The following is a 72,089-nucleotide window of genomic DNA, read 5'->3' on the forward strand; positions in this document are numbered from 1 at the left end:
CCACCTTGGCTCCTTGGCACTATAAGATCTGCTCAGATTTCTTCGGGGCTCGGATAGGTTTAAAAGCAATTAAGAAGAGAGCCTGAGTGCAGTAGAATGGACTGTCTGGGTGCTGTACTAGCTACTCAGTCCTGACAAGAAAACAAAAAAAGGCTAGCAATGGTTGGCAGCAAAATAAGGGACCGCAATGAAAGAATCAGCCATCTGCACTTGGTACGCGCAATGAAATTTTTAAGTCCCGGCTGATATCAACAAACGTTTGAACCATGTAATATAATGCAGAAAAAATGTCGCTTCTTTTCGTATGCCCAAATTTACTGCCTTGAACTGTAAAATTTTTTACACTGTATTACCCAATCCTTGTAGCTACAGTACCTTCGAGTTTCCGAGAAAATTGACGCAAAAACGATTTCAATTAGCCAACGTCGATTCAATGCAAAAAATATTGTCAGAGAATTAGTATTAGTTTCGCTTAGTTGGAGTGAAATTTCGCAAGTTAGCCGCATTACAAGAAAAAACTATGTATGCAACACAGATACACACATACCATACATATGTATGTTTGTATGTATGTATATATATTGGCTGGCCATGAGAGTGTCAAGCTGAGAGCAGACAAATAAATGTTGCAGCTATTGAATGAGTGCAGAAAACAATCCATATGAGGACAGCACAAGGACAGCAGGATAAGAAAGCATAAACAGGACAGGAGGGTGTAGAGTTAAGAAATGGCGCTGTAGTTCGCAATCCTCTATACAAACAAACATACGAGTTGTATGTATACATGCAAGAGTAAATCGTTAATTTTCATCACTTCTTGTACTTAATATTTTTTGTTTTTGTTTTTGGCAAATATGTGTGAAGTTTTTCGTTCTTTCGCCCAAAGTCGTCGATGGTTAGTTGTTGGTAATACAAATGAAAACAATCAAGCCACAGGACAAATGAGTGTCTACGTACATGCATACATACATACGTGTCTATGTATTTTTGTGCATATGCAGTGTGAGAAAATTGAATTTTGCGCACCTCACCTCGCAGACAACAACGAACCGATCTCAGACAATACACGACAAATGATTACATCCACGAATCATCGTGGAATTGATGAAGTAAATGGCTGGCTGTGAGTGAACAAGTAAATTAGTTGAGTAAGAATATATGCACACACACACTTGTAGCCATATAAACATGTTTATGTGTGTATGTAGACCCATTGCTGGCATAATAAATATCGCTTTTATGGATGAGAAAAAATTGCACTGCTGGAAGAGTCCAACCTAATTTGTGGGCATGATTTGCACAATTCGTTATGACTCAAGCAATTTTTTTGTGTCATTCGGTGATTGGAATAAATTGGGGCAGAGGTGTAAGAACTGCGAAAAATGGTTGCTGTTTAAAGAATTGAATGTCTTTGTTTTCTTTTGTTTTATGAAAAATTGCGTATCTGTGGAAATCAGGAAATGCTTTTGGATGCTACTTTCAGTTGTAAATTCTCAATAGGCGGCTGTCCCATAAATAGGTGAATAAACTGAGTGAATGTGTGGATATACCTGCGCGTTCTTTTTTTTTTTTGTTATTTTTTTTATGGAGGTGGCACAAAGCATTGAAAGCCGAAAAGTGTGAGACCTGCCTTTCGGCTCACCCACTAAAAACTCACCCCACGCTCATAAATCATTGGGTGTTGTGGTTTATGGAAAAAAAATTGTAAACGATGCTTTCCATTTCAATTCAACCGGGCTATTCGGGTCATGTTCTTCGATTTCGATGTAACTTAAATATGTTGCTCTCTGGTCAAAATATTGAGACACGTATTTTTTTGTTCGCCCAAAAAAATTTTTTTTCAAGAGTTATCGGCAATTTTGTTTTTCGGCTCAAACTCGATTTTTTTTAATTATATAAGAAAAAATTTTTTTTAAATGCCCATAACAAAGTCAAAAATGAACCGATTTTAATAATTCTGGGTTCAAAATGATCGTAATTACTTTGCGAGCGACTTTATGTAGAAGCAATTGCAAAAAAGTAATTGAAAATTTTTTATTTAGCAAAAAATAAAAAAAATTCAAATTTTTTCGAAATTCAATATTTCAAAAAGTGTATTTTGTTTTTTTTTATAACTTTTTCCAAATCAAAAGGACATCTCAAACTTTAATTGAGCTGAATGCTTAGTAACTAAAATGAGTTGTTTTTGAGTAATGAATTTTTGAGTAAAAAACCTGTTTCGCACTTTTTGTTTTTTGCAAAATAAAACATTTTCAACTTCTTTTTTGCAATTGTTTCTGCATGAAGTCGCTCGTGTAAGTAATTACGATTATTTTGAACTCAGAATCATTCAAATTGGCTTATTTTTGACTAAGTTATGAGTAATTAAAAAAATTTTCTTATATAGATTCTTTCCATTTCAATTCAAAAGGACTATTCGGGACATGTTCTTTGATTTCGATGTAACTCAAATATGTTGCTCTCTGGTCAAAATAATGAGACAAGTATTTTTTTGTTCGCCCGAAAAAAATTTTTTTCAAGCTTTATCGGCAGTTTTGTTTTTCGGCTTAAAATGGATTTTTTTTTAATAATATAAGAAAATTTCGTTTTTAAATGCTCATAACTTAGTCAAAAATGAACCGATTTTAATAGTTTTGGGTTCAAAATGATCGTCATTACTTACGCAAGCGATTTCGTGTAGAAACAGTTGCAAAACAGTAGTTGAAAATTTTTTATTTTGCAAAAAACAAAAAGTGCGAAACAGGTTTTTTACTCAAAAATTCATTACTCAAAAACAACTCATTTTAGCTACTGGGCATTCAGCTTAATTGAAGTTTGAGGTGTCCTCTTGATTTGGAAAAAGTTATTAAAAAAAAAAAAATACACTTTTTGAAATATTGAACTTCGAAAAAATTTCAATTTTTTTTCTTTTTTGCTAAATAAAAAATTTTCAATTACTTTTTTGCAATTGTTTCTACATGAAGTCGCTCGTGTAAGTAATTATAATCATTTTGAAGCCAGAATTATTAAAATCGGTTCATTTTTGACTATGTTATGGGCATTTAAAAAATTGTTTTTCTTATTTAATTAAAAAAATCGAGTTTGAGCCGAAAAACAAAATTGCCGATAACTCTTGAAAAAATTTTTTTTCGGGCGAACAAAAAAATACGTGTCTCAATATTTTGACCAGAGAGCAACATATTTGAGTTACATCGAAATCGAAGAACATGACCCGAATAGCCCGGTTGAATTGAAATGGAAAGCATCAAACATTATTTTTTACTCTCATGCCTTCTCTTTCGAGTACAGGATATTAGGTATACTCCATGCCATTTTTAAGTAATGTTTTCTTAAATGGCTTCCATCTTATTTCCCAGATAGGGCTCAATTATTTCGTATAAGCAATATAAAACCTGATGCCACAAAGTTACCTCAGGGGTGCCTCAAGGCAGCCATCTCGGGCCACTATTGTTCTTAATTTTTGTTAATGATATTCCAGACGCGTTGTCTGCTGTGTGCAGATGACTTGAAAATTTACAATCGTATAAGACTTCAAGAGAACGCGCAAGGTTGCTCTTGATTTCGATTATATGTTGGGCTTTATCAAAACGGCGCTTCAGTGCTACTTGCGGAGTGCCAGACTGGCACTTCAACCATTTCACCTATGTTGGGCACTCATTAAACTGTATGAAAACAAAGACTTTGAGAACATATTTGCATTCAAAATGTCTCCAAGTCTAGATCTATGTTTACCTTCTTCGTAAGAAATTTAAAGGATATCTAGAATCTTTCTACGTACTTAAGTGGACGAAAGAATGAATTAATAAACAATGTTAAATCGACCTTCCATAGACTTTAAACAAAGCATAACAAAGCATTGAAGTTACTTTACCCAGCCTGACTTCCCCTGTGTGTTTATGGTATAGTGCAGTGTTAATATTCCATGAGGGAGGAGACACTTGACCTACAATCGGGTTCCGAAGTAATTCTTGTTCAAAAAATATTTACTAAAAGCATTTCCTAACTAAATATTTCTTATGGGTTTAGGGGTAGACAGAGGCCCTAAAAAATAATGAGTTTTAAGAATCTTTTTGCTAGTTAATTATTTTATTATTATACATCGTGTTTCGACTTGACTTTGGCAAATTTTCAAAAAACAAAAAAAAATGATAATAATTGTGTTGGTGCGCAACTAAGTTCTCGCTGTGAAAAAACTGGTTACAAGTATTGAAAGTATTGCCCATCGCTGGTTAATACCTTTTGCTATCTTTCTGGTAGATCTCGTATACCGTCGCTGTTCAACTGTTCGTCTTTTGAAGCTATCCACGGATCAAGCCATTTTTTTAATGTCTTCATATTAATGGAACTGCTGGTCAGCTAGACCATGTGCCATCGATCGGAACAGGTGAAAATCGGGCGGCGTAATATCTGAAGAATATAGCGGGTTGACGGGATTTCCCATTCCACTGTTTCCAGGTAGGTTTTAACGGGTTTGACAACGTGAGGCCGAGCATTATCATGCTGTAGAATTACTTTTTCATGCTTGTCCGCGTATTGCGGCCGCTTCTGGCGCAGTGCTCGCCTCAATCGCATCAATTAACGTCGATACCGATCCCCAGTGGTGGCTTCGCTTGGTTTTAACAGTTCATAATAAATAACACCAACTAGGTCGCACCAAATACATAGCATAACCTTCGCAGCGTGAATATTCGGGCGAGGCGACGACGTAGAAGTATGACCGGAGAGTCCCTATGACTTTCTTTTCTTTGGATTGCTGTAATGAAACCATTCCGACACAGCGAAAAGTCGACGTTCAAGATCCCTTGGTTTTAACTCATAAGGAACCCAACTCCCCTGTTTCTGAATCGTTCCCAAAGCTTGCAATCGCTTGGAAATGGATTGGCTGGTAACTCCTAATACTGAAGCGAGCTCTTCTTCCGTTTGACACGGATCGCCATTGAGCAATGCCTCCAAGGTTCAAGTAAAGATTTCCATTTCTCAATTCAGTAGTTTTTATTTAGCAAAAAAGATATTCAAAAACAAAATCGTATGATTGGATACTTGCATAGATACTTGCTTTGATATGGTTTTCTTCAAATTTTTTCACTACCCATCGAATTGTCGACCCATCCGGATGATTATTTCCACCGAAAAAACCACGAATTTTGCGATATGTTTTTCTGAATGATCGACCATGTTCACAATAAATTTCAATAATCTTAACGCCTTGTGCTATGTTGTAATATTCTATATCTGACTATTTGACAAATCACAAAAACAACATAAAAAGGAATTATCCCTACGGACATCTAGGCGTCACTTTTGGAATACCCTTTATAATTATTAAAAAATGAATAAATAAGATTTTGTTTACTTGTCTTAACTTTTTATAAATAATTGCCCTTTATTTTCATATTTACAGCGCACGTTGATCCTTTTATACAGATATGTGCTTAACTGATTGTATGGGCACACTGACAACAACAACATTGCCACTAATCCTTGCTGCCAGTTAACTTTAGTGGCCGTAAGCCGCAAGTGATTATCTGCAAAATGGCCGTTAGGCGATTATTGATTTCAATGGGGCTGCAAAATTTGCTTAGTTGCCCCTGCCTGGTGCATATTTACTTATACATACACACATACATGCTCCCATGAGTGTACCTCGCTAAACAAGATAAGCTGCAATTGAGTACGTGAAAGATGCGACTTCAATTGTACGAGTACTGCCCCAACGTACGACGCCTTAGCTAAGGCAATAGTTGAATTTTATTTGGGTTTACATAAAAAATCAGCCTCCCGAATGGCGTAGCAGTGTGTGTGTCTGTGTGAATTAATTAAATTTTAAATTTCAAAGTAATAGTGGCGGCACGTCTGCTGGTGTGTGTTTGTTTGCTTAATTTTACATACGAGTGACTTTAATTAATAAACAAGAGACTAATTTCATAAATGCTGATTTATTTGCTGGAGCGTAAAATGTCACTTAACAATTTGCTGAGTGCGTCGATCGTTTAATTCAATTATGGATTTACAACCAAAAACCAGTGCTGCCCAACTACGCCACTGTCCTGACTTTGCATAATTATAATAACTTATGAATTTTAATAGCAATCAACTTTGACCACTTCCGTGTGCGTGTGTGTGTAAATGTGACCGCAAATTCATTGCGCAAGTCAGACCACAATCGAACATTTTGGGTACTTTGTTGGATATTTGATTGAAGTAATCGAATTCAAATGTAAATAATTGAAGTGAATTCAATCAGACTAAAAGGCGTTGGCATTTGTAAATCCACAAATAAGTGCGAGATTAAATTTATTCACCTAGACGGCTATGTATGTGTGCGGAATTACTTATTTTATTGAATTTATTGTTGAATTATTTATATCGAATCTGCCGGGTGTTTGTTTTAGCTGCATGAGAACTACCGATATCCATAAATTTAGATAGTTTGACAGCTGAAAATGGCAAAATATGTCGAGATTTCTTTTCAGTAAGGTTCCGCAAGTAATGATGAATCGTTTTATGCTTCCAAATTCTGTAAATTTATAATTCGAAAATTAATAGCTGACAAAAAAGCTTGGTGGCCTAACACAAATTATAATAATTTGTGAAGGTACATTGAAATTTTTATCCTACAATATTTGAAAATTTCCTTCAGATCAAATATCAATATTTTGTAAATATCCCCTGGAATTTTTATTCTTCCGCATCCATGAAAATTTTCTTGTGAATGTCCTTTGAAATTTGTATCTTTGAATTCTTTTAAAAAATGTCTTTAAATCAAATTTTAAGCCTTTACAAATGTCCATTACAAATTTTATTCTGCATATCCTGCAACATCTATGAACATTTTCTTAAAAGCAAAGGACTTGTGAATGTCCTTTGAATTTTTTTGCTTCAATATTAAAAAAAAATTGTAAATCAAATCTTTTTATTGTTTTAATCAAATTTTATTCCGATATTTGTTCGATTGTGAATCTCCTTCAAAATTTTTTTCCTTAAATATTTTTCAGAGTTTTCTTAAAATTAAATTTTAATCCTTTTCGAATTACCATTGAAAATTTATGCAACCATAACTGTGAAAATTTTCTTAAAAATAACCAACTATCGTTTATGAATGTCCTTTGAAATTTTTATCTTTCAATATTTAAAAAAAGTTTTCTAGAAATTAAATATTAATCTTTTTCGATTTTCCATTGAAATTTGTATGCTTTAAAATACTCGAAAATGTTCTTTAGATGAAATATTAGTACTTTGCAAATATATTATTTTAATCAAATTTACATCATTTGTGAATCTCCTTTCAAATTTTTATGTTTCAATACTTTAATTTCTCAAAAGTAAGTAGTAATCGCTTGCGAAAGTCCATCGACAGTTTTATTCCTCAAAATACTTAAAACTGTTCTCTACATCAAATTTTAGTACTTTGTAAATATCTGTTGGAATTTTTATTCTTCAGTATCCATGAAAATTATCTTAAAGACAAAGTAAACATAAAAATAATGATTTTGCATCTGCTCTGGGCAAACATTTATGTGTTAAAAATTTATTCATACGCGTTAAGGAAAATTACATCCTGAGGGCTTTTGACTTAGACTTAGAGATAATTATACATAACTTAGGCTAATTTACAATTCTTCAACCAGTATCACGCCGTTCTGGTTAGTCTAAACTCCACTTCACTCAGAAAACATACCTCAATCTAAGCTGGTTTGGGCACAAGCCATTTAGATTTTACATACCCCAACAAATATAAGTCCTATGATGTGATATCACACGATATTGACGACCAATCCACTGGTCCGAGACGAGGGATAAATTGCTCACAGAAACGACGATCCAGTAAATCCATTGTTTCACGGGCGGTATTGCAAGTAGCGTCGTCTTATTGGTACCAAATGTTGTGGTACCGATGATTCTTCCAGCCCATAGGCCGCACCAAACGGTTGTTTTCAATGGGTATAATATCTGCTCTTAAATGGCTTTGGGTTGCTCTTCAGCTCAAATATGGAAATTTAGCTTATTGATGTAGCCATTAAGCCAAAAATGGGTCTCATCGCTGAACACCATAAATTGGCCTGAGCGCACCATGAACACTTTTCACAGCGTGTCGTTTTTTGTAATACAGTTTTACGATATATTTATATTATAATGTTACATCCTACTATACTTATAATCATAACCATACTCTTATATTTAATTATACTTAGTCTTCTTACCATTTAACACGTCACATGCACACATACTTAATTTACATACATACATAGTATTAAACATACTTACCTTTTATAAACTCTCAATAATGTTAATCTACTGTTATTGCATTTACACTCACATCTGTTATCTTACATCTACTGTAACTTGGACATAGACTCTTAGCTTTAGTAATGTTAATGTTAATACACATTCACATATATACGTACTTCCATTGCTGAATTTCCCTGAACACATTAATACATACATTTGAATATTTCTTTAAGACCTAATTTAAGTTTCTCATAGCTTATAAGTTTAGTCTCTATTTGGAAACTGTTTGATCAAGTTAATAAATACGAAATACTCCCCATATCATTATTATATTATACTAGCAAACCCGGCCCGCTTCGCTGGGCACACTAAAATAGAATAGATATGGTTTAGAACAGAAAAGATATGGTTTTCATATTATTTATTTCTTTATTCTTTATTCAAGCGCTTTGGCATACACAATATTTTTTGTTTTTCTATTTGTTTTTGAGTAAATATGAAATATAAATTGAAAATCAAAATATAGATTGTTTTTAAATTTCAAATCAACGTAAATAAATAACTAAGAAACAATCGTCTTTTTTCCTGATCATCCATGAATTTTTCGTTTCAATTTATATGTTTTATTAAGCATTGGAGCTTTTTTAACCATTATCTATTTATATTTTTCAAAAAAAAAAAAATTTATCAGTCTAACGGTTAGACGCGATAGAAGTGAAACCTTCCGTAAAACAAACTGAGAGAGAATAAGACGAAAGCAGCATTAGGAGCGGGATAATTATAGGTTCATTATAATATTGCTATAAAGTTCATATTTTATTTTCTTCATTTTATTATTATTCATCCTCAATGTTTTCAATTTCAACAAATGATACGAGTGGCTTATGATAGCTAATATATAATATGATACAAATGCTTTGGTTTCGATGTTGTCAATATATCTTTGAAATACCGCGTCAATGGTTGTTTTTGATCGCGTTGTCGATTCAGTGCAATTGTTACACATTTTTAAATTGAATGTTGTATTGAGAACGTCAATTAAAGGAACCGCTGTGTCCAATGCAAAATTTACGTTAAAATCGCCACTTAAAATCATTGGAACTTTATTGTAATCTTTTCTAAGTATCCGCGATACTTCTGGTGTATACTTTATTAAATTTTCGTGAATGAATTCCGTGATGCTATTTATTGATTTTTTTTCTGTCGATATTCACGACACTTTTCTGCATTATTTTTCGGCATAATTGCGGTAAATATTTAAAAATGAAAATATTTACGAATATAAAAATACACACGCGGTTGCTATTGTGAGCGTCCCCAGCAAAACCTGCGTGACCGAAACTCTAACACAATTCCTTTTTTTTGAATGTTACAAACACATATGCACGCAGGTTTTGCTGGGTCCTATTTATTTGAAAATCGACTTTTTTTGGTTCTCCGTCACCTTTGGAAAATGTGTAAACAGTAAGCAAACTTTATTCATATATTTTTCCTCATTTTTGCATCAGTAAAATTAAACAAACGCCGTAGCCGAATGGGTTGGTGCGTGACTACTATTCAGAATTCACAGAGAGAACGTCAGTTCGAATCTCGGTGAAAACACCAAAATTAAGGAAAGCCATGAAAAAAAGCTCCTCATAAATATATCATAAAATAAAATAAAATAACTGTATAAAAAAAAATGTTTTCTTGTGATTCGAACCAAGGATTTTAGATCGGAAGCTCACATTGCTAGCCGCTCGGCTATCGCGCCATGCTGTCGGCGCTGGCCTAAAAGTTATTTAGTTCATCGCTACGTTTATATCAACATATAATATAATGCTTCGTAGCCAAGAGTGTCGCTTTTTCGTTTCATCGAGTCTCAAATCACTCCCAACGATTCTAAAGAAGTCTTCACTTCAAAAACGAAAAAAAAATTTTTTTCCACGAACACATAATTTCATTTGAACATTCGGATTTCACATTAAATTCTCAAATTTCGTAAGAAATTATTCACTGTTCCAAAATCCACTCCAAAAAAATTCACAAAAAATTTTTACACTTTGCACTTACGTCTTCTCTTTATGGCATCCAAATCAAAAAGAAATATTGACACATTGTAACTCACACTGTCAATTTGACAGTTTAGTTCCGCCCCAAGCGTTAAAAAAGTAAACGACATTATGGCTGGTTCAAAAGAACGCTGTCCGCGTTGCCGGTGTTCCGAATTACAATCAAACTTTACAAAACCATTTTCAATACTTACTTAACAATGTGTATAAGTTTTGTTTAATTCGTTGCAAAGACACGGTTGGTCCACGTTTTGGCATATATTTCGAGACCCTAGTCATCAATAGGTACGAAAATTACCCCGTATTAAAACATTTATCAAAAGCTTTCATTTGATACCCATATTGTACAAACACATTCTAGGCTCCACGTTTTGGTCTCTATCTCGAGACCCTAGTCACGGAGCGGCATGAAAAATACTCTGAACTAAAGCATTCACCAACAGCTTCCATTTGATACCCATATTGTACATACACATCCGAAGGTTACCCGGGTCCACGTTTTGACCTATATCTCGAGCCCTATCCACCAATAGGCATCCAAACTATACGTAAATCATCTCCAATACCTACTTAACAATGTGTGTAAGTTTGGTTTAATTCGGTGCAAAGACACGGCCGGTTAGCGAACACACACAAAAAGTTGACTTTATTTTATATATAAGAAGATGTATAGTAAACGTTGTTGACACTGTTGAATACTGAAAAAAATTATGTATTTAGTGTGACAGTTGTCACGCGTGGTCTCTCAAAAAACACTATTGCAAAAAGTACCTCCTATCTGATCACTATTTATAAATTTCTGAAAGACACTAAATTATTAGGATGAATATAATTTCGATCACTAATCCAATATCAACTTACTGTTAATTTAGAGACAGCCGAAGGCCTTTGCTGTTAGCGCTGCTAAGCAATTATATGCTAAATAATTTATTATTGTACAAAAGTATAAAATTAAAAAGAATAAAAAAAAATAAAAATTTTTTCTTTATCTACCGTCTGATCCAGCTCCTTTCTAAAATTGCATCATATCTTTTAAACGAGCTTCTTAAATTATCAATTCACTGTACTTTCTGGGCAAAATATGTGTGTAATGTAAGTAAGTATGTATGTATGTCCTTTTGACGTAAATGTTGTATACTGAAATTTGCATATGTTGATGTGAACGCTTAAGTGTATGAGGCCGAATAAGTATTTTATGCGTATGTATGTTTGTGTCCTTACACACTTATGGTAGTTATTTATGCACGGCTATACTAAAGTTACTTATGCAACTATTTGTAAATGTGTGGCTGTCTGCCTGCCTGGTTGTAGTCATAACTGAAGCAGTGAATACTTTTATGTAGACTTTCACGGCCAACGCCACTGCCGTCGACGACATTGCTGTAGCCGAATTCCAAATGTCGAAAAACGCAGAAGACCATAAAACGTTCAACTCGGCATGGATTTTAATATGCTTACATATATTATATACATTTATACATATGGGTGTATTATATATATGTAAGTGTACTCGCACATGAATCATGTTCTCCAACGTTTTGTTGACGCTGCTGCTTTTACCATACAACTGCGCTCGCACCGGTGTGTTTTTGTATGCTTTCATACCTGCATACAAATATATCTACATATAAGTAGATACATACACACACACATACATACATTCGCTCATACAATTTTCGGTGCTGTGCTGCCTCTTCTTCTTCTGCACAGCTTTAACTTTGCCCGCATGTCTGCCGCTGGACTGCAACGCTTCAGTTTCACTTTTCGCGCTTTGGAGGGCACACCGCTGGCAGGTGGTGGGCAATTGGTGGCCTTACAGTTAGTTTGTGTTTTTCAGCTAAATCAGAAATAATTCATGTGGAATATACAAGAAGTAAGCAATAAAACATTTTGCAATTTGTGTAGGCATCTGTATGTGTGTGCGGCTGTGTTAGTTCATATGAAAGGGGGGCTGCAAATAAGGCAAAAAGCTGGAAAACATAACCGAAACACAAAATTGCACAGGTAACATAATTCATGCAACAACACTACGTACACAATCGTATTGCTGTGGCCACAAAATGCTATCAATTGAGCCAACGCCAGGGGGCACTAAAGGGGGCAGCTACAAAATAAAAAAAAATTATTATGTGGAAAAATTGTAGAGTGCTGAGAAGTTTGTTTCACAGATTGAGCGCGTAAAGGTGCTTAAGTATTTTGCTGGCGCTCAATAGTTGTTGATGTTAGTAGTTTTTAGTACAACAACTCAACGGAGGTATATAGTCAAATATATGGCACATTGCAGCGTGCTTGCGTGAGTGGTTGTTGCTTTTTCGTGTTGTCTATGAAAGTTGCATGCGATTGGTACTATTTTGGCTGTTTTGATGGCAGCCTTTATGGTGTGCGTGTTTTTGTACACCTGGTGGCTACACTTACTTTGGCCTTGCAACATTTGCACTGAGGCATTGAGCTTTTTTTACGGCCACATAAACTAGATAAGGGGTCAGCATATGACCACCATTGGAATCATCGAGGACCCGGTATGCCTGTCATGCTTGGAGGAGGCGGATAGCACTGAGCACTTTCTCTGTGAGTGTCCTGCCTTTGCTAGAGCGCGACTACGGGTATTGGGTTCCGATGTCATGGGAATGGGTAATATTCGTTCTCTAAAACTGGAGGATATTTACAGATTTGTCAAAGAATCTGGAAAATTCTCACAGGACTAACTATCTCTATCTCTGTCTCTATTCTTTCCTATCTCTTTCTCTGATACTTTTCTCCCTCCCTCCTTGACTATCTACCCCCTTTCCAGAGCTTTAAATACAATGGGCTTTTTAGCCTGAGTGTTTTGGGAGCCACCAAATCTCCTGGTGCTCCTTGGCTCGACCTTTTCAAATTCATTCAACTAGATAAGTCGCACATTTACTATAACTTTTATGAGACTTTTCTCTTTGTGCAAAAACAATAGCAAAATACATTGCAAGGCCTGGTGTATATTAATAAAATGGTGATTTAGAGCTTCTTAAATTTTTACACTTCAATGTAATATTATTGCAACATGGACAAATATGCAGAATTTAACGAATGCCAGGCCTGGAGGGCAGCTTGAAGCTAGAAAATTGCAAATTATTTTTTACAAAAATTATCCGGTCTATACTTCGTAACCAAGCGTCGAAGCTTTTCACACAAAATTAAATATTTTATGGTGCGAGATTGGTTGTTAATATATTTTTAAAAAATGATTGTGCGTCACAAGACACTACTTTTTATACCTTTATGAGCGCATATGAATTCCGCTTCGAAAAATATTTTCGTTTTTTTAACCGATTCCGAAACCATCTTATTTCTAGACTCTTCATAATATGAATGCATTACTTAGCTATGTCCATGAGTGATACACTCGACGGGGCAAAAGTCACAAGCAAACTTTCTGACAAATACATCTAAGAATTTAGTGAAGAATGTCCTTTTTAGTACTTGTATTACACAACCGCGGATTGGTGCGTGACTGTCATTCGACTGACTCCATCATATCCCCATATCATACAATTAGTCCACTCAAGAGAAAAACCTCAACAAAGAAAGTTCCTTGGTGGAACAAAGAACTTGAAAAGTTGCGTCAATTAGAAAAATAAAAATTCAATGGTGCAAAGAGCTACCAAACTTGAGCTGAATATAGGAAAACATAGTGTAAAGGTTAACAAGAAACGGAGAAAATTAAAAAGAAACTTATGAAAAAAGTTCTGTGAGTAACTAAACGATGCCCCAGCTACGGCTAGCATACAAAAACCACTGACCAAATGTCAGTATATTTTTCATTTTATTTTTCTAACAATATTGGGTATGGGAATAAGTTACCGTCCTCATAAAAAAGGTGTCGCTGCTGATATTATTTTTGTATCCGCTTTAGTAATATACTGGTGATTTGACATTCGTTTGAAGGGTAAAGATCCTTTTTTATCTGACGCCAAAAATGTCTACGTTCGTCGCGAAAAAACAGCTTTTGCGAGAAGTCGCCTTCATTATTACCTTTTAAGGAAAAGTGCAGCTTAAACGTGTCGTATATTCATCAATACTTACGATAATCACACCCCATCTAATACAACTTGTAAAGAGTGGTTTCGACGCTTCCAAAGTGGCAACTTCGACGGGAGTGATAAAAATCGCGAAGGGGCACCGAAAAAATTCAAAGATACTCAGCTACAAGAATTATTGATGATGTGTCTAAAGAGTTGGATGTTGACAGATCAACCGTCGGTGAACGCTTGCACTCGATTCGCGGTGCCGAAATACCTGCAAAAAATCATATCAAGCTACTTTGAAAACAGGCTCTTGCTTTATGATACTGACAACGGAATAGGCACATATAAAGTAACTGGCGGTGTCCCACAGGGCTCGGTGCTTGGCCCAACTCTTTGGAATGCTATGTATGACGGTATCCTCAAGCTTGAGCTTCCTGAAGATGCTGGGAGTACTCATTGGCTCGAAAATGACCTTTCAGCATCATTTACAGTCAGTCAGTGAAAAAGCCGTAAGAATAAATAACGCGTTGACTAGACTAATGCGTAATACTGGCAGCCCTCGCGCAAGTATACGAAGACTCCTGTTAACAGTCACAAGCTCAGTGATTCTGTACGCAGCACCAATCTGGGCAAACACAAAGCCATCGTACCTCCAACACATACGAGCCACATACAGACTTGGCGCCCTGCGAGTAGCCAGTGCCTATCGCACTGTCTCAGATGACGCAATCCATGTGATAACGGGAATGGTGCCTATCGACCTTCTCGCGGTTGAGATGTATAGGTTGCATAATACCATTGGGCAGAAACCGTCGAACGTGGATAAAAAGGAAGAAAGGCTGCGAACAATTGAAGAATGGCAGATACGATGGGAACAATCCGAGAAAGGTAGGTGGACCTTTGAACTGATTCCAAACATTGCGAGGTGGATTGAGCAAAAACACGGAGAAATTGATTTTTGTATCACACAGTTGCTGAATGGACACGGTTGCTTTAAAGCATACCTACATAGGTTCCATCTTGAGAACGACCCGTACTGCCCGCAGTGCCCCGAAGAACAAGAAACGGCGAGGCATATCTTGTTCCAATGCCCGCGGTTTATTAATGAGCGAAATATACTTGAGGGAGCGTTTGGTGAAAACATAAGTGAGACAAATCTTATCCCACATATGTGCGAAAGCGAAGAAAACTGGAAAATTACATGTGTAGTGGCCGCAAATATCATGAAGAACCTTCAATAGGCGGAATATTCACGTAGGTCCCTAGAAAGAGCTCCTTAACACAATATACAGAACGGAATGACAAAAACAGACGATTGAGTAATAATATACTCACAACGGCCTCCTGACGTACTACTTAACGGTGAAGTTCCAGGAGGACATACCGTAGGACATGAGGGGGGGTTTAGTTGGGTTAAAGTCCCACACTACGGCTTCGGCCACAGGCTTTTGATGCTTCCCCTCCTCCACAAAAAAAAAAAAAAAAAAAAAAAAAAAAACTCGATGGGAATGGTCAAGAAAGCAGGTAACTTGGTTCCACATATCGAGAGACGTTTGGTGACGTGTGATATGCTGCTTGAACGGCAGGAACGAGAAGGTGAAATATTTTCTGCATCGCATCGTCACTGGCGATGAAGAATGATCTACTATCATAACCCTACGCGTCGAAAAAGTTGGAGCCTGCCAAGTGAACCAGGTCCATCGACAGCGAAAACAAATATTCATGCTTCAAAGGTTATGTTGTACATCTGGTGGGATCAGAAGGGTGTCATCTATTATGAACTCTTTAATCATCGCAAACCATCACTGGCAATCGTTACCGACTGCAGCTAATTCGTTTGAATCGAGCTCTCAAAGAAAAGTGGCCGGAGTGGTGCATGCGCGGTAGACATGATATAATCAGCAAAATCAGTGCTGCATGACAACGGCAGACCACACGTTGTTAAATTGGTTCCAAAGTATTTAGAGGGACTGAATTGGGAAGTCTTGTCCTACCCGCCGTATACCCCAGGCATTGCTCCTTCGGATCACCATCTGTTCCGGTGTATGAAGTCAGCCCTTATTGGAGAACGGTTCACTTCTTACGAGATCATCGCAAACTGGCTCAATGAATGGATGGAAGTCAAAAGAACTCGAATTTTTAAGAAAGGACGGAAGCTCAGTCCCATACCCAATAATTTAAATTTTCTACTCACCAGTGTTTTTTTACTCTGAGTGCCGATATCGAAAATAATTTTTCTTCATATAAAAATCACTGTTTCAATAAATTTATTTTTTTTTATGCTCGAGCACTGCCAAATTTGACTTTCAAATGAATTTTTTGCGAATCGGAATAAGTCAAAGCTAGCATATATTATATATTTAATTTTGGGAAATCCAATTTTTAGAAAATTTTTCTTTTTGTACTTTGTAGACAATTTTTTTTTTTTGCCCTGCCAAAGGACGATACTGCGTATTAGCGAGTTAAAAAGAAATAAGTAAATTATAAGTTTGACTTATTTTTGATTGGATTGTTTAGCATTAATCTGGTTTTGACAGGCTGTAAGAAATAATGCATTTTTAGATTATTAAATAAATAAATAAATACATATAAATATATATCCTTTTCCCAAATAATATGGCACGTTTACTAGGAAATACGATTTCTACATTGCGTGGTTCATACAACTTTCTATTTTTTTGTTTTTTCATAAATATGTTATTTTGACAGTGACAGCTCTTTTCCGCTGAAAATATTAATAGAAAGTCAAATCTTATAAATATTGATTTTTTATATTTTTTTACAACTTCTTTAGAAGTCACTGGATCGCACTGCATTTACCATATGGCACTGCTGGCATATATAGCCAGCATTTAACGAAGAAAGAAAAAAGTGGACACTGCATCATCTATTACAGTACACCGCAACTATGACGAATAACGAATTGTGTTAACACAATTGGCGAACAACAAAGCAACGAACGCTGATTGATAACTGTGAATTGCATATTTTTCAGTAGCAATTCAAATGAAATCCAATGAATGTCACGTCACATTTTGCAAATCGTTACCGAGAAAGAACTCCCGTTTATTAAGTCCGCTGCGTCTGGTCGAAGACAACGAAACCCACTTTGGATTAATTGACGTTGTAAATGCGGATGCATCGCTGAATGGTGAACTCATTTCAATTACGAGACTATTGCCTGTACATACATGCGAAATCAACGGGGAAAGCTGCCAGTGATGAGCTTGAAAAAATGAATGAATGGATGGATAAATGGAAATGTGGATACTGGGGGTATATAAATAAATTTGCAAACACAGGCGGAAATGTAGTAAAACTAGCTTGATTGTGTTCGACTGACTTTGAGATTTATTTATGTATAATAATTCAAGATATTTTAAAGTGCTAAATATAGTTATAACTAACAAAAGTTGGGTTTTCTTCTTTATCCTTCTAAAGTATCAGTTTTAGTTATAAGCGAGAATATCTTTATGATCTTAGAAAATGTGATAAATAAAAATAAATATTTAAACACGAATGATCTATTACTTTGATTAAGCCTGTGACTTTCTTTTCTAATAGGACAGTTGACCGTCGGTGTGGAACTTTAACCCTAACTAAAACCTCCTCTCGTCCAAACGGTTGCTCCTCACGAATGCTGTTAAGTAATGCGTCGGAAGGCCGTTATCGAGTACTTTTGCTCAGATCGTCAGTCTATGTGAGTACCGATAACTGTCCGATGTTCACGTTGAGGCAGTTATTCGCTATTTTCAGTAGCCTCCTGTGCTGGTGTTATTGTCTGAATTCCCCCCCCTTATGTGCATTCCTCCCCACGGTACATTTTTGTTATATGCGCTGCAGCTACGTTAAAGGTACGTCATTTTTCTGCCTTATCACACATTTGCGCTTTGGGGTTCACGGAAAACCTTGAGAAGTTGGTTTCTTTCGTTATCAACGCAAGACCGAAATAATAAAACGTGGCTTGCACTCTCTAGGGCGTCAGGATAGACAGGACAAAAAGGCTAGGTTTCCAAATGAGAGCGGTGCAAATATTCCTTGTAACATCCATGGCCATTCAGCAGTTGTGTTACATAACAGTCAACCTCTTCCTGATTTCTACCAACCCATTTCGCAATGGCCGGTATTAGATTATAGATCCAGTCGAGTCTTTGTTGAATACTCCCAGCGCTGTTGCCTTTCTCTTATGGTACGTTTCAGCTCCTCTTTTTTAACGCCGCAAGACTTATTTTTCCCTATTGGCTTGCACAACCTCTTCAGCTACACGATGAGCAGATAAATTGGGATTTTGCGCGATATTACGGCTATAGCATCGCCGGAAATCGTCTAGTAAGCGCCCGTGACTCTTAACGCGCTAAGTCTGTGTGTCGCTTTTACTTCCTTTATAAAAGATTTTTTCACATCGGTCCATATCGGTGCTCCATAAATTTTAACAGACGTGGTAACTAAGAAAAGTAACTGATGTTTTGCTTCGCATGGTCCTCTTATATTGGCATAAGTCTTGATAGGAATTTATGAACTCGTTACGCCTTTTTGCTAACTGCTGCAAGCTGATGACAACTCCCAAATACTTTAAGTACTCGCCCACAGTGATGATCAACTTCTCGCGCGCCTTCATCGTGCTATGCTGGACCACCTCCGTCTTCTGCACTGCAAGCTCTAACTTTGCCTATATCAGCCACTTCTGTAGGCGCAAAATGGCATCAATTCACTTTATTCTCAGAGCGTCGAGACGTTTGTCAACGATCTCCAACGCGATACCGTCTGCATAACCAACGAGTGTTACTCCTGTAGGAGGATTGAGTCTCTCTAGAGAGTCGGCCCCAGTGCAGAACTTTGCGGTACGCCGCCTGTCAGAATCCTGTTCTTAAAATAGGCGCCAATAATTCCCAGTAAGTAAGTAAGGACCTTAAATTCTGAGATTGCACCCATTAAGTGTGCCTAGTTCGCCGAATTTAACGCTCACCAGTGAGCCTATGACTAAGGCTATAGCTATGACCATGACTGAGTTTAAATTTATACTCCTTAACCAGCTATTTCACTTATTTCACTCTAACTTTCGCTACTTCCAAACTCATTTAAAGCTACCCAAAAATTGCATTAAAACAAAGTCTATTATTATCCCACCTGTTTCAAATTATTTGATATTTTACTCTAATTTCATTTATTGTACTCGTATTAAAAATTAAACAAATTTTACTTAAACCCAACCAGTAGCGAACTAGCCGACTCGCCTCGGGAGAGATTCGTATTAATATCAGCGCGCATTCATATTTTACTCGTGGTCATGCACACACACACACATAAAATCGGTTATATTCATTCGCTGTGTGACAGAAATTTAAATGCAATTCTGTCAAGAAATAATTTCATTATTGCAATTGGCATCCGCGAATATTCCTAGTTATATGTGTGGGGGTGTGTGTGTGTGCGTGCGCATATCAATGACCACGAAAGTAAAAATACAAAATTTCCACGCACATTTGATTTTCATATAATTTTGCTTCAGAAAAACTGGTCACTGCTATGTACAGTGTGTCACATAAGAGCGTAGTCGCGGGCTTGCAAGAGATTTTAATAATTATTCAGAAACTTTTACAGCGGAATGCATTGCTTTATTTGTAGCCTTCAAAACCTTCAGAACTACGGAACAAGTTGGCACAAAATTAATTAGGCAGTTTTGGTTTTGATTAACGCTTTTGCTAAATAAAAAACAAGACGTTTTGAGTACTGGAAATTTTTATTTCGACCTTTACGCGGATGTCTGTTTGTATACTGCAGCTGTTTAGTTCACAAGTGTGAAATAAAATTGGCACACGGCACCCTTTGCAGAAATTATAAATCTTCCGAAGGGTGACTAATTTTGTGCCACCTTGTATAACTAGCAGTTGCTCAGCAAGCACATATTATTTTCCGTAACCTGTCATATTCGAGACATTTGTAGGTTGGTGGGTTTAAGTGGTGGTTTACGAAAAATCCAATTAGCGCTTCCGCACCATTCTTTTGTTACATCGTCACTGCCAGCAAGTTATGCGACTATTCTTTCTCGACTATAACCAGAAAGGGATACCAATTTTTGCTGATTGCTGACTTATGAGCCAGAAGTCAATTATCACTGCCGTGAGTCTCCATGTGACCCGTCGTTTCATGTTTATCAATGGTGACGGTTGTTTGTCGTCTGATCCTTCATCTACAATCCGCGATTCGTAGATATTTTGACGAAATCGTATTCTTGATTGCACCCAATGGTGTGAATACCAATTTTGCAAGTTCCTTATTTATGGCAGATCCCCCTCTTGCCAGCTCATCTGTTTTTTATTATCTTCAATGCCCCTACCTCCCGGCATCCAGATTAAGGTAACTTTACGATTCACGCTCAAGGTGGTAAGGCTAGTCCTGCTTTGTTCTACCAGTTTAGAGGTTGTGATGGCCAAATACAGTGCCTGGATTGCAGCTTGGCTATGCGAAAGGTATTGCCTTTAAGGAATCCCGGTGGTCTAGAGCTCGAAAATTTGGGATTCTTTCAGGACTTTGTTTACAATTAAAAAAAATGAAAACAGATATTTAGGTTTTTTGGGCTTTGAATTTAACTTCTCCCAAAATTAAAAAAAGGCATTTTTTCTTTAATTTTAATAATTTAAAAATGGCGCTGAAGTTGACCCTCCCGAAACATTGGACCTAGATGGTGTTGTCAATTTCGGCTCTCTTATTTATCTGAAACACAAAAACCAAAAAATTATTAAACAGAGTAACTATAGCTATGTCCCGCTATTGTCCCCGAATAAAAAAAAATTGACAAAATTTCAGATGGTTCGGTTGAATATTTTTTTTTTTTTTTTTGACAACACCAGGCCGAAAAAACGAGTTTTAAGATAATTGAGTTTAGAGTTTTAAAGACGAATCTGACTCTACCTGCTAAAACAGTTGTAGAATCGAAAATACTAGGTATATCCTTCGAAAAATTCCGCCCAGAAGACACTGCAAGCATTAGGAAGACGCACAGATTTTTAAATGCAAGGTCTATTGGAATATACATAGACTGTAGTGTCGAAGTCATTTATTGAAAGTTCTTACTCCATTCCTTTTCAGATGAAGAAGAGAGTGGCAAAATTCCTATTGAACTCCATTGGGACGATGTAATCACTCTTCCACGAGGTGGACTGAGTTTTTTCCTTCCAGCGACACGCTTCATTTAAGCTAAATGCACTCATGGTTGCCATTTTCTTGATATGCAGATCTATCGGAATTACCTGTGTCAGCGCATTAGGAGCCTCTCTAGGACATTATCTAGTTGCACTAACCATTTCGAGGCATATTTTACTGAAGATTTTCAGCGGATGTTTAAGTAAACTACACGAATTAATCGGGTGAGCTACTTTTAAGGATGTGAAACTTGACTTGGGTTCTAAGCTTTTTGATGAAATTAGCAGAGAGCTATTTTGATGGCTAGTCAACATTTTTCTTCTTTCACTAACTGCACGCATTTTGACATATTTTTCACTTAACAGTGGCTTTTCCAAAGTAAAGAAAATCTACGAATAGTTTTTAGTGCTATTTTCACACTTTTTTCTTTCCTAATCTGCTGCGAACCGACTTGGAAAAAAGCTCGCTGAATATAACTGATTGAAGCACGCAAGCATGAAAACGAAGAAGACTTCCGATAATGGCAGCTCCAATTTTTTGTGACACACTGTACTGTTCATGTGTATTTTCGTATTTATTGCTCGCAGTGCTCACGATTAATGGAATTACTGGCATAAGTGGGAGCTTCCGATGTCCAGCAGCAGAACAACTTGCAGTCGAGAATGTGTTTGTATTAATAGCTGGAGAAGCCCAATTGCAAAGCCATGTTTGTGCGTAAGTATGCGATTAATTGGTGAAGTTATGATCGATTGGATTGGCAGTTGCAATATGCCGTTGTCACTTTGCCTGCGTTGATGGATATTTTCGCACACCTTACTTGACAGCTGCTGGCTGTTCCAATTTTCAGTTGAAAATAAAATTCAAACTAGAAGCATAAAACACAAATGCTATCCTCTTTTTCAGTACATATGACAAAGCTTGAATAAGACTTTCAGCATTGAATTTTCATACTGTTTTTTGGATTTACTCAGGAACTTGAATGTGCTTAATAAAGACAACTGAAACAAGAAGCGAAGATATGGCTCAACTTTATATGAAGGGCATGCAGGGCCCTTGCCTCTTTCCTTGGAGAATCACATTTAGTTTTATTTCTCGGTAACAAATATATGAATTCATAAGTTACGAAATTTTGAATGCGTTATATTCCATAGACCAGAAAGAACAAAAGGTAATTTGTCACATAGGAAGGCAAGAAATCAATTCGGGAATTCAGATTGAGATATCGAAAGTATACCTATGAAACCGGAATTTTTCAAAATGCTTCGAAATGCACTGTAATTATTTCATTCAAAGAAGTGATCATTGGCAATGGAGGCCTCTGTTATTGCTCAGCTAATTTTTAATGGCTCAGCAAAAAAATATTTCGCCTTTGCGATCAAATCAAACAATCCATGTCTTTTTAATTTTTCCCAAGAAGCGAAACTCGGTTTTGCATCTACTTGGAACGATAAATTGGAGCTAAGTTTGGTGAATAAGTCGAATAAGGCATTGCTTTTCAACTAAGTGCCTCCACTATTTCCCGGACATCCTGGTTGAAGTGAAGAAAAATCACCTTATGCTATTTTTTTGTTTTTTTTTGTTTTTGTATGCCGAGCGTCTTTAGAGCAAACCAGGCCATTATGTGTTTAATTTGTAGCGCTAGCCTTAAATGTAAATAGCGTCACTTAATTTAAGAGTCTCACGCCAGATCACAAAATTGTAAAAAAATGAGCACAGCTGTCCGCTCTTTCCCACAAAAATCGAAAAAATGAAAAATGGCAAAAGAAAAAATTTATTGTAAGAAATTTATAATGTTGTGAACTGAGTGTTGTAGGCTGAGCACAAAACCATCGAAGCAAGTGGCAAATTTATTTCAAATAGTCATAAACTGATAAATATGAGAAATTTCCGGTTTCATAGGTATACTATTAATTTTTCTTGATTGGTGCAATAACCGCTTAAGCGATTTGGCCGAGTTTAACAAAGCGCGGCTGTCGCTTGTTTCTCGCGAAGCCAAGTCCTTCTCCATCCGATCTTTCCAACTCAGCCTTCCTCTGTTACCACCAGCTGGACCACATCGAATACTTTCAGATTCGGAGCATTTTGATAACGTGACTTATTTGGATGACATGACCCAGCCAACGAAGTCGCCTCCAATGATTAAAAAATTATTTTACTTTATTGCATAAAAAATCGATTTTTTGGTTCACGTAAAACATAGTATTTTTCCGTAATAGTTTGGCGGATATCATAAAATATATATAAAATTTTAGAAATCCCGATTAAAGCGGCAACCTCTTTTATTGACGAAACTTACTATAGAATACCCAATTTGTTTTTTTCAGTTCAGGGCAACAAAACTTATGTCTTACACCTATTAAATTAGTTCTGCGCCTACATTTTTCACTGTTTTTTTTGTGTTTTGGGAAGCCAAAGTTCAAATTCCAAAAAGCCTATATTGAGATCAATATAACAAATTTTGGAAGCACTCATTCACATTTATGGCCATTGTTTTCTTATCTTACACAGAAATAAATGAAAATTTACCAATTCGCTTTACAACCGGACAAGCACAGAGGCATCAAACGTTCAGATTGCACTGAAGAAATAGTCTCCTTGAGAAATATTTCTAAAGCTATATTTAATACATTCTTTTTGTATTTATTAAATTCAATATTTATTTATTTAATCCAGCGAAAGCAAATATCTTTACTTGTGTGTTCCGAACAAATAACTCCATTCCAACTTAATGTTAAGTATACGCTTCCGCTCTGGCTCTTGCATAAATGCCGGCGCATGATGACAATTGATCCCAATACCCGCAATGGAAATTTGCATAAGCAAATCTTGACAAGGTCTAACACAGAGCGCATCTGCAGTTCTTATGACAAGAAATAAATAGCCTTACACATACATACATCCATGCATGTATAACAATCAAATACCCAAGGTTCGTAGCATTTAACTGGTGAATGGTAAATCAGAATTGTACTGTCCCAGTTTACAAGTGCGATCACTGCGCTAATGCTCGTATTTCTCTTATTTCTTAGAGTAAGCGGCAAATAAAAGCTGCGAAGGCGTCCTTCCACCGCATTCGATTCATAATTTGCAGTGATAAGCTCGGCCCCAATTTGCCAAGATTTCATGCGATATGGTTATTTTTTACTTATTGTACATTTTTTCGGTCTGGAATTTTTATCAAAACGACGCTTATATACATTTATTTACACATATTTGTGTTACCATATTTGCATTTTGCTGCGCATTTCAACTGTTGTGCATTTCTATACGTTTGTTTACAGACGTAGATGTGTCTGTTTGTATTATTCCTTTCGCCTTGAGAACTTTGCTGTCAGCAATACCAAGCACACTTGGTGCCATTCTTCTGCTGTGTGAGTTTGTTTTATTCACAGATTTGCATAACGTATTGTTGTCGCATTTCGAGGCTTCTCTACATGCTTTTTTTTCTTATTCTTCTTGCAGCAACTTATGTTGGCCTTGTTTGGGTTCACTACAGACAAGACCAATGCAACGGCAGAAATACTTGCAGATGGAAAAATGTATTACTACATACATTTGTATACATTTTCTTCAGGACAGGCTGTAAGTAAGAAATAATAGTAACTTGAAGATGTAAGAATTCATATCATCACCCTTATTAGGAATTTAAGTATTTGATTTTTCCCAGTGACAATGGCACTGAGGCTTTAAAATAACTCCTGCCAAAAATTTCTTCGACTTGCATATGCCCAAGAAGAGACTGGCATCCGTCCATATATTTTTAATAGAACAGACATTTCTCCCTAAATTTTTAGGAGCGTCAATAAAGTGGCAGTACTTCAAAGGATCTCGATTCAAAATCTTCCGAGTGTCGTAAAAACGTGGTACGAATCCATGTTTGAAGAATTTATATATTTGCATGTTAGTAGTCATAGCATCACCCAGGAGCTAAAGATCGACCAGTTTTAAACGATTTCCGCAAAGTTGGATTCAAAAAGAAACTAAACTCACACGAATTAATAGCAAAAAACATAATGGATCGAATTTCCATCTATAAAGCCTTGACAAAACGGAATAAATCGACCCATCGAATCTTAAATAGATGGTTACTTGGGATGGTGAATGGGTCACATATGGCAAGATTGTGCTAAAACGATCGTAGCCACAGCGTGATGAGATAGTACAAACGGTGGTCAATCGATAATTAGCGGGCAGGAAGGTTCTACTGTGTATTTAGTGACACTCGAAAGGAATTATTTATACTAAGTTGATTTGATATAGCCAAACACTACATTCAGATATCTACTGTCAACTGGATCATTTGAAGCTAAAGAAGACCAGAAATGACCAGAATTGGCCAACAGAAGAGGTTTTGTATTCCGGCTGGACAACGCAAGGCCACACTCTTCAATAGTGCCTCGCCAAAAACTACGGAAGCTGAGTTGGAAAATTTTAATGCATCTACCTGTTAGCCGGGACCCAGCACCAAGCGATTACCATTTTTCTCTCTCATTGCAAAATTTCCTAAGTGATACGAAATTGGTATCACGGGAAGATTATCAAAATCGATTACCAGCATTTTTCGCTAATAAGAAGCAAGGCTTGTAAGCGGGAGCATGATGAAGCTAACTTTAAAATTATGCAACAAATTATACAAATTATAAAGGGTGCTTAAATTTCAAGGGCCGATGTTGAATGTGAACCACACCTGAACGTCAACGGCACCGTTGGACTTCTTTCTTTGGGGTTATTTGAAAGAAAAGGTGTATGTTGATAAGCCAGCAACAATTGAAGAGCTAAAGGATGAGATAATTCGAGGTGTGCGCCGAAGCCGCGGCGGCCATTTGGCCGATATTTTGTTCCACACGTTTTTTTTTTTTTTGTCGGGACAACTAGCAAGTGCAGCACTCAGACATTAATTGAGTCCATTGTACTACACTTGGATTCCCTTTTAATTTTCTTTACATCTACCCGATCTCCGAAGAAATCTCAGTAGATCTTGTGGTGCCAAGGAGCCAAGATGGTCGCTTCTTAACACATCAGTGCCAAAGACCTCAAACCTGATTCGAGCGAAGACGGGGCAGACACACAGGAAGTGGTCCGCAGTCTCATCCTCCTCTTCACAAGCTGGGCAGAGTACACTGTCTGAGATGCCCAACCTTTCCATGTGCTAAAGAGTAAGAGGTCTCGTTACCCGCGATACCCACGTGTCCCGGGACCCATGTCAACATCAGGCTATTATGTCTACCGACAGAGTTCAGCCTGGATTTACAGCACTTGACTACCCCTGATGTGGTTGGAGGGCTGTCTAGGGCCATAAGCGCAGCTTGGCCGTCGCTGCAGACACATATAGATCTGCCTCTCTATCGTTTTTCCACAACAAATTTCATCGCTTCTTGAACTGCATACACCTCCGCTTGAAACACAGATGCATGCATTCCAAGAGCAAAGTGCAGTTTTGTCCCGCTGGATTCCACGTAGACCCCAGAGCCGGAGCCATGATCGGTCCTGGAGCCATCCGTAAAAATGCGAAAACAGTGTTTGCCGGGCTCATTTTCTCACTCGAAGTTGGCCAGAGACGCGCACGTCACCTTCATGGTGCCGTCCTTTGTCTCATAGCCCTTCGCGTTGGCTTCAGGACCGGAGGCAATAACCTGACGCATCAGTAGACTTTTGCAGTATTTGATTTCTGCATCCGTCAGCTGATGGTCAGGCCACAGTTTTCCAATCACAGCCACAGGTCGTGGGCCAGCAGCCTTCCCGCTATAGGATGGCTTGGCCGCACCCTTGGATGTGCTTGGGCGAAGGTCCAGCTCCCGATTCTCCACTGACGAAGATTTCGCCGGGCAGACAACTGTGCTGGACATTTTGTCGAGGCGCCGATAGGGACGTGGCTCAGCAGAACCTTTTCCCGCCACATTGACTGGCGCCAAGACCGCGCTCGTTCCTTCTGGGGTCGTGGCTCGGCCATTGGCGGCAACCGCAGGGCAGGGAGGTGTGCTGCTTTCAGCCACCGTCTTTCTCCGCTTACCTCGAGAGCGAGACAACTTGGGAGTGCCCATGCCCACCGAGGATTCGGTAGCTTGCGTGGGTGTCACTTCCGCTGACCGAGGTCTTTTGAAGGGCACAGACGCAGAAGGGTCGGCAGAGCCACATGAGGATTTCTCCCGCATCAGCTTTGCCCGCCGCTTTCTTCTCTTCTTCCACACGTAATTGAGCCATACTAATATTATCATAAAAAAGAGAAATGAAAATAATTTCTTTAAAAAATTGTATTTTATTCAAAATCAACACCGCCTCTTGAAATTTAACCACCCTTTACAATAAAGCGGTACAGCTTTAACCCAACTCGGACAATCTTAACAAGGCAGCTGAGAAGTCGATTAGCCACCTTAGTCGTTGGTAGTAGTTCCGTCGTGCGCGCTGAATTTTCCGACTGTTGAGCGAAAGACATTTTCCTTGCCCACCTTGGCATTAAAGTCGCCAGGGACAACTTTCGAAATTTCGTGTCGGAGGCAGGTGCCGTAGACCCCGCAATTTCATAGCAGAGTTCTTTGATCTCTTCGTCCTTCTCGTGCACACAGATTAGGTGCATGCTATGAAATCTAGCTTTGACTCGTAGTATGACAAGCCTTTCATTCACTGACTTGAACTGGGAGTCGAGGTGGTGAAACATGCCCCGAATTCATGCTTCATTTCATGGCAGCTGTAGTAAGTGTCGCAGGAAGGCTTTTTATAGCATCTTTGCTCAAACCATCGCATTTTCTAAAATGGGACGATGTCAGCCTTGTAATTGTTGAAGGCATCAACCAGCTGAATAGCGATACCCGGTCAGTAGAGTATTTTGAGTTCTAGAGAGTCGTTGTCCTATGAAGACCTTAAGTCCGCACGAAAAAGATTATCATAACTCAAAAGATTCACTGAGTTCGTCTGCTTAGTGGGCTTACTCACAAATAGGCAAGACCGAGCTCTGAAAACCTAACCTCTTAAACCATGACAAACTCTGTCTGATGCATATGAATTGCCTGCTTATCACCTGTTGGCAGCAAAATCTTACAAATATTTGCCTATTTCCATCCGATTAGAATATTTTTAAAAATTATACAATTTCGTCGACAACAGGTGATGTGCCCTCATTCAGTTTTCAGCATTACAACTACTAACTCACAAACCGATTGTTTTCATGTCGACATGCGGATTGCATAGCGAAAACAAAACAAAACCAACGCAAACTTGTAATCGGTTTTTCAATTATTTATTGCACCTCGTTTCGCAAATCTAAAATTGGGAACATCGAACACGCACCGAGAACTGAAGGTAACACGAAACAAAGTTCTGACAAAATGAGAAGTGCAAAAGTGGTGCAGTAAATACAGTACAAATTAGTGGCAGTGCAGAGGATGCGGTTGATTGAGTGAAATGGCGAAAGGGAAAGTAGTCGCGAAAGTCGCCCAACTTGACGACTCTGGGCAAATGCACGGGTGGCATGCACCACTTTTTTCGTTTGAATGCCATCAGGTAACACCATTCGGCTGTTGGCAGTCGGCAGCCGCTTCAAAATATGTTGCATTGACTATCTGGAATGTGGCAGCAGCGTCAATATGTATGTGAACACACACATCCACTAAGCGATTATTATCACTGCCAGGTTTGTGTTTTCTTTTGTTTTTGTTGTTGTTTGCTACTACGGCTTAGTGAGTTACAGGTAAATGTTTACATTAGAATTACAGCTGTAACAACAAATAAATCATATGCAAAATGCTTGCGCTTGGCACACGCACACACACCTAACCACGTATGCGCAAATAAGCGTTACAATAGTTTGCGATACATTACACATACATAGCCAAATGGGTGTATTTTTTCGCATAACAACAACTAGCATTAATAAATAACAACAACAATGCTTCGTAAAACACAAGTGCAACCAAATCTGTTGAAATTATTTACATGAAAGAAATAACACTTAGCATGGAATCGCATGTGTTTCTCCTTTTTTTTTTGTTTCTAATTAATTTTACTTCCTGCATTTACCGACATCCGGTTAACAGGTTTTTGAAAAAAATTTTATTTATTTATTTAATTCTTCAAGTCAGTGGACTATTGCATCCACACAGGCTAAGCTTACAATTCAGCTATTTAATCAAAATAATAATAGAAATCATAAATGGTATTTTTAGTGATTTTGTAAAGCTCTCGTTTGAGAAAATCTCTATTTAATTATGATTTCGTTGTGATATTAAAACCTTTAAAAAATTTGAAGATAAATATAAACCAAGGCACCTAAGTAAACAAAAGTAAGAGTGTGGAAAATTTAGTACATTTTCCAGTAGAAAACGCTAGCTTCTTCAATAAGTTTAGCGGTTCGATGAGGAAAACACAATTTTATGGTTCAAAATGCACTTTATTATTCCGTATAGTTTTCTTGACCATCAATACACTTTTTCGAACGAGATTTCAATTTATCAATTCCATCTCTGAGAATGGAATGGCTGCAAAATACGCTGTCATAGCTGTTATGACCTCATCATTTGATGAAAAACGCCTTTCATACATGAATTTTTTAGGTCTGGAAACAGATGGAAGTCGCTGGGAGCCAAATCTGGTGAAAACTCTGGTGGATGCTCAACCAATTCGAACATTCATTCATGGATTTTAGTCATTGTCCAAATTCCCTTGTGACGCGATGCCTTGTCTTAATAAAAATATTTTTTTTCGGTTGCATATTGGGTCTTTTTCACAAAGTTTTCATTTCAGCTGATCTAAAAAGTTACAGCAATATTTATAATCTAAAAGGTTGCAGTAATATTTTAGTCTGAGGCCAACCTCTTTGGCCCCGAGCCCGTTTTGCCACTCCCTTGTGCAGCCATCAAAGCAACGATTAGCAAAGCGAGCTTGGCAGGCTGAGAGAGGCTGCAGATGGACTAAACTGATGTTACCTGTCATGGCCGATCGACTGACGCAAATCCTCCTGGCATTAAGCAGGAGTACAGAAAGCTGGTTGGACTGATGAGGGGCCACTTTCTGTGGGCGAAGCACATAGAAAAGGTAGGCATCTCAGACAATGCACGCTGCAAAGCATATGGAGAGGAGAATGAGACGGCGGACCACTTCCTACCTTGGCTTCTTGGCTCTACAAGATCTACTCAGATTCCTTCGGAGGTCGAGTAGATTTAAAGGAAATTAAAAGGGAATCGAAGTGCAGTCCAATGGACTTAGTTAATGTCTGAGTGCTGCATTTGTTAGTTGTCCCAACAAAAAAACACAAAACAAACAAGAAAAACAAAAATCAAATATTTACAATTTATAATTTTACCAGTTTGCAAGTAATCTATGATACCACCAAAACTAGTCTCGTATCCTAAAAAACTGATGCCAACCCGAAGCTTTAATTTTTTGGAAAGTTGGGGTATTCAATATCATTAGAAAAACACATTTCCAAAACCATCTCCAACTGCATATTATTATACAAGGTAGTGCATAATAAGTCACCCTATTGGAAGATGTATAATTTTCGCATATGATTCCAACCAGACAGCCGCAGTATGCAGACAGAAAGGCGATGAACCACCCAAAATAAAGATCTCCATCACTCTGAATCATTTTTTTTATTTTGTAAAAAAGTTACTCCAAAACAAAAGTGTATGATTAATTTTGTGACACCTCGGACAGATTCTCTCTATGCATGCTTACATCATTCTAGCCATACACTTGAATAAAAAATTGTAGTCCATTTCAAGCATTTTTAATTTCAATAAGCTCATTCAAGAGCGGAACTAACTAATCCTAGTGGTATGCCACGCAGAACAGTGACGAAGGAGATGTCCAACACTCACTTTCTCCTTCTCATTCTTTCAGCTTCTGCTATAGTCGAAATGAGGAACGTTCAATATTTGACCTTGTCGGCCTATGCAACAATGGCCTATGATTAAAGGAACTAACATAGAGACGTTTTTCCTTGACCGAATAAGTAGCGCCTTTGAACGCTTGTTTTTGTTGTTTTTCTTTTTGTTTTGGGGGGCGAGGTAGGGTTCAAAATGCCTTTGCACTTACAGCGACCGTCGCCTAGTGCGTCGTGGGGTGTGGCCACTAAAACGAACCCTCCTCTCCTTCTGGGGAGACACCCTTCCCGGAATTGCTTTCTATATTACTTCGGGAGGTCCCAGAACGGTATCCATAAAGGACCAATTCTATTCACCCACGTCTGGGTGCACCATATTTGTAGCCAGCTTTCATGCTATAGCCTCGTCTTCTTGTGTCTTTATCTGTGCGGCTTCGCTTTGTTGCACTGTCTCGAGGTCGATCTTTTTTTTCCGTGGTACGTTCTCGATATACCTCTTTACTGCGTTCCAGCTGCCCTCGCGTTCGAGCATTTTGCTGATTATGTTGCTCGGTGCCAATCTGCTCCCTCAGAGCATTTTTTTCTGCGAGCCTTCTGTCACAACTAAAAAACGTGTGTTCAGCGTCATCGCGCAGCGCTTCGCAGTATATGCACTTGGTATCGGTTACCTTGCCCATACGGTATAGGTATCTCCGGAAGTATCCGTGGCCCGAGAAGAACTGAGCTAAGAAGTAGTTCACTTCCCTGAAGTTCCTTTGGACCCATTTGTCAATTGATGGAATAAGTTTCGCCGTCCATCTGCCACTCGGTTCAGCGTCCCATCCGTTTTGCCACCGCAGCATGGTTTGGATCTCCGTTCTGAGAAGTTAGTGAAGACGTATTTCTTCTTGGAGTCCCACGCATCCATTCGTTCCCGGACCATGAGGTCGATGGGGACCTGACCGCTGATCACAAAAATTGCAGCGCCTGAGACAGTGCGGTAGGCTGAGGCAACTCTGAGTGCCGCTATTCGTTGCACAGCCTCCAGTGCATTGCGCTTGGCTTTGCAGTTTAGCAGAATTCCCCATACTTCGCTGCCGTACATATTGAAAATTATTGAAATTTATTTGGATTTGTTAGTTGGCAATTTATTCTCAACTGGATTCCTAGAAAATGATTTTTTTGAAATGAAAAATCTTCTTGCTTAATTCTGTGTAGACCAATTCTTATTAGAAAAAAGTGCTAAGTGTATTTTCTCTCGCTCCCATCTGCATCATTTAAAGCCGCATAAAGAAACTAAAGGAGTAACATCTCCGGCTATGGAAAGCAAAACCATTTTCAGTTGCACTAAGTACAAAACCACCAATCAACGCGTACACACCCACATATTCACACACCAACACAAACACTTGCGGATATAAACATGCATAGCAACCTTGTAGTCAAATGCATTAATTGGAAACTACCTCAGGACTAGTATTAATTGCAGGTGCAACTAGTCAGCCAAGTGCCTTCTTTCCATAGAGGTGACATGAATTTTTTACATAGTGATGTTTTACGAGATATCTATTACCAGATTTTGATCAGAAATGCACCAGTTTCATAATATACAAGTTTTAAATATATTACAAAAATATTAGTCCAAATCTACTAATTTGAGATTAAACCAGAGAATTAAAAAATTTAAATATATTCATGAATACATAATAAAAACTCTTCTTTCGCGTTGATGTTGCCAAAGACATGATTTCCAAGGCTGAATCTGATCCAACATTCATCAAACGCATCATTGCTGGAGACGAGATGGGAGCTTATGAGTATGACACACAATCCAGACATCAGGCGAGTGAGTAGAGAGCTCCGAATGAGGCCAGACCAAATAAAAAACGTGATTTTTAGTAAAAAAAAAGAACTCTACTCACGGGTTTTATAAATTACCACGGTAGTGTCCACCATGAATTTTTGCCAGAAGGTCAGGTACTTAATAAGAAGTATGATTTGGGCGTTATGAGATATTTGCATAAAGCAATTCGTCAAAAAATAAAGGATTTCTGTGAAAACAACTTGTGGGTTTTGGACTACGATAACACACCGTCGTACTGTGCTATTATTACCCGTGAATTTTTGACCCAGAGCAAAACAAATATCGTCCAACAGCCATGGAATTCACCTGATATGGCTCTCCCTACTACAGAGAACCAATTCGGCGTTTTAATAGCCGAAAGGAAGTAATGGGAAAAACGAAGACGGTTCTTATGGCTAAATCGAGAATAGAGTTCCAAAAATGTTTTGAGAGCTAAATCAAGCACTGGCATCTGCGAGTTGCAGTTGATGTGGAGCATTTTGAAGGTGAAAATATCACTTTTGAGGAATATACTTGTATTTTGAATTTTCTGAATATATTCCGAGAACCTTTTGGTCAAGATGGTATACCCAAACAAAAGTTAATTAAAAGGTTGAAGCGAAATAAAATAGACATGAAAAAATCGTTTAAAAATCGGTGCAAATCTAGTATTTTAGGGTCTAGTTCGACTTCAGTTGGGATATTCTGGTTTTAAACAAATATTTTTTCTGCCTCGTTTGGTGTTTCACTGCAGCGATAAGCTGGTATTTAAATGCATACAAATACACTTGATTATATGTGTGTACGAGTGTGTGTTAGTACGTAAGTAGATACGAGCGCACGCGTATAGAAGGCGTGTCTGTTGCGCATGTCGTGCGGGTTGTTGGCAAACATTTTATAATTATGTTGCATACATTAGCGTTGGCTATACAAATATTTGTGCTGCACTTTAGATGTGACTAAATGGTAATGAGTAAAATGAAAAATTCCCTATGTCAGTAGTCAGATGCCTAATGTGCGCGAAACGGGTATACTTCAGCTCTTCTCGATTGAAAAGTGGGCATAAGAGGCGTAAGAAGATTGTGGCATGTTGCTAAAGATGAACACATACACTGAAATATTTACATGCAGAGAGTGTTCAATAGAATAGGAACATTAAAATTTTGTATATGCTTTGAGTATGTTGCTTTTTTACTTTTAAATAAGACTAGGTAGTTCAAATGCAAGCTCAAGTGTAGAAGTTTACCCAAAATGAAAAAGAATTAATTAAAAAAAAATGTAATAAAATTAAAAAAAATTAAAAAAAAAATGTATTTAAAACTTAAATTTACAAATTAAAAAAAAAACGGTATCAAATTTTTAATTAAAAAATTCAAGCACAAAATATTAATAAAAATTAAAATTATTGTAAAAAAATAAAAGTTTCAATTTAAAAATAAAACAAAAATAATTAATTATAAAAAATTAAGAGCAAAAATTTCATTTAACAATAAAAAAAAAATAACAAATCATAAAAAAAATTTTATTTAAACAAAAACTGACAAATGTTAATTAAAATAAAAAAGAGAAGAAAACGTTTAATTTAAAAACTAAAAAAAATTAAAATTTTTAATTCAAAATTTAAAAAAATAACATTTGAATCAAAAAAATTAAATTTTGCAAAAAATTGCTTTAAATAAACAGATGAAATATAATTTTCAATTTAAAAATTAAAAAAAAAAAATCAACAATAATATAAATTTATTGATTTGAAAACTTAAAAAAAAACTTAAATTAAAATAAAAAAAGACTATAAAAAAAAATATTTAATTTAATAATTAAAAACCAATAAAATTTTTAATTTAAAATTTAAAAATATGTATTAACTTTTTAATTAAAAAAATTTAAATTAAAAAACATTAAAAAATGTTAATTTAAAAAATTAATATTGAGTAAAATATTACTTGAAATAAACACAAAAAATTAAATTTTTATTTTAAAAATTAAAAAAAACACAATTTTTTTTTTAATTAAAAAACATAAAAAAAATTAAGTTTTAAAGTATAAACTATTAAAAAAATTTAATTTTTTAATTAAAAATCAAAAATAAATTTTTTTTTTTTATAAAAAAAATTAAAGTAAGAAAGATAACTTAAAAATAAAAAGAATCAAAAAATTAAAAAAGAAAAATTAAAAAATTAAAAAAAATAATTTTAATTAAAATTTAAAATCACTAAAACAAATACATTTAAAAATCAAAAGAACAAATTTTTTATTTAAAAATAAAAAAAAAATTTAATTAAAGAAAATTTGAAATTTAAAAAAAAGTTTGAAGTTTTTATCTTTTCGTCATGCCTTTCAAAATTACCGGTTTCAAGGATTTTTTTGTTATTATTTTCAACGATTACCGGTTAATGGTATTTTTCCTTTTTTCATAAGAGCCCCAACATTACTTAGAAAAGCGTCACAACCCTGGAAGTGAGTGATAACCAATTCGTTATTTTTATACAATTTCTCTGCTTCCACACACTACAATGAAGGCTCCTATAATTTGAAACATTGCCGTCTTTGAAGACCCAATTCCGTTTATTTTTTTAAGGAGCAGTGGAGCAGTTTTTTAAGTAGAAAATGTCATAAAGCCTTTTTGATAAATTTCAATTAGTTTGATCGTGTGGCCAAGCTTATCCTATTTTTTAAGTGCTTCTCGGTATTATTATCGATACCGAGTGGAAATAGCAGTTAAGTATTTAATAGTGAGTACTACCGAAGATCTTTTGAATATTGAGTACATAAATTATATTAATTGAGAAAAGAAATTCACTTTCAAACACATTAAAATTGTCCACAAATTTTTAAAAGCGGCGTAAAATGCACTGAAACTGATTCCATTTCATTGAACCCCACTGTACAAAATCGTGTAACGAAGTGCTTTTGTGCTCTTGACGTAAGCACTACACGCAACTAATTTGTATGCTGTGCCTGTACACACACATAGACACCAGTGAGTATACATATGCAAGTGCATCTTATTTAAATTTTCTACTCGCTTTCTTCCACTTCCACTTTCGCTGTTTACAGCTCCGCACTTGCATTAGCAATTTTTATTACTCAATCCACATTTTTTCTCTGGCAGCATTAATTTTGTGTCAGCATTTCTGTTTGGTGGCTTTACCTTTGAGCGCTGAGCTAAGTAGGCATTACTTTTTCAAATGTCAATATTTGTCATTATGTGTAAGTACAATAACTAGTTGATGGGCGAGTGGTTAAGTGCAGAATTTTAATAATTTATGCTCACTTTTACTAATGAGCAACGCCAGCTTTGATTGATGATATAAAAACTTTGCACAAATATTTAAAAGCAAATGCGCGTTAGGGGGAGAAGCAATTATAGTCAAAAGCAAAGGGCAATAAAACTGATGATCGCTAGTGAAAATGTCTCGAAATTTTAAAAGAAAAGTGAGTTTTGAGTCGGAAGATTTTTTGGAGTAGAATGGAAGTTGAAGATAAATTGAGTGTATGGATCGCAGTAGAGAGAAAATAATGGGGAAATATAGAAAGCTCACAATGGTTGGTATTATGTATACAATTTTATTATATATATGGTTTTGAAAATTATATATATAGGGAGTCGAATGACAACTTTGAGTTTGAACTTTAACAACTTTTTTTGAAACCATTTAAAATTTCGGTTGCTTTTATCCATTTCGTCCAAACTGCCAAATATCTGGAAGGTATGACAGTGAAGTTCCGCGAATTTAGTTATAACCTTAAAACTGGAAATTCAGTGTCAGAAAGAAGGACTTTTTTTTAGAATAAACTATATTTTTTAGAAAAACTATTAAAATTAGATGAGTAGCAAATAAGTCGTCAAAATTTATTAATAAGTTTGTGTGCTATAGTTACTTAACGCAGGGTATGTTTATATGTGTGTGTATATACTGGTATGTTTAGTTCAAAACTTAAACTAAATTCAATTACGCAATAACTACCGAAGTAAGTCTCTCAAAACTCGAATAAAATCGGTTGTTTTTGTTTACTTCAGATATACATTTTTCTTTGGACAGCAGCGCCTGACATTTTTTATGTTTTGGATTAGCTTAATTTTCTTTGTTTCTTATAACTTAATTGACCATGTTGATGCCATTTTATCTGATATTTATCATCAAATAATTAAAGAGAGGTTTTATGCTCATAAAAAGCGTATGAAGCGCACTTAATTTGTTACTCTATGTTTGGCTCGCTCATTATGTCCCCTTTAAAATATACTTCGGATTTTTATGATTAAAAGTATGCGCCACCGCAGCATTTTTTCTCAACTTTAGGCAATTAAAAGACAGACCAGGAAAACGTTCATAAAACGAAAGTCGTAACTTATTTAGAGGCTTTCGAAAATGTAATAAAATTTATGACTGCGATGTAGGACCACGAAAGGTGGCGCATAGTGCACTTTCCTGTTTTCATGACTCCTAAATTTGTCAGCTTCCTTGGACATGCGTAAATATTTGTATACTTAAATACGTACATACATAGGCTACAGCCTCTGCTTACGAAGCTGGTAATTTGAAAGGCGACATAAAATATGTTATGTGTCCGAAACGAATCTAAAGGATATGACTAGTATAAAAACCTACTTTCGGAACGAATATTTATATCAACATAGATATAATATTTACTACGAAAGAATATTTCAGGAAGCATTAGAAAACATTGAGGATGGTATCAAAGTAAATGGCGTCATTATAAATAGCATCAAGTACGCCTTCAAAAACTAGTCGATAAAGTTGCAATGCACAGTCAACTATACGGCCTCAAAATCAATATCAGCAAAACTAAATACATGGTTGTTAGCAAAAAAAATCAACAAATGCTCCTGTAGAAAAAGCGGCTTCAATCTTCATCTACAAATGCGCTTCATAAAATGCGCAACATTTCAAATGCTTTCAGTCCATTCATGGCGGAGAGTTTTATGGTCCATATTTCCATACCCTATAGCAAAAATGTGCATGGAAATATGGACCATAAAACTCTCCGGCATGAATGGACTGGAAACATTTGAAATGTGGCTTCTCCGCTCAAGACATCATGGACCGACCACGTTTCTAATGAAGAAGTGTTGCGAAGAGTTCACGGCGACAGACAAATAATCAAGTACATCAAACGCCGAAAAACTTCATATACCTTACAGAAATAAGTATATGTGCAAGGATATTTTCAAATGAAAAACTATAAGGAGCAGGAGAAAGGTTCAACCAATAATTTTAATATATTATATAATTAGGAAAAATAGGAACAAAAAATTATTCAACAAAAATTCAACTTGACTAAACTTATTAAATTAAAAAAGAAATTAAAATAACTTCATATAAAATAAGTATATGTGCATTGGCCTTTCTTTACACTTTTTTTCAACTTTTCCATAACTTCGGATTTTGTAATAATTAATATATTTTTTATTTTGAGAAATGTCATCATTTATTCGCTTAGGCTTAGAGCCTGCCAAGTTTTGAAGAGTGGAATCACCTATCTTATCCCACTCTTCTACTAAAGCACCTTACAGGCTTTTGATTGTCGCAAACTACTGACCATTTTTATAAATATGGGCCGAAAATATTCCCCAGAAGTCCTCAATTGGTTTAAAATTGGGAGTTAGTGCTGGCCAATCCTGAAATTAAATTTTTCCTGCCGATAGGAAGGCCTTAGTTAAACGAGCCGTATGGATTGAGGCGTTGTCTTGTTGGAAAGCCCAGTCGTCTTCGAATATGTTTCCCGCAAACTCAATGAGAACATCCTCTAATATTTCAACATAGAATTCTGCGTTGGTTCTTGTTGGAATAAAACCAAATAGAGACTTCCCACCATGTCCGAAAGCGGCCCAAATCATCAAAGACCAGCCACCGTGCTTCCGCTTATGGCGCGTTTGCCGTGGTTGCCTAAGGTCCCGCCAATATTTCTGACAATCATCTGGACCATCTAAGTTGAACTTTTTTCCTCCGAAAATACAACGTTTCGGAATTCGTTAGTACAAAATTTATATTTTCCGGCAATTGCTAAACGAGCCTTTATGTGGCGTGCCAATAGTCTTGGTACCGGCTACCGCAAACAATATTTAAGTGTTCCGTCTTCGACCAAATTTGATGTATTCGTCTATCGGTGACCTTAAGACTTAAATGGTGTTGCTGATGGTATTCCTATGCTAAGTTACTCTAGCAGAAATTTCATAAATAATTTTGCCACTTTCGCTTAGCCCTCTAATCAGACCACGCTCTTCATCGGATAAATGTCTTCCACGTGGCATTCTACAGATTAACCCATCAATAATTCAATTATTCTTTGTTCAAAAGAAGTAATCTATTTTACTTAGATTTTTCCTTATGATACCAATGCAAATAACACAAAATTTTTTTATAACTTGCTCTCAGTGCTTGCCAAATCAATACTGATTGCACATATATTTACTTATTTCATATGAAAACCAAATCTCGCAACGCAAATTTGTAATAACGGTACTAAGAATAATAACTAAAAAAGAATTTTACAACCGAATAGTTAAGTTGGACTGCAAATGCAGACTTTGGCATACCAAACAAAAATGTACCGTTACTATCAACAAAGATATCGGTATAAAAACCTTTGCACATATCCTCAAGATTGAAGGAAGAAGAGGTATTGGCATCGGTGGACCGGTATACAACGTATGGGTCTCCTCTAGAAGCAGCTAGAGACCGCGAAATATAAGGTTGTCAAAAAAGTCTTGCGGTATTTCCGCAAGCTTGTCTTTGCAAGCGCGTAGTTCTAGTTGTATTCGTCGCATCGGTTCACGCTAGAGCTTTTTGGAAAGCTCTTTTCACGTACTAACACGTGTTTGATTAATTGTTGTTTGCTTTTAGTCGTTCGTGAGTTATAGCGTCGCAAACATGGAGCAAAATAAAGAGAAAATACGGCATATTTTACACTACTACTACAATAAAGGCAAGAATGCATCTCATGCTGCCAATAAAATCTGTGCAGTTTATGGACCCGATACAGTTTCCATTTCCACCGCACAACGATGGTTTCAACGTTTTCGTTCTGGTGCAGAGGTGATCGAAGATGCGCCACGGTCCGGAAGGCCTATCGTCGAAAATTGCAATAAAATCGCTGAATTGATCGAAAGAGACCGGCATAGTAGCAGCCGTAGCATCGGCCAAGAGCTGGGCATGAGTCATCAAACCGTTATAAACCATTTGAAGAAGCTTGCATTCAAAAAGAAGCTCGATGTATGGGTGCCACACGACTTGACGCAAAAAAAAATTTTTGCCCGTATGGATGCATGCGAATCGCTTCTGAATCACAACAAAATCGACCCGTTTTTGAAGCGGATGGTGACTGGCGATGAAAAGTAGATCACTTACGACAACGTGAAGCGCAAACGGTCGAGGTCGAAAAGCGGTGAAGCTGCCCAGACGGTGGCCAAGCCTGGATTGACGGCCAGGAAGGTTCTTCTGTGTGTTTGGTGGGATTGGCAGGGAATCATCCACTATGAGCTGCTCCCCTATGGCCAAACGCTCAATTCGGACCTGTACTGCTAACAACTGGACCGCTTGAATGCAGCACTCATGCAGAAGAGGCCATCTTTGATCAACAGAGGCCGAATTGAAGAATAAGAATAAGAGGGGCATTATGACGTTGGCATCTCGTTGGGAACTCGTCATCGAACAAAACGGCGCATATTTGACTTAAATCGCATTATTATAACCAATTTTATGAACAATTGAAAATTCAATAAAAATACCGCAAGACTTTTTTGACAACCTTATATTTTCAAATATATTTCAGAATTTTACTTAAAAAAAACTTGTAAATCAAAATGTTTAATACTTTTTAATTGTATAATCGGAAAATGTATTGAGGCATGATATATATAGGAATGAAATATTTGCTTTTTGAAACTCATTTTGATATGTACGAACCAGATTTCTAAATCATATTTAAATTAAGTGAACAAAATTTTGCACCAAAAAACAATTTAAGAAAACTTTTTTTCCTAAAAAGTTGAATTAAAATTTTAAATTTTTTTAAGAGTTAACCACACTTAATAATAATAAACACATAAATAAATGTTCATAACCTAAGCTTGACTGATTACGCTGATTAACATTGAAAGAGAACAATACTAGTCCTAATAACATCAGTTGACAGCCAAGAAAATTAGACCAGGACCAGACCATTCAATTCCTACATAAAATTGCACGTTGGGTACGAAACGTTTTTTTCACTTGTTAAGCTATCGAGGTATTGCCAATGATTAAAGATAAAATCCTAATATCTACATAATCTACTTACTGAACCTAACCTCTGATATATTGAATTAATCAAATTAAATTCCCCCTTTTTTCGTTCATTCTTCATTTTTCATGAAAAATAAACTATGCCAAGATATTTGCAAAGTTAAGAAGAAACGATTTTATTGCATAAATATGAGAATTTTCCATTTGTGTGGGGTGCCGCAGTTCAAATGAACTAAACCAAGTCTTGTAAATTTAATTTACAACACTTTAATATTCAAAGGATAAACATAACATAAACTCTATTCATCCAATATTTTTTATTATTTTGTGCAAATATCTTCAAACTGTCTTACGACCGATCTGGGCGCTGCTACGACTACCAACATTCCGGTCAACTTCGATTATTTCTGTGACTTTACCAACATTATCGACATTTTCTTTAACATCAAAAATGCCTGAACCGAATCGACGCAACCACTAGTCGCACGCAATTTTCTGTTGCAGTATCGGCACCATAAAAACCAATCACAATTTTAGAGGCCTCGCTTGTTCTGTAAAATGTTCCGAGTTTTCTCTTTGTTGGACTTCCATTGTTAACATCCGTTAACTCCCAACTGAATGCAACAAATAAAAACAGCAAAAAAAGTTTCATAGTGTGAAGTGTCATCTCTTTACCACCTTAGCCAATTTAATACTGCGTGTTAGCAGGAACCGGCTTTGTCAACACAAATCTATATAGTCTGCTGTCATCTGGCAAACGGCCAAATGGCCTCCGCGGCCTCGGCGGCACACCTCCATCCGATGGTCCAAATTTTCGATGACGCTGAGGCATAATTGAGGTTCAATGTCGTTAATGTGCCGAATTATCTCATCCTTTAGCTCTCGAATTGTTGCTGGCTTATCGACGACACCTTTTCTTTCAAATAATCTCCTAAGCTAAGTCCAATTGACATCGCCGCGACGTGAGATTATTCGGCCATCAAATTTTTCGCGCAAAAGAGCCATTGTTTCGTTAGCTGTGTGACACCGTCACATTCGTCATATTCGCCCAAATGCGGTAATTCTGCTTATTGACGAATTCGCTGAGGTGAAAATGTGCCTCATCACTTAAAATGATTTTCTTCGAACGCCCGTTTTGATTTGACCGTCCGTTTTCATAATAAGTCTGAATAACTTTAACGCGTTGCTCGATTGTATATCTTTTCATGGTTATGAATTAGTCTGCAATTCGCAAATGTCAAATAAAATGTAGAAAAAAACTTTAAGTTTGGGTGTGGTTTGCATTCAACATCGGCCCTTAAAATTTAACCACCATTTATAATTCTTACAATATAAATCGAAAACTTCGTACATAAAAAAAAAAAATAATAATAAATAAATAAATAAAGCCTATTTTCTTCACTTGGAGCAAATATTGTTAGAACTAACACAAGCACCCACCCGAATATAATAAAATAATATTGAATTTAGTGAATTTACCCTACTTGAAAACTGGTCGCCTACAGTTTTGGGTTAAGGAAGCTTATGTTCCTTAATTGCTATTTCGATCGACTAGCTTTTATAGGATGCAGTCGCAGCAATCACTATTCTCTAAATAATTTATTTATAAAAATTAAGCCGTGAAGCATTTGCAAATAATAGGCCGAGAAAATGATTAATTTACTAAATTTTGGTATTTTTTTTGAAAAAGAGTTCTCTTCGCGGCAACATGGATCGAATTGTATGTCCTCCTTCTTCACTTTGGCATATTTTTGCCCATCTCAATAGAATATAGAATTTATTGGTATAAAATAAAAATATATTGATATAGAATGAAAGTCATAGTAAAGTGAGGGCAAAGAAAAAAATTCGAATATAAAAAAACCACATCGTTCGCTTTTAGAAAAAGTTAATTTTTAATAATATTTGCCAATTAAAAGCCCAAACTTGGCCAATGCCTGCTTCATCGCTTTGCAGCAGTACTCGTTTTTTCGGTGCAGGCTCAGGCAAAATCCTTGAACTGAAAGTTTCCAAGCTCATTAAAGCCTGTCTGTTAGTGGCTTAAGTGCTACAAAAGTACGAGCACTCGTCACAAGTAATAAACGAAATAGAAAATATTTAGAGGTTGGTAACAGACATCGAAGCAACGGCGGGCACAGTAGCAAGTAATAATTTATTGCCAAGACCACAGCTAAGTGACATTTCTCAAGCGACTTTAGAGTGCTGGTTTCGCGCCATCACCGCAGTTTCACTAGCACTTACTGCCAAATTAAATGGCTTTTTTTTTAATTCTCTTCTTTTGTTTTTCTTTACAACTCAAGATTTTGTCTACAATTGAATTGATTTTTCGGTGGATTATCGTTTCGACAGTGGTTAAGTTGGCAGGCGCCCAACACCACACCCACTTGCACTGGCAGCAGCAATTTATATACTGGAATTTGGCTGCTGTTGCTTTCGCTGTTTCGGCTTCTTCTGCTGTTGCTGTCATTAATTCACTTGGTTGCTTTTGGTTTTTTTTTTGTTTAAGTAACAAATAAATTCCAATAGTTTGTTATCCATTTCCGTCGTCGGATTTTCGACATGATCCACCACACAAGACATATATCTGCAATATATACATGACACACACACACAGACACACACTTGCACTCAAACCATCACCAACCGTACTCTGCTACAAACAGCAGCTCTAAAAACAGAAATCCATCAGTTTATTACAACTACTACAACTACGAGTATGCGTTGCTTAATTCTTTGTGGGTTGTTTTGAAATGTTCGCTTTGGAATTTCTTTATTAAGTAAATCATTAAAAACATCAAATTTCGTGCATGTTTGCCATGAAACTCAAACCCTGCCACCGCTGCATTTCGCACTGCCGCACACACTAAGCAGCGATAGAGCCCCTGCAGGATAGAGATATGAGTTAATGAATGAAAGTTCTGGTTCCGAACTGGCATAATTTCGGCAAATGCCACTTACGAGATATGCCTTTGAGGCTATGGTGCATTTTCGTGAAATATTTGGCAAACTTAACTAAAAAGTTGATCGCAACTTTCTGTTCAAAACTCGGACTTCTTCTTAATCGCAGTACAAAATATATTAAAAAATATGACGCGAAGATTGATTTCATGGCAAGTGGCTTGAGTAAAATGGGAGAATTTTGAAAAAAAAAAATGTATAATGTAATGTAAGATTGATTGACTTAAGTGTAGTAAGAAATAAGCTGAAAAAAATAAAAAAGTGAATAATTTTGAGTTTCTTGAATGCTGAACATTTTGGTATAGAATTTTTAATCCGAAATATCCTCGACTTCTGTTCATACTTTTCTGCTCATTTTTTGGCATATTTAACATATTTAAAATTTTTTTTTATAAAAATATAAAATTTGGTTTTCAAATTTTTTCACTTATTTTTTATTAAAAAAAAAACAATTATAAAAAAAAATGCATTAAAAAAAATTTATTAAACAAAAAATTTATTAAAGAGCGGATTTTATAAAAAACAAATTATTAAAAACTTGTGGATAACATTTGTTTTATCGTTTTCGAAAAATACCCCATCTCAAATTAAAAAAAAAAATTTGTTTAAAAAATTTTGTTAAAAAAAGTTTTATAAAAAAAAATTGTATTAAAAAAATTTATCAAAAACAGTTATTAAGAACAAAATATAGTGGAAAAAAATAACATGTTTTATGTGGTACTAGAGTGTTTTTCTTTCTTTTCTTAATTTTTCATTAATACCTGATACTAACAGTTCTGAAAATTACAAGCACATATTTTATTAAAAGTTTGTGGATAATATTTTTTTATCAGTTTTGAAAAATAACCCATTTCAAAATTAAAAAAAAAAATCTATTAGCAAAAATTATATTTAAAAAAAGAACTAAAAAAAAATTTGTTAAACATATGTATCACACAATTTTTTTTTTTTTTGGAAAAATATAAAATTTGTTATTAAAAATTTGTACATAACTTTTGTATTTGAAAAATACACTATCTCAATTTTTTTTTTCATTAATAGCTGGTACTAATTCTGAAAATTACAAAAACATTTTTTTACAAAATATTTGTGAGTAATATTTTTTTATTATTTTTGAAAACTATGCTATCTCAAATTAAAAAAAAAGTTAAAAAAAGTATATTATATTATTCCAATATTTTACATTTTTACTCAAAAATTGGTGGATAAGATTTGTTTTATAAAAGAAAAATTTATGAAGAAAAATTTATAAAAGAAAATTGTTTAGAAAAATATAAAATTTTATATTAAAAATTTGTGGATAACATTTGTTTTATCATTTTTGAAAAAATGCCCTATCTCAGATTTTTTTTTCATTAATATATGCAGATCTGAAAATTACCAAAAATATGTTTTTATTAAAAATTTATAGACAGAGTTTAGATTTGTAGTGTAAAACAAAAAATAAATTGTTTCGCTTGTTCAAGGACACAAAACCAAAATATCCCGCCTTATTGGCTACCACGCCAACGACAGTAGGCGAGCTAAATTAAAGATAGATTTTTCCGAATTTTGTACCAATTCCAATTTATTATTAGTTCCGCACTATCGCCAAAGAGTTTAAGCGCCATGCAAAATTCACTAATTGCTTATGTGAGAATGACAAATAAAAAATCGAGTCACGATTCTATATTCACCAGAGGCGTTCTACTGCTAGTGTACTTGCTAGTTTTCCTACAGGGCGGTTCAACGTATCTATTGCTGATGTTTTTTTATTATTTAATTTTTTTTCTTTCTTTCTTTCTACGATGATACAAGTAACTTTGCAGCGTGTTTGCAGTAAGCGTTGTGAATGCAAACATGGGCGATGCTGCTGTTTCTTGCGTTTGCTTGTCGACGTTTTTGCGGTTTGATCCGAAAGGAAATTAAAAAGCGATTTTCTAAACACAATTTTCCAAAACGTCAACGTCACTTTTTAATTAACTTTTAGTGGCTTATAGCCACTTAAAATTGAGAGGTTAGCGATTGCTGCTGTATTTAGTGCCATGTTTCACAACAACACCGCCTCTTGATAGATAATTTTTATGTGTCGTGGCTTTTGTGCTTTTTCTATGGTCTATATACATTTCGTAGAAAATAACTTAAATGCATTAGAAAATGTGTTGACATAAGAAAATATTGCGTCAGTGTAAATTAATAATACGAATTTGTCTCTTTTAGCTGGCGCAGATAACGGGGAGTTAGTTATTTCAGAAGAGACAGAGCACTCGAACAGATGATATGAACTCAGTCCCATATAAGAAAACAAAAAGACAAGGTTCCCATTTGTTGGTAAGAAATCAAACGTTTCTTTCGAAGAGAACTGCAGAAATCTGCTGAGGTATCATGTGATTGGCTTTTTTCTATCTACGCGGACTGCATAGAAGCGGCTACATACCCAGATCTTGGAGGGCTGTGAGAGCTACTTTCATACCCAAGGCAGGTAAGATTTAACATGTATCCCCTAAGGATTTCAGACCAATCAGTCTCCCCTCGTTCCTGCTAAAAACCCTGGAGAGGCTGAATGATCTTCACATAAGTAGTGAAATTCCTCGGGGGTGTTTAGGGTACACTCAACATTCTTACTTTAAAGGCAGATTGGTAGAGTCCGCTTTGCATACAATTGTTAAGAAAATCGAGGTGTCCCTCCATCAGAAGAAGCTCACTGTAGGTGCCTTCCTCGACATTGAGAGGGCTTTTAATAATGTCCTCCCGGAGGCAATCACCAGGTCGCTGGGTAAACTAGGAGTCGGAACTGAACTTATAAGGCTTATCCACATGATGCTTAGCTTTAGAACGGTCGTGGCAGAATGGGGTAACAGCTCTTTCCACCGACAAGTGAACAGAGGCACTCCGCGAGGCGGTGTTCTCTCGCCACTACTCTGGATTGCCTTACTAAACGGTCTGCCGGAGGAGCTGGAGAGGAGGGGCTGTAAGGTTGCCTGATGACGTTGCACTTATTGTCAGAGGCAAGATCCTAGATACTCGGATGGAACTGATGCAGGGTTATCTGATTATGAACTAGACCGCAAATTGCGGCCTATCGATAAATCCTCTGAAGACGGAGCTCGTCTTATTTACGAGGATATACAAAATACCCAGAGTGTTTCTCCCCTCTTAAAGGGCGCTCCATTGGTGCTCTCTGACAAGGTGAAGTACCTAGGACTCATCCTTGACAGAGGTCTTACGTGGAAGCCTAACATAGAGAAGAGAATTAGGAAGGCAACAGTTGCCTATGGTTGCAGGGGCGCTATCGGCAAAAGATGGGCCTCTCGCCTAAAGTCACTTCTTTGTTTTATAACACGATTATAAAACCAATCTTGCTATACGGAGTCCTTGTCTGGTGGAATTCGCTAGAAAGGATGTTATCAGTTAAGAAGCTGGAGAAGGTACAAAGGTCTGCCCTCATTAGAATCAGTGGGCCGCTCCATACCACTCCTACTTTAGCGCTTAACGCTATGCTGAAAAAGGCACCCGTGGACATTGTAGAAAAAACTAACGCTGCACGCGCCGCAATCAGACTAAGGGGTTCGGGCCTTATTCTAGACTTATGTTACGGACACTCAAGCATTCTTAAAAATTTTGAGTTCATCCCCATGGTCCTGGATCACTGTACACCCACGCCAGGTCCAAGCGGACCTTTTCTACTCATATTCCCTCAAGGGCCGACTGGGCGGGGTGCAACATTTGGCGGCAAGGCATGGCAAACATGTTCACGGATGGCTCGAAGTTGTAGGGAACTCGTAAGAAGCCTCCCATCAAACTTAAATTTAGGCTCCCGGACCACTGTAGTGTTTTCCAAGCGGAGGTATCCACAATTAAGGAAGCGGTGGACTTGTTGCTTACTTCAATAATTACCGTTAAGGAAGTAAATATTTACTCCGATAGCCAAGCGGCAATTAGGGCCTTGGGCTCGTTGTTTGTGCGTTCGAGACTGGTCGGGGAATGTCTGGCTTCTCTCTCGATTGCATCCGAATAATTCGACATCAGGCTCATTTGGGTTCCTGGTCACAGCGGCATAGAGGGAAACTGCTGAGCTGATGAGCTGGCTAGACAGGGAACTCAGGAGACGGTTTCGTCGCGAAATGACAGAATTGGGGTTCCCTTAAGAACCTGTGGTCTGCTCCAGGAAAGATGGGCCTTGAGTCAACTCAGCGAGCGCTGGACTAGTGCGCAAACGTGCAAGGTCGTGAGATCCTTCTGGGCACGGGTAGATTGGGGACGCTCGAGGGAACTCCTAAGGCTAACAAAGCCCCAGCTCTCGAATTTGGTGGGTATCCTAACCGGACATTGTCCGTTAGGTGTTCATGCCGTGAGAATTTGGATTGCCTCAAGTCCGTTCTGCAGAAGCTATCTGGAGGACGAGGTGGAATCATCTCAACACCTTCTTCTCAGCTGCCCTGCTCTCGTCTGGCAAAGACTTAGACATCTGGGCTCTCACTTTTTCGCTTCGCCTGCGGATATAGCCGGTGTAAATATCATAAATTTGGTGAAGTTCATCAGTAGCTTGTTGCGGATAACTACGAACGCAAATCAGCATCCGTCGGCGTCGTCGTAAGATGCATGGTCATCATCGTCTCAAATCCCAACGCTCCTTCTTTCTTCCCTTCTCCTTTCTCCTCTCCCATGTATGGCATCACAACGGACGAATTTTTAATATTTGTCCAAGTGTGCCCTAAGCTAGGGCAGCCATTTAACCTAACCTAACCTTCAAAGAGAGCTCTTGCCACATAATTTAATTTACAAAAGGACTTAAATACTATATACGGATATTTAAGTGAATCGCTCTTTATACAAAAAAATTAAATTAATTAAAATTAAAAAAAATGTATTATATTTTAAAATTTCCGCTAAAATATTTGGAAAATATACTAAGACTTACGTGAGTTGGATGTTTCTGAAAATACCTCAAAAGATCGTGTTTTTGATACTTACAATTAATCAGAATCAAAAAAATGATTTATGGGAAAGACATTGGAACATGAATGAGTAAGTTCTTAAAGAAATTAAAACAGCGGAAAAATACCTTTTCAGTGATTCCTTAGAAGTTTAAAATGGCCAAGAAAATCTCATTATTTTGGTGTCGTGGATACAATTTTTAAACATTTTCAGGCAACGTTTTCAAGCATAAACTCAATTATTTTCTTGTCAAGAATAAACAAGCCTTTATATAAATTAGTTTAGGCAGAAAGAAATCCATTATTTTCTCAGTAGATGAATGTAGTGATCGATATCTCGCAAAGTGTCGATCAAATAATTCAAATTTTATCCTCGTTTTGAAGGGGACATTTCACACTTAAAGAGTTCTTTTACTATTTTTTGTTTGTTCCATTCAGTTGTGAGTTACAGGGTGTTAAAAATGGAAATAAACAAAGCGAAAATCGGTAGATTTAAAATTTTTTTTATAAAGCCGAAATGCAAGCCAGGCTGCTGAAATTGTGAATGGTGTTTATGGTGCCGATACTGCAGCAGGGAATTGCGTGCAATTTTGATTTCGTCGATTCCATTCAAGCATTTTTGATGTTCAAGGAAATATAGATAATGCTGAAAAAGTCAACGAAATTACAGAAATAATCGAAGTTGACCGGTATTTTAGTAGTCGTAGCATCACACAGAAGCTAAAGATCGGTCATAAAAAAGTTTTAAACTATTTGTATAAAGTTTTTAAGCAAAAATAATGCAATTCTTTTTTCACAAACATATATTTTATACTAAAACTTTTTGTTTGGTGTGTGGCGAAGCTCATCCTTCAATTTGTAATGTGCGTCTTAATATTCTTTCACAAATGGATGGATCTATGATCTTACGCCACCTCCGCACGAGAGATGAAATTTTTCGCCTTTGCCTGCCGAGGGGCGACCGCTATTATTACAAATTTTTCTGTCATTTGGTGTTTCAGGACCGGAGATTCAAACCTGTGCACTTTCGAATGTTAGTCCAGCACCTACACGATTGCAGTATTTTAGCCCACACAAGCAGCCTTAAATTGTTTGGTGTTATACGAAGTGACGAAATCTAGAGCAGATGCTTCGAAGTGCACACACAAGAAATTCTGAATGAACTCTACTTCTTCCATATCTCTAAAGCTGCTATAGATCTTAGTGAACCATTTTAATCCTCTTGCCAAAATTTAGCTCTCATATCAACACTTTTGTTATATCACACACGCTTGGTATATTTTTAACTTTTTATAGATCTCAACGCATATCAAACTTCTGCCTTTCTCGGCCTTGCGCCAAAACCAGAATTATTCATACGTCATGCGTGCAGAAGGTCGTATTTCTTTTTGCTTGTTCACTCCACTCGGGAGCATATGGCCTCAACAAGACTCAGGCTTGCGTTGGTGTCATTGATCTGTTTTGATTTCTGGCAGAGTAGGTGATTAGCCTGCCGCCGAAGGTCGAATATATATATATATATATAATTGGCGTGTACACCCCTTTTTGGGTGTTTGCCCGAGCTCCTCCTCCTATTTGTGGTGTGCGTCTTGAGGAGTTTATGAGGAGTTTTTTCATGGCAGAAATACACTCGGAGGTTTGCCATTGCCTGCCGATGGGCGACCGCTATTAGAAAAATGTTTTTATTAATTTTGGTTTCACCGAGATTCGAACCAACGTTCTCTGTGAATTCCAAATGGTAATCACGCACCAACCCATTCGGCTACGGCGGCCGAGGGTCGAATAGGGGATAATAATTATTATTCTTTTAATTAAAACAAATTTATTTGATGCTCCAAACGAGCAAAAACTCAGCCTATCTGAGCTAAGAGCTGTTCAAGTCTTCTCATCAACTTCTGAAAAAGAAAACTCAAAGGCAAACAAGAAACGTGGGAAATTATGTGCTCGTAGCATTCATGAAACATCCATAAACTTAATCAAAGACTAAAAAGTAATACTGAAAGACTACCGCCATTTCGGCATTTGTTGGTAATCCACTTTTCGTTGCCAGCTGTAAAATATGTAATTAAACAGCGGCAATCAGCAGTTAATGTGATTGTTGAGTGCCAGTGAACAATTCATGCTTGCACACACACATATACACAAACATGCTTGTATAGGAATACATACCCTACAAGACAGCTGACTATCATATTAGCACTCATATTATCATCATCACTATTATCATCCAACTACACATTTTTGTTCTAGCCATGGGAAAGTTCTGATAGTTTCCCCTTGTCGGTGGGATATTCTATCTCTCTTTTACCAATAGAAATTTCTTATAACTGAAAAATATATCTGCTATGCTCTTAACTACTCAACTACTCAATAACTCCTCATTAAAAAGTAATCAGGCTGATGAATTTCGTTAAATTGTTTTATTTAGAAAGTATAAAATTTATATTTTTCATTGAGATTCGAACTCACGAATTTTCAATATTTTTTTGTTTACATTAAAACACTTGTACACACCAATTCGGTGTTTCGTCCACATAGATTCGAACTCACAAATTCTCAAGTCTTAGCCAAGCATCTACTCGCTCGGCTATAACAAGTATGAAACAAAGATAGCTAAATATCACACTAGAACTGTTTTCAGAGCAGCCACATTATTTCGTTAAAATTAATCAACACTAATGCCTTGGCGTTTAAAGTACAGTAGATATATTTTTCACTTATATAAAATTACTATTGGTAAAAGAGAGATAGAAGTCACACCGAACAGGGGAAAATAATATCAAATGAAATATTTGATTTCCCCATTAAAAAATGTTGTATATGCTATTCTGATAATGAGCATGTATTAGAGACTAATAAAATACTTGTAAATGTGTTGGAATTTTTGTCAAAAGTGCTCAGCACTGTCTTGTAGGGTATACTGTTGATCACACACATGCTCCTATGCTTACTACACACGCGTGCACACAAAACGCTTCGAAAACCAATGCCAACGAGTGGCAATTCAAATATTGCATTCTTGTGTAATGGTCGGAGCCACTTTTAATGCCATTGTCATTTTATTACATCCAAGTGGAGTGGTTACGATTGCTGACATACGAGCCTGTTTCAATGCACTTCTGTTTAAGTATGCGAGTATTATATCAACAAAATGTAATGGGTGTTTTTTTAGATATATAAAACTTTAAGTAGGAATGCGTGTATGTGTCAAAAGAAGTAGGTATGTCCAATTAAGCACATCTGCTTGAGATTTCTGGTCAGTATGCTTTGACTAATTGCGCTGCTACAAAAGCTAAGGACTACACCGAGCCAACAAATTGTGCGATTTCCCCAATAGGATGGCGCAATGTATGTCTCGATTTCCGTCTATGGTGAAAATTTATTCAATACGAGTTCAAAATGGAGATACCAAGGACGCTAGTATCGCTCTGGAAAGCTGAAATCAACCAAGGCCTCAAAACTGTTGATTTGACGCCCTGCGCAATAACTCATTTCTATACGTTCAAGGAAGACATGGATAAAATATAATAGTGTAGTAATGAGTTTATCAAGAAACCAGCGCCACTGAAATCATAGACAATTCCTTCTAACATTCGGTGAATGGCACAAGCGGTTCAGTCTTGCACTACGAAGGGAGAAGCGTCTCCAACAAAATTGATTCTTTTGAAGTGAAACTTCTTAGGCATCGATGGACGAGCGAGATGGGAGAGTAAAATTTCAAGGCCATGCAACGTTTTGGGCAGATATAACGTGGAGGAAAAGGAGAGAAAGAGATATACCTTATATACATCTTAGGGTGCGTGCATGTCGGAGCAGCGCGCTAACTCACTCTTCGCTCGCTATCATCGATAAGAGCGTAGAAATTGTAGGTTAGTAATTTCTTCGCTATTATCGATGATGGACACAGAAGATTTTATAAGTGCAGTATTTTTAAAACCTGCAATTTGGGATCAAAAAGATCCAAATCACCACAACAGGTTTATTTTGGATAAATTGTGGCAAGAGATATCCAAACAATTCAATACAACAAGTAAGTGCAATAATATGTTTTCATGTTTTTTATTGAAAAATTGTTGCTCAAATATCAATAATACATAGTAATTAATACTAATAGTAACAACAAAAAATTACCGTTTTCTTTCGTTTGAGCATGTACAAGTACATATTTCTTTTTGTTTGTCGCATTAAAACGGTTATTTTTTTGTTATTGTGTCATTATTTCATATTTATTAAATTGGATTATGACAAAAGTACAGTTTGAATATATCGCGAATATTTTCTGCATTGTGATTCTGTCGCCCTACAACAGTTTGGTTTAATGCAATATTTCTAGGTACTGAAGTCCAGTTTTGAGTCAAATGGTGCTCAATTCCTTCTCTATCAATAATTATATTATGCAGTAAGCAAATGCACTTAATTATAACGTCAGCTAAGGTTGGGTTGGTTTGAATGGCTGTAGCTAAAATTCTCCATTTGGAATAAATTATACCAAAAACACATTCAACCGTTCTTCTCGCCCTTGACAGCCTAGCATTATAATATTCCTTGTCCGCATCTAATTGGTTTCTCCTATAAGGCTTTAATAAATAAGGTAAAAGTGGATAAGCTTCATCGTCTATAATTACAAAAGGTGCAATGATGTCAGAATTTGGTAACGCACAGGCATCAGGAATTTTGAGTCTTCCGTCGGTTAAAAATACAAATAAATTCGAAGCCCTAAATGTTCCACCATCACTCTGTTTACCGTAACCACCAACATCAATGCATATAAACTTGTAATTAGCGTCCACTAATGCTTGTAAAACAATAGAAAAAAAATTTTTATAATTGTAGTACATTGTTCCAGAATGTGCAGGGCTGTGTACACGAACGTGTTTCCCGTCTATACTCCCAATGCAATTAGGGAAATCCCACAACTTTTTGTATTCCTCCGCAATTTTTAAAAAATCACTTTCGTTTGGAACTTTCATGTGGCTGGAATGAAGCACTTCCCATATAACGTTAACAACTTCTTTTACAATTTGTCCAACTGTTGAAGCACCCATTCGAAACGAAAATGCTAAACTCCGAAATGATTGACCAGTTGATAAATATCTTTAAAAAAATTTTTTTTTTTAAATTTAACAAAATAAATTTTAAAATTTGCATTATTGTTTATTTATTAAAAATATTACTTCATTGCATAAACTAGAATACTGGATGAAAGTATTGCAGCTGACACATGAACTGGTTAATAAATCAATACCTATTTATATTGAATGTAACACTGAAAACACCACGGCTAGATGTGATGACAATGCACAAAACAATGAATATCCGATTTAGATTCACAATATTCTAAATGTTTAAAATATTTCATTTTTTTTGTTATTTACCAATGAATATGTTAACTTTTCTCTAATAAAATTATTCGTACGTATGTATCTTATTGTAAGCATCAATCGCTCCTCTTGCCAGATTGGTCTGTTTGTCAGTTTTGCCAATTATGCTGCAGTCGATCCGAAATTTGAGACAGAATATAATCGAATGTATCGCTTGTCATTCTCATATATTCGAAAAACTTTTTTGGATCCTGTCTCAAACTATTATAGAGATGGTTAAATTCTCCGAGTTCTAGTCTTGCTTGGTTTATAGGATGCGCCGAAAACTGGCGTTTTTCCCTTACAGTATTATGTAGATGATAATATGCAGCAGTAGGTCTCAACAACAACATATTTTCTTCCTCTGAATTACTCATCATTATAAATATTATAACTCTTCACTTTTCAAAACTTAAATTGCAAATGCAACTAACGCTCTTATCGCAGCTCTGTTTTATACACCACACAAAACTAAAGCTCGACGCTATGCTTTTGTCGCTGCTCTTATCGACGCTCTTATCGCTTATCGCATCTCTGACATGCACGCACCCTTAGATACACTTTAGGCTATTATCCCTGAGGTTTTTCTTGTGGTTGCTAATTTCTAGTGAGAAATAACACTGCTTACTTTTTGGCGCTTCTTTGTTGGTGCAAACTTGTAGAAAATATATTATATTTTTGATGCCTACTTTTTGGCCTTATATTTCCTTGGTGCCTACTGTTTGGGGCGTTTTTTGGTCCCAATTTTTTGGCGTTTTTTTTGGTGCCTACTTTTTGGCGCTTATTTCCGTTTCCTGGCTAGTGCTTGTGCGTTCTATAAAGTGCTATCCATTCCGGCGTCGGATTAATTGGTATTGCCTTGCGATAATTTGTGCCGTTGCTGCGGTCCTGGAATCGCTGCGTTTGTGCGGGTGATAAGCGCTCGGAGTAGTGCGCGTTGTTGCCACGGTTTGCGTCCGGCGTTTACCTACACCGGTCGACCCTTCTCGGTTTTTTGTAAATTTTGTCTATTTGTTTTCTCTGCAAATGTTGTGAATTATATATATATATATATTCTCTCTCTCTCTCTATCTCTCTCTCTCTCTCTCTCATTCTCTCTCGGGTCTCTCCCTCTTACTTTGTTTGCCTTGAAAATTTCACTTCTGCTATGTGTACTACGCTACACGTACTTTTTTTTTCTTGCGATTTTCTGAGTAGAATGTCAAAGTGCCTTGCTGATATGTAAATATTTCCTTGTTTACATGCTGCTTGTTTAGAATTGCTTTAGCGAACTCACCTTCTATTCATTCGTCTTGGAAATCTTCAATTGGCCAGTTCCATTAAGGCAGTATAGCATGTCATCTAATGCGTGGCTTTCGGTAAACGGATCATTTCAAGAGAAAAGCTTAAGTCAGGTCAGTAATTTGACCCCTCTTAGCTACTTCATGTATAGTAGAGTGGCGGCAATTCAGTGATCCATGCTAATAAGTCAGCTGCAATTGATAACTTTAAGGTCAATTGTCGGTACGCTATTAGCCCTATAAAGGCGTTGGTGCTGAAAAACATGGTTCCAAATTAGACCTACCAGTCACTGGCTATTTGGCAGGCATTCTTTGAGACTAGAAGTTTTCTCCCAAGAATATTTTTGAAGTTGTAGACACCAGGAAGAGAAAGAAACAGTTAAGCACTTCCTTTGCAATTGTACAGCCTTAGCTAAAATCAGAGCAGGTTTTCTAGGTAGATACTTTTTCCATTCTGTTACGGAACTGTCTGGCGTGGGGATGGGATCAATCCTGCGTTGTTCATATAGACCGACTATCACCATAACCTAACCTAACCTAGACCTAGCGTTCGGTTTTCATAAAAATCAGGGGAGGGAGCTATATAGCAGAACTGTATAAGCACTGCAGTCGGATCTGCGTTAATGGAACGACCTGAATTTATATCTGATGAAGCACCGTCACCTCAGCTACATGCCTCAAAAATTTATGGAGGATCTGTTATACTGCTACCACGACAACAGCAATCTTCAATAAAAAGAAAATTGATATTTAAAAAACAAAAACACCCTCTATTTGTAATTGCAATTTGTGGATTAAAATGGTAGGATATGGTTATGACAAATCACTGTTTGATTTCACCACAAAGTCAAATTTAAAACCGAATAAAAATGTTATGCCTGTCAACATTAATACAATTTACAATAAACGTAATTGCTTGTAAGGTGAATCTTTTGATGTTGTTGATATTATTAATTGCAAATTAGGTAGTGCAATGTGCAGTAAAAGTAGCTACCATATAAAATTATCTTTTTTTATTTAAATACTGGGCAGCTTACACGCACATATAGTGTTTATTAATACTACATGCACGTCTGAGTTGATAAATGGAATCTCTTGTGAAAGGAAGTATGCCGTTAATTTGCCCACAAAAGAGCAATAGAGATATCCACAAAACACTCTCTTAGGAAGCTCGGTAACAATTTTATATACCAACGGATCCAAGGTTGGAAATAGTAGTCGAGAGGCATGGCATTTGAAGAATGACATCAACTGCTTACCTGCTTAGGTATGAAGACAAGGTCCTTTCAATCGGAAGTCCTAGCAATACTATGAGTAGTAGATTGGTTAAATGACGACAGGCGGCGAGAAATTAAAATCAGAGCCTGCAGTGGCACCCAAGTTACTCTAAAGCCCTTAAAACCGCTTGCATATCCTTAAAAAATACTGAAGAATGTAAGTTGAGGCTAAACTCTGTCTCAAGATGGAATGAGTTTTAACAAATGTGGCTGACGGGATGATGAATTGGTGAACTGCGATTACTTGGACCACGAATATCGGAAATAGTCGTGTACCTGCACAACAACCACGAATTACATGAAAAGACCTCACAGGGTAATAGTAAAATTCCTTCTCAGCCAGAAGTGTAGTAATTTACGACCCTCGATCGGTCTGATTACAGAGTATAATCCATGAGGACGAGAATAAAGATAGTACAGAGCATTTTTTGTATCGCCAGCTTTAAAGAACACATTTTTCGGTCGGCTATATTGAGAGTAGACAAACTACATTCTCTTTCTCTCTACACATCGCTAAGATTCTTAAAAACTATGTTCAGAGAAGTAATGAGTTTCCATCCCACCTGATTCTCCCTATCCTTTAAATACTCTCTCTTAGGAGCAATGGATAATATTGCCTGAGTGTTGGAAAAAAACTTTCGTTCATCCATTACACAATTCCATTATATTTTACTTTTATCTATACTAATATTATAAAGAGGAAAACTTTGTTTGTTTGTTTGTTTGTTTGTTTGTAACGAATAGGCTCAAAAACTACTGGACCGATTTTAAAAATTCTTTCACCATTCGAAAACTACATTATCTACGAGTAACATGGATTACATTTTATTTTGGAAAAAGATAGGGTTCCGTAAGATATTTGGATTTTTCGGACACAAACTGAAAAAAATCTTATATATAAAATAAAGTCAACTTTTTGTGTGTGTTCGCTAACCGGCCGTGTCTGCACCGAATTAAACCAAACTTACACACATTGTTAAGAAGGTATTGAAGATGGTTTCCGTATAGTTTGGATACCTATTGGTGGATAGGGCTCGAGATATAGGTCAAAACGTGGACCCGGGTAACCTTCGGATGTGTATGTACAATATGGGTATCAAATTGAAGCTGTTGGTGAATGCTTTAGTACAGAGTATTTTTCATGCCGCTCCGTGACTGGAGTCTCGAGATATAGGTCAAAACGTGGACCCGGGTAACCTTTGGTTGTGTATGTATAATATGGATATCAAATGAAAGCTGTTGATAAGTGCTTTAATACGGGGTAATTTTCATACCTATTGATGACTAGGGTCTCGAAATATATGCCAAAACGTGGACCCGCCGTGTCTTTGCACCGAATTAAACCAAACTTATGCACATTGTTAAGTAAGTATTGAAAATGGGTTTCGTAAAGTTTGGTTGTAATTCGGAGCAGTGGCAACGTGTACAGCGTTCTTTTGAACCAGCCATAAGTTCGTTTACTTTTTTAACGCTTGGGGCGGAACTGAACTGTCAAATTGACAGTGTGAGTTACAATGTGTCAATATTTCTTTCTGATTTGGATGCCATAAGGAAAAAACGTAAGTGCAACATGTACAAATTGTTTGTGAATTTTTTTGGAGTGGATTTTGGAACAGTGAATAATTTCTTACGAAATTCGAGAATTTAATGTGAAATCCGAATGAAATTATGTGTTCGTGGAAAAAACATTTTTTTCGTTTTTTTTTAAATTTAAATGGATAATAGTTAAAAAAGCTCCAATGCTTAATAAAACATATAAATTGAAACGAAAAATTCATGGATGATGAGGAAAAAATACGATTGTTTATTCATATGGGTTGATTTGAAATTTAAAAACAATCTTCTTTTTTCCTGATTTTCAATTTATATTTTATATTTACTCAAAAACAAATAGAAAAACAAAAAATATTGTTTATGCCAAAGCGCTTGAATAAAGAATAAAGAAATAAATAATATGAAAACCATATATTTTCTGTTCTAAACCATATCTATTCTATTTTAGTGTGCCCAGCGAAGGGGGCCGGGTTTGCTAGTTTTTTAATAAAATACGTAGTAACTTACAGACTTGACTAGAAAGATGTAAAGAAAACCAAGCCATATTTGAGAATTAAAATATTGGCAATCAATATAAATAAAAAATAAAGTCATTAAATTTTTTACAATCTCAGATCTAGATGAAGCGAAATCAAGAAAGCTGGAACTAGCTAAAGAATTATAATCTCGGAGTACGTCAGCGATAGCTGCATTATTCCCAACTTTTATTCTTAAGTTTTCCCCTAAAAAGAGCAAAAATTGTAAGTACTTCTATGTGGGACATGAAAGTTTATCCGCTCAAGTAGAACTGGATTGGCGATGATGTCATTAACAGCATTGAAAATAAATGAAAGTGAAAGGATTTTCCTTCCCTTTTCTCTAGATTCTAGATTAATTAGCATTAGCGTTCTTATAACCATTGCAATATCAACCACACCATCGAAAGCATTATATACGAGATTCAACTCCCTTCTGGAAGATCTGCAGCCAAGATATATCGCGCGCAATGCGGAAATAAGGTTGAACACTTTAAGTAAGTGGTCAAACATGGCCTACGGCCATGGCATTTTCGCGGTTCCCGGGCAGGTTGAGTATGCACTCTCGCCTACACTTCCCATTGCAATGTTCACGACTCTCCTACCCTACTCGAAGAGTGAGAACGGAACGATGTAAGATAAGACGAGTCCATCATCAACTCCGAGGACAGGGTGAGCTGAGGTGTATATTCTGAGCATCTGGCGATCTCCTTCAGTTTCAGGCTTCCCGACTACTCCTCTGTCTTTCGGGTTGAACTGGTAGCAATAATGAAAGCTGCGCCTTTGGTACAGTGTGATACGATTACTGGAGATGATATTTACAATTTCATTGATAGCTAGGCTACGAAAAAGGCCCTCATAAAGCAGTTGACAACCTCCAAGGTAGCCACTAATTTCCGTACATCTCTTAACGAGATGGCTGAGTCATACCACCTAAAGTTAACATGGGTTCTTGGCCATTGGCTGGTTGAGGTTAACTGCAGCGCCGATGAAGTAGCGCAACTCGACACTAAATTGATTGGTTTTTACATAGCCAATGATATAGGCGTACCCTCACAAAAATGTGAGCTAATCATCCTTAAAGTAAGGAAAGCAAACGACAGATGGCGTAATGAAACTGCCTGCAGTATTGCTTGACAATTGTGGCCCCCTCTCAATGCTAAGCGCACAGAATCTCTGCTGAGCCGAAATAAACACAGTCTTAGCACATTGATTTCAGTCATAACGGGGCACTGTCTAATAGCTAGGCACACCCAGAGGATGGGTATGCAAACTCATGACTTCTGTAAAATATGTTTAGATGCGAAGCAGGCAGAGACAATTTCACTCCTTCCATGCCATTGTCTTGCTTTACCTACGTGAAGATTCATCACATCAGAGAGACACTTTTTTAACTAATTCTGTGGAAATCAGGGATCTTCTAAGATTTTTGAAAAGTACACTCTGGTTTTACCATAGAAGAGATAAGGACAAGTTCCCCACACGACATCACAGTGGGCTATAAGTCTGTGTGTGTCCTACACGAGACAACCGCTTCAACCTTACCTAACCTAGCCGAGAATTATTGGATGGAGCAGGGACCTCCAATCATAGAGAACGTAATGCGTGTTTAAGAAATTAAACTTAGATTAGAGTACTAGGCTGTTGAAGAAAGGAACACCCAGCGACCTTAATCGTTGAGCTGCCAAACCCGTACATCTACAGAGAAAGTGCTCAACAGTTTCCTTCTCTGAAAGGTACTCACACCTTCTGCCGTTGGTAAACCTAACTTTCGCTGAAAATGGAATGGAATCCCTAGGACTTTCAGAACCCTTCTTCTATTGTACTGCAGTCAAAGGGGTTTCGGAAAAGCACATGAAGAAATGGAGTTCCATCTTTTCTGCGCTTTACTGAGAAATAAGTTGTGCAATTCCCCTTTAAAAACAGTCAGAGGGATGCTGATAGCCAGGTAGCAGGTATCTGAGACCAATTCAGTCCTTTTCCTGGCAAGCTCTTTAACAATTTCATGACTCTCTATATTCCCTTTAAGCGTATAGGTAGTTTTTGTTTTTTCCTTGTTCACTCTTCTCGGGAGCATAGGACCTCGACAAGACTTCTTTTGCGCTGGTTTCGTTAATTTATTTGATTTCTGACAGGATAGGTTATTAGCCTGCCGCTATCAGTCCTAAGTGGTGGAAATACCCACCTGTCATTGCTTACGAACAACGCCTTCTTACTGCTTGGAGTGCCATCTGTGTGTCAAATTTTTCTGGCAGAAGGATCGTACAGATGGTTTAGGACTTCCCTAAATTTGGTGTGTCTGCGCTATTATCCCGATTGCCCGCTTGCTCTTGCTGGCACCACTGATGCATTGAATAACTGTGTGTTTTTCTTTGTTTTTGTTTGTTTTAGCAGTCACAATGCAAATAATGCGCTGACCATTGTGCAGGAGAAAGGATGGGAAGGATAAGTTTTTTGGGGTTGATTGGGGTTGAGGAATGAGATTTTTGTTTTTTTTTTTTTGTTTTCGAAAGAGGGAAAGTAGGTAAATTTGGAAAAGTGCGAGGACCGTGCTTTACGTGGGGCTCAAACCCACAACCTCTGAGATGGGTGGCTAGTGCACTTACGCTAGACTACCGAGACTGCTTATACCTATACCGATCAGAAAATTCGGATGTAATGCGACGAATAAAGCGTAGAACCGAGTACGATTTTGAAATAATAAAATTTATGAGATCAGGAAGAAGGAAAATTTCGTATTGAATAAGACCCCAAGGTTCTAAAACTCTGTTACACTTTGTAGTGCATTTTTAGAAATGGGGTAAGATGTATTAGAACCTACAGATGCCACGAAAATTTATCATAAACAAATTTCCTTCTAACCAACACACGTATACCATTAGAAATAGATATTCAAGTAGTCGATGCCACTTTATCGACAAAAAGAGTGGTCAAATACCTAGAAGTGCAATTAGACACATGGCTAACTTACTGGGCGCACATAAATCATGCTGCCACAAGAGCTGCCAAAGTAAGTGGCATGTTAAGTAAGCTCATGGCAAACCTTAGAGGTCCAACGCAGAACAAGCGAAAAGTTTTAATGGACACAACGAATTCGATTCCCTTATACGGATGCGAAATATGGGCAGATTCGCTAAAAGTGCAATGCCGGCGAAAAACTCTGCAATCTGTGCCACGCACCTGCGCTCTCAGATTGGCTTCTTTATACAGAACACTATCTGAAGCAGCGGTGTTAGTTATCAGCGGAACCATCCCTATAGATATTCTAGCACCAGAGCGCAAACGGAGATAGGAGGCAAAAATCACAGGAATCCCATTACCTCGCTTCCCCGATATTAGAATCCAAACGCTCACGCTTTGGCAGGCAAGATGGAATTCTGAACGGTATGGTAGATGGACAGCGAGACTAATACCCGATCTAAAGAAGTGGGTAGAAAGAGAGCACGGTGAGGTTAACTATTACCTCACACAGCTTTTTCCGGCATGGGTCCTTTCGCAAGTACTTGTGGCGAATGGGAAAATTGAGCCTACCAAACTGCATATATGGAGATACTGAGTGTGATGATGCGGAGCATACCTTCTTTAAATGCGAAAGGTGGAACATAGAGAGAATAGCTCTGCAACGAGCTTTTGGTGTATTTACACCTGAAGAGGGGATCGAGAAAATGATGATAAGCGAAGAAAACTGGCAATCCGTCGCAAATTTCGTAGAGGATATTATCCGAAAAAAGAAGCGTGAAATGGAAAATTATGTTGAAGAGCATTGAGCATAGGTTTTTCAAATCAAGCGACCCTGGACGCAGGGCGAGTAAGTAAGTGTCCTTCTTAGGACGCCGTCTTGGCCCTCTACCTCGAAGCAATGCAGAAGCAGTCCCGGGGTGAAAGGAAAATTCCAAGAGAAGAGGAGGAATATTTTTAGTGGAATCACAACGCACGTAGTAGCGACGTGAAGGCATTTTTAACCCAACCTCACCGCCAAAAAAAATCATAAACAAATTTAAAAAAATTAGTTATTATAAATTATTGTATTAATTTTTAAAACTGACGTTTTGAAAGGTTAGAAAAAAATGCTCTCCTAAAAAATAAAATAAATCACAAAATCGTTAAACATAAACACTGACACCCCGTCTGTTCTTGCAATTGACTCCCACGGGCATTATAATTATTGACATTTTACTCAGCTGTATTGAACTTTATGGACTATTTTTTACCACTTCCTATATTTATGAAATGTGTATATCTGCGTACATCAGATATCTTTATTTATATTTTTTGTCAATATTTTTATTTGAGTTTATTTTCATGTGCAGTTTGCTTGAAATGATTGAATCTCGCCTGTTGTCAACAAATGTTAATCTGTATAAATGTAAATAAATACAAAAAAATAAAACAAAAACCCAACTTTCGCGCACACTCAATCAATGTATGCGAATAAGCTGCAATAACAACAAAAACAACAGGAGTAGCAACCACAAGCTACGTATAACAGCTATATGAAAAGTAAATGAAATGCAATTCTGTGAAAATAAATTGAAAAATTTACTACGAGCATAATACCGTTGCGCTACTGGGATTCGCTGCGAATTGCAATGCTTCATAATGAATGCAGTAAAAAGTAAATTACAATTTCAAATAACGATTTCCTGCAAATAGCAAATATATTACACATTACAATCTAATGCGATGTAATCCAAAGCATGAACTCACATAAAACATGTTTGTGTGCGGTGGGTACACTGCAACACTCACACCTACACAAATACCTCCCACACACGTACATACATACGTTGTTATTGCCCGTCCGTTAGGGGCGATGCGAACAGCAGTCCTTGGTGAGGGCGATTTGATTGGGTATACCCAGCTTAAATCGATGTGAAATTATTATGACATGCTTTTATGTGTGTGTGTGTGTGCGTGTGCGCGTGTGTATTTGAGTGCTTCCGTAGGTGTTAGACGGGAGGTGCGCATTGCGTACGCACACAAATACATATGAAAGACTGTAAAGAAATGTAAAGTTTACATTCAAGACGCTAAAACAGCGAAGCGAACAACTAGCGGACTGAACTCCTAAGAGCAGCAGCAGGTCGTGTGGAGCTTTAGTGACAGAAACTGACTGTGGGAGATTTCAACGTCAAGTGAAGTGATTGCATTGCTTACTGTCCTGTATATGAACAAGGATAGTGGATAAGAAATACTGACTTGCAAAAATACTTGAACGAAAAGGTAGTAAGATGCCGAAGAATCGCATAATCGGCAGATAGAAAGGCTGAGCTGTTTTTGTGTCTACTTTTAAGGCATGTCAAAAGAGGAGTACAACTGCTAAAGGAAAATACTATTTCATGAAGTTTTTGAACGCCAAATAGTTTCTATAACTGAAGCTTTTCTACCATTGTGGTATTTTAGACACACACAGGTACAATCAGTAACGTTGGCCTTTTCTTTCCTATCTCTTTCTCTGATACTTTTCTCCTACCCTCCTTGACTATCCACCCTCTCTCCAGAGCTCTAAATACAATGGGCTTTTTAAATTGAGTGTTTTAGGAGCCACCAAATCTCCTCGACCTTTTCAATTTTTCGAACGTTAACCTTCCTAATATAAATAAGGATGTCATATACTTTCTATGGAAAAAAATACCTTATTAAAAAATACGCGAATATTCTGAACACATTTTTGATGCTTGCCAAGCACGTTTCAGAGCCAAGTGGACTACAATAGATCAAAGCTTCATAGCGACATAAACTTTCGAAAAGCTACACGAAAGTGGTATTGACGTTTACTGCTTATTCGTGGTCTTCAAATAAGCATTCGACAGCATAGATACGGTGGGCCATATAGTGCTTGATTTTTGAACCACCTATTTTTTTGAGAATGGTAACACAAATGACATGCCGAATGTGTTCATAATTTACTTAAAGGTTTGACATTTACGAAATGGGACGCTATACGCTTGAACAAAATTGGGAAATATTGAAAACCTATTTCCAAAGTGGTGAGTCTTCTTCTTCTTCCGCGGCTACAGTAAATGGCGAGCGTTACCGTGACATGCTCAACGAGTTTTTGTTTCCAAAAATTGAAGAGGATGACATGGACGACATTTGGTTTCAACAGGACGGTGCAACTTGTCACACAGCCAAAGTTACACTCGAACTTTTGGCTACCGTTTTTGAATTCCGCTATCAATTGGCCGCCTCGGAGCTGTGATTTAAGCCCGTTGGACTATTTTTTGCGGGGAGCCGTTAAGGACAAATGCTATGCGAACCACCCAGAGACGATTGATGCTTTAAAACACGAAATCGAAGTTGCCATTCATGAAGTTGGAGCCCAAACAATCGAAAATGTGCTTAAAAATTAGATTGATCGAATGGCCTACTGTAAAGCCAGTCGTGGCAGTCATTTGAACGATATTATTTTTTATTCATAAATGACAGTGTTTAATCTTCAAAATAGAAAAAAAGTTTGAAAAAATATTGATTAGTTTTTTTTTATAGCCGATTCAAAAAGCAAATCTTACATGGCCCACCCTATAGAAGGCAAATTGAATTTTTGCTGCAGTCTATAGGCATCCCGCTAACAGTTGCCACGGCGAAGATCATCGTGCAAGGAGAGTGCTCAGAGATTTACCATTATATCGGGAGTTAAACAGGTAGACGCCTTATCACCATTGATATTGAGCCTAGTCCAACACGTAGCAGTAACTAAGAAAAAACCCAAATAGAACACAGAGAAAACGAAGTTTATGGTCCGATCCAGCTTCGCTTTAAGGCATGATGAATTGCTGATCGGAGACTATGCACTCGAGACTGCACAAGAATTTTCCAATCTGGGTATCAAAATATCAGCCAATAAGGATACATCATTGACAGCAGCAGCAACTAAGTCTTACTTTTCTAATTTGAAGCTGCTTAAGTTTAAATTATTATCTTCCGACCAGAAGTTATGAATACATAAAACCTTTATGGACGCTTAAATCTGCTGACATTAATCAGCTAATGATATTTGAAAGAAAAATATTGCGAAAAATATACGCACCTGTAGAACTGCAGGACGAAGTACCGTATCGAATTAGATACAATCATGAGTTGGAGCTATAAGCAAAAATGAAACTGTGATGTGATTTATAAAATCTCTAAGGATAAGATGGCTCGGAACTCGGAAGACAGTTGAACTACGCCCTGTTGGAGGCCAAAGCAGGGGACGCCCCATAAAGGGATGGCTCGAAGATGTGGAACTTGACCTTGAAAAGCTAAACGCCCGGCGTTGGAAGGAGGTTGCCTTAGATAGCGACAGATGGCGCAAGGTTGTGAATGAAGCAATGGTTCACCAAGGACTGTGAGGTGAAGAAAAAGGAGAAAAAGAAGGATAGGAAGAAGAAGAAGACGAAAAGAAAAATGAAGAAGAAGGAGAGGAAGAAGAAGAATAAAATGAAGAAGAAGAGTAAGAAGAAGAAGAACCAGTGCGCGTTGTTAAGGCTTAGATTTTTCTTTGCTATTCAATAGTCCGAAATTGTGTTTCTGAATTTTCAGTTTGCTCTGCCTCTAATCAAAATACGAACAGGGCTGTTTTTCTTAGCTGTTTGTACGCTAATGAAATAAATTCGCAAAAACTTCAAGCTAATTATTTATATTTTATCAAAAGAAAACCGAATTTAAAAATTTTAGATACCACCTTGATCAAAAAGTTCCCAGAACAACCGGCAGATGACGCTCTAAGTCCATTGATTTAAGTTTTGTTTTTGTTGCTTGGACTGCCACATCTGTCATTAAAATTCCTATCAAAATTTTATCGCTTTTGGTTGGCGTTTGTAAAAGTAAAGCCGGTTTGAGCAAATCAACTTCTGCATTTTTCCTTTTTAACAGTTTTACAAATGAATTTGAATTTGTAACAACGAGTTTTTATTAAATTTTGTGTTTAAATAGATTCAATCGTGAAAAAAAGTGTTGGGCAACCCTAAACGCGTTGATATTTTTGAAAATTTGTTTTTCGGTGATGTCTTCTGCGGTTGTTTTGCGGGAGTTGACTCGTTTTAATGTTTTAATTTTTTTTTTCTTTCACAAAAAGTAAATTTTTATATAAAATAAAGTGCACAAAGCTATCAAAAAAATGCCTATGTTACTGCATACCCGAACATTTGTTAAAGATTCACATTAACATTATAAAATTTTGAGCGAAATTTGTTGGGCTTTTCTGAATTGTGTATCAAATTTGAAAGTTTGATTTACCAGCTACATAATCGTATATGGTTTTGAATGAACAACATTCAAAAAAAAAATCATCATGCAATCAGTTATGCTCACCACTGGAGTTGCTAACCCTTCAGTTTCTAGTGTAATAATTTTTTTTTGAAGTGAAAACTTCTTTAGAATCGTTGGGAGTGATTTGAGAAAAAGTGAAAAGAAAAAAGCGACACTCTTGACTACGAAGCGTTATATTATATGTTGATATAAACGTAGCGACGAACTAAATAACGTTTAGGCCAGCGCCGACAGCATGGCGCGATAGCCGAGCAGCTAGCAATGTGAGCTTCCGATCCAAAATCCTTGGTTCGAATCACAAGAAAAAAATTTTTTTTATAGAGTTATTTTATTTTATTTTATGATATGTTTATGAGGAGCTCTTTTTCATGGCAGAAATACACTCGGTGTTTTGCCATTGCCTGCTGAGGGGTGAGCGCTATTAGAAAAATAGTTTTCCTTAATTTTGGTGTTTTCACCGAGATTCGAACTGGCGTTCTCTCTGTGAATTCTGAATAGTAGTCACGCACCAACCCATTCGGCTACGGCGTTTGTTTAATTTTACTGATGCAAAAATGAGGAAAAATATATGAATAAAGTTTGCTTACTGTTTACACATTTTCCAAAGGTGACGGAGAACCAAAAAAAAAGTCGATTTTCAAACAAATACGAGTGCATATGTGTAATTGTGTTAGAGTTTCGGTCACGCCCCAGCAAAACCTGCGTGCATATGTGTTTGTAACATTCAAAAAAATGTAATTGTGTTAGAGTTTCGGTCACGCAGGTTTTGCTGGGGACGCTCATAATAGCAACCGCGTGTGTATTTTTATATTCGTAAATATTTTCATTTTTAAATATTTACCGCAATTATGCCGAAAAATAATGCAGAAAAGTGTCGTGAATATCGACAGAAAAAAAATCAATAAATAGCATCACGGAATTCATTCACGAAAATTTAATAAAGTATACACCAGAAGTATCGCGGATACTTAGAAAAGATTACAATAAAGTTCCAATGATTTTAAGTGGCGATTTTAATGTAAATTTTGCATTGGACACAGCGGTTCCTTTAATTGACGTTCTCACTACAACATTCTATTTAAAAATGTGTAACATTGAATCGACAACACGATCAAAAACATCCATTGACACGGTATTTCAAAGATATGTTGACAACATCGAAACCAAAGCATTTGTATCATATTTTAGCTATCATAAGCCACTCGTATCATTTGTTGAAATTGAAAACATTGAGGATGAATAATAATAAAATGAAGAAAATAAAATATGAACTTTATAGCAATATTATAATGAACCTATAATTATCCCGCTCCTAATGCTGCTTTCGTCTTATTCTCTCTCAGTTTGTTTTACGGAAGGTTTCACTTCTATCGCGTCCAACCGTTAGACTGGTATTTTTTTTTTTTTTGCTTTACAAGTTATTTCAGTATGAGGCAGAGAAATAATTTTCCATATTATTATTATTCTTAGATCGTCCAATATGGAAAAAATCAGAATAACAAAGCGCTCTAGACGTGGTATAAATATAGATTCACTGCAGAAAGAGAAGGCAGCACACAACACCTTAAATAATATCAAACACGAGAGATAAAGACAAAATAGATCACTCAGAGATCAGAGATGTCAAATTGATAAGCAGGCATTTAGAATAGTAAGAGGGTTTGGGGTCAGTCAAAGTTTGTCTCTTTTGAAAATATTGACATTTGCTCATCCTTAGTCTAATCCTTCACGCTCTTGCTTATGCCGATTGAGATATCGCATCGTCTTTTGTAGTAGATTTTCAGTTTATTATCTCAATCTCCTTGAAACGCTTATTTGATAAACGAGAACATTTTGACTGCTCACATCAAAAAAGTACTAGGCTGAAGCAAATGCAGGTATTCAACATTTTTACCAAAGAAATTCAGCCTTAGACGTGGATCTGCGCATTAGCATAGAGAAAACGAAATATTTCCACTTTGCAAAGAAAACAAGAGATGATGCGCATATTGGAATCGATGGAGAGTACTTAGAAAGAGTTGACAATTTTAAATACTTAGGCCTATAAACGAGCGAGTAAACGTGGCAAATAAAGCTTTCTTCGCTCACTTAAAGCCGTTCAAATCTCGGCTAGTAATAAGAGCTCTAAAGACGAAAATATCTAAGGTGGCCCATACTAGCACATAGCAGTGAAGAATGGATCGTTAAGGCAACAGACACCGTCCAAGTACTGAGATGAGGCACTACGAAAAATAACTGGTCCCTTACGACTGGATGACGGAATGAATCGAATCAGATAATAATAACGAGCTCGATGCATTCATACATGATGAAAATGTGATGCGTTTCATTAAAAGTGAAAGAGTAAGATGGTTAGGGCATATGTATAGAATGACGAAAATCATAGCTGCCAGTTTAGCGTTCCATAGACTACCGATTAGGACCAATTAGAACGAGGGACGTCAAGTAAATGCTGGGCTGATGAGGTCACAGCTGACTTGCGGAAATTTTGAAAGACAAATTGGAAAGATGTAGTAGAGGATCGATGGAAGTGGAGAGCTACCATTGCAGAAGCAATGATGATGAGGCTGTCCACAGCTATTTTTGGTAAAATGGAAAAGCTATTAACTATGGAGTTATGCAACCATTTAACCTTTTGGGAGCCCTCAAACTTTAAGTGTGCTGAACTACTTTAGAGACAGGGTCCGAAACTCGAAGAGTAACCAACTTCAGACCGCTCGCGCAGCTGATGCACGGGCTTCCGCAGTCTGTTAGTTGGCTAAATGATAGTCCAGAGTATTGTTTACAAGCGCGCTGAAGCATTTTGCCGAGAGCCGAATGGGTTGGTGCGTGATCACCATTCGGAATTCACTGAGAGGTCGTTGGTTCGAATCTCGGTGAAAGCAAAATTAATAAAAAACATTTTTCTAATAGCGGTCGCCCCTCGGCAGGCAATGGCAAACCTCCGAGTGTATTTCTGCCATGAAAAAGCTCCTCATAAAAATATCTGCCGTTCGGAGTCGGCTTGAAACTGTAGGGCCCTCCATTTGTGGAACAACACCAAGACGCACACCACAAATAGGAGGAGGAGCTCGGCCAAACACCTAACAGAAGTGTACGCGCCAATTATTTATTTTTTTTTTTTTAATCAAGAAAAAAGAAAAAATGGATTTCAAACGTGAATAGTGTGATTGTATTATATTTGGCAGGAAAATCACAATCAGCAATTATTCATGAGCTCGAGCATCTTAAAGTATATAAAGGTTTTGTATATCGCATCATTACTGTTACAATGATACTGGTAGCATCAGGAAACATCATGGAGGTGGTTATCAAAAGACTTCAACGTCACGTGAAATGGTTCAAAAAGTGAAGAAATCTGAAATATCTGACCGTAGCATCCGCCGCATACTGAAAAATTATCTCAAAGTCAGGCCTTACAAAATCCAAAAGGCAACAATTCAGACTTAAGAGAAAAAGCATCTGCTTCGCTTAGCCGAAAGCGGTCCATTTCCGAACATTGTGTTTTCTGCTGACAAAATTTTTCAAATTTAGCAATTCGTAAACTCCCAAAACGATAGAGTTTATTTGACCGACCACTCGTACCAGAATTTCAATTGGCCACCAGGAGGCAGCATCCGTCACAGGTAATGGTTTGAGCCGCTGAAACCGCAGATGGGCGTTGTCCAATCGATTTCATCGAACCTGGCGAAATATCATCGGGAGAGGATTCTAGAGGTTGTTTTAAAGCTTTGGGCAGACAAACATTTCGGTGGCAGATCATGGACGTTTCAACAGGACTCGGCACCGTCTCACAAAGCTCGAGTGAGCCAAGAATGGCTAAAACACAACATTCCGAACTTCATAACGTCCACATAATGGCTCTCAAATTCCTCAGATGCGAGTCCGATAGATTATTCTCTTTGGGCTATTTTGGAGAACAAAGTCCGAACTGAAAGATTCACAAGTCTCGAGGCGCTGAAAAAAGCCATTGCTCGCGAGTGGGCCAAAATACCTGCAAGTCACATTCGGGCAGCTTTCGATTCGTTTCTGGATCGTCCCAAGGCCATAGTCAAGACAGAAGGTGGTAATATCGAGCAAAAGTAAATTGATTCTTAATTTTGTATTATTTTCACATATTTTTTACTTTGAATTGAATAAAAGTAGGTTTTTTTGGTTACACTTCGAGTTCCGGATCTTGCAATTTAGATACAATAAGAGTGGCATAGCGCCTTCAAAAATAAAATTGAAAACCATGACAATCGAACTGATTATTGTTTGATATAACGTATAAAAAATGTAATATCGTTATCAATGTAGAGCTTGTGAGTACTTTATACGCCTGCCAGAATGGATCATTGCCGCAACAGACCTATTAGAAATCACGCTACTACTTAAACTTATAAGCATTTGAGACCAATTTGAGTTGTGCAACCATTTCACTACTCAATTGGCCTTACTCAGTCCCACTCATGCGTACCCACTCGCACCACCCACACACACTCGCACACGCATTGCCCCACTCTAAAGTTCAGCTGTACGCCATTTACACTCACAACTGTGCGAAATTCTTACAGAATGCCCAAAAAATGCAACTGCAACCTTACAGATGCTTCCTAGTTTTTTTGTTTGTTTTGTTTTCCGTTCTTTTTGTTCGTTTTTTTGTTCTGCACAAGCGACATGAG

Source organism: Anastrepha obliqua, chromosome 5 (assembly GCF_027943255.1).
Source record: "Anastrepha obliqua isolate idAnaObli1 chromosome 5, idAnaObli1_1.0, whole genome shotgun sequence".
Lineage (NCBI taxonomy): Eukaryota > Metazoa > Arthropoda > Insecta > Diptera > Tephritidae > Anastrepha > Anastrepha obliqua.